The sequence below is a fragment of the Tinamus guttatus genome, unplaced genomic scaffold (genome assembly GCF_059628265.1).
Source record: "Tinamus guttatus ecotype Peru unplaced genomic scaffold, ASM5962826v1 Tinamus_guttatus_pri_ptg000383l, whole genome shotgun sequence".
Lineage (NCBI taxonomy): Eukaryota > Metazoa > Chordata > Aves > Tinamiformes > Tinamidae > Tinamus > Tinamus guttatus.
This window is the reverse complement of record NW_028288917.1, coordinates 2847419-2919507: the sequence shown is the minus strand read 5'-3', so window position 1 is coordinate 2919507 and position 72089 is coordinate 2847419. Positions and strand designations below refer to the sequence as shown.

Here is a 72089-nt window from a genome sequence, read left to right as displayed (position 1 = left end):
GGCAGCCTGTTCCAGTGCTCTGTCACCCTCACTGTTAAGAAATTTTTCCTTAAATTCCTGTGGAACTTTTGATGCTTTAGTTTCTGGCTGTTTCCTCTAGTCCTATCAGTGGTCATATTTCTAAATTCTGATAGCTATCCTCATAAAAACTAGCACTAATACAATGGATGTGTTAGCTTGCTTTCTGTATTTGATGAACAGAAGCTGGGGATTTAAACCTATGCTTCAGGCTGATGCTGATTACATAAAGTGGAATTACCAAGGAATCTAAATATATGAATTATTCTTAATATACTCACATGCGTTTGTTGCCTCGGCCCAAAAGCTGTTAGTCCACATGGCCCTTTTAGCTTTCATACATGTGATTAGGATATCTAACAAGAAGATGAATGCAGTTAAAGAGCTGAAATGTAAAATAACACTAACAATTTCATATAAATTCAATAAAGATAAATGTCCTGAGCACTTCATAAATAGGAAGACCAGTAGATTTCCTAGTGTAAAATTGTTAAGCCAGGAGATACCTTTGACTATCCAGTCAACATAAGGATCTTGAATTCTGCAGGTTTTTCTTTCATTTGTTTTATTAACATAGACCATGTAATTTGAAACTGATTTCCATAATATGTTAGACGCTGTAAGCATATAACTGTTCACAGTCTGCATGATTCTAAGAATGCAAATTTGATTTGAGTATGAGAGCTCTAGAAATGAGAAAAGCATGGTCTTTAAATGCAGCTGAAAAAAAAAAAAAAAAAAAAAAAAAACCCAAACCTATGTTTTTGCCTGATTGTGAAAACAGACCTCAAAATCATAATTTCCTAGATTATCTCTGCATGGAAACTAATTGAGCTAATCTGTTTTAATGTTTTGTAATGATGCTAAGAAAAGATTGCTAATTATTTTCAACACATTTGAACACACCTTTTTTATATCTAATTAGAATAAATCTCATAGCGGGCTTGAAAGTAAATTAACTACTGAAACTCAACAAAGCTCTGAAGGCTCTGCTATAGCAAATTAGGTATGATTAGTTATACCCATAGTGAAGTTAGCACTCCACTAATTCTTCTAAACCTAATCTGAGAGACATTTCTTCATCTGTTAGGTCATTCTTATGGCCCACACAACACTGAAAGACAATTAGATAGAGTGTTCCATAGCTTATTAAGAATGATAAAGTTTTATATATTTGCAAATTGTCTGCGTACTTTGGAAAAAATGAAGCTAATGCTTCTATGTAATTTTTAGATAATGGTTACTGCATATGTGATTCACAGTGTGGCTTAGCTATGCTCTGAATAATCTCAGCATTTCTTTTTTTTTTCTATTTCTTCTCTTTCACAGGATTCCTTACTCTCATTCCTGATTAATTATTTGCAACAGATATACAGCATAAAGATAAGGCATTTAATGTAGGATATAATATATAACCTAAATGTAAATAAAAGGAAAGAGGAAAAATGTTAATTAAAATGCAATAATTGACATCACAAACTGAAAGCTGCCTAAAGAAACTGTATGAAAGACCTTGATATTTGGAAATGTTGTTGATCATGTTCTTTTTGCTGTTGATGGTTATGACCATACGCCCTGATTCAGTTTCTTTTCTTTAGAGTTATACTCAGGACTGACTTTTACCATGGTGTTTCATCTGGAGTGTGAACGAACGCTCAGCATGATTTAGAGCTGCATTAAGCTGTTTAAGCATCCACAGGATCAGTTATGGGTCACATTTACTCTCTTAACCCCTGACATGTTCTGTGTCATTCTTTGAGCCATTTTGCCAATCTGCACTTCCAAACAAGCAGATTAAAAGCACTGATTTGTATATAAATGCCTGTCATGCTAATAAACATGTGTAGCTACTGAAAAGAGCTTTTTGGGTTCATAAGCAATTACCACAGAGTTTCAAATAACCAGCAATGCAGGAACACCCTCTTTCGCCCCAAGATGTTCACCTGAAAAGGATGGAGAGAGACAAAGAAAGAAAGAACTGCCATTGGATGCACAGGCCCAGGCATCTGCTTTTAGCCTGTTATTTCAAGTGTAGCGGTTCTGATAACATAAGGGATGGGTAGTTTGTAAAGAGGACTTGAGAAACATTAAAAAAACATAAGAAAGAACATTTAAGAAAGGATATATATTGAAAATTTGCCATTATTATATTCCCAAATATGAGATTTAGAAGAGATCTGCAATATAGACTCTGTGTGAACTGCCAGATTTCCAGTGAATATAGGATCTTAAAATCTGTCAAATCAGCATCTATCGCAGCTTATGAAATACTCATGGGATATTTTGGTTCTTCTTTAATAAAAGAAAAAGAAAGAAAGAAAAAAGAGAGTAGCCATGATGCGACATGCTTCAATGTTTTCAGAAAAGCTGAGTGGTCAAAGAGTTTTTAAAGAATTTTAAGAGAATCACATACACTTAGGTGAAGTCTTGCCAGGCTAAATTAACTATGCCGGATAATTCTGATTTGCAAAAATGTGGAATATAGATTGCTAGATTAATGAATTAAAAGAACAGAACTTGCTGTCTGTCTTGTGCTATTTTCTTGCCTCTTCGGAAGAAAAAAAAAATATTCCATTTACTCAGTGGAATAATTAAAATTCTGAGGAGCAAGCAAGTACAGTACAGTGTAGTTACCCATCAGCTGGATATTTTGCTGAACATGAACTTATTGGAAAGCTAGTGTCAATCTCTGCACCTCATAAAGTGGAAGAAATAAATGCTACACTCAGCCCCCCTTTTCTGTTACCTTTTCCTGTGATTTAAAAAGATGAACCAAAATGAGATTTTGCAATGACTTTTTTATATATTTATTTTTTACATTTCTTGCATCATGAGAGGCATGATTCACTGATTTGGGGTACTGAATGAGTTTCACAGCCATCAACGAATATTTAGAATTTTACTTTCAGAGTTTGTGGGAAGAAAACGTCTCATAATAAATAAAATCCCGAAGCCTATGAGAACCTTTCTCATGGTTTCTGTGGGCACATGGCCAGTGGATAGAATGGCCATTCCTCGTTTCAGGTAAGAAGTATACTCTGAGGCAAAATAATGGTGGCAACTATCAAGTCTGCTAAAAGCAGTGCACGCTAAGGTATATGTCATTGTATGAGAAAGAAGCAGGAGAAACAGCAAAGAAAAGAGAAAAAAAACAATAAAAATGCGTAAGTTGTATGAATCTAAGAAAGAGAGACTAGGAGATTGCTGATGGGCATAAAAGGGGCTTGGTGTCCAGGAGAAAACAACTCAATTGTGCTGTTTGATTCCATATACAGGGCTCCAAGCAGAGGTAATCTTGATGGGGAAGAGAAGTTGCTCCTCTCCAGTCGTAGGGAGGACACGTTTTGCTGGATGGCACTACTGGAAAGAGGGCTGTACTTCTGCTAGTCTTACTACTAAACGAGTGTTGTGAGGGGGACACGAATGCTCACACTTTTGTTGTTCTTGCTGTGAACAAATGGGATCACACACAGGAGATATCTGACTTCATCATTTCTCTCTCCAAAAGGAACTATGTACAGGACTCTAGCTTCTGACTGACAGGTCAAGATGCGCTACAATCGCTATATATATAGGTTGAATATGTATGTATATACAAATGTTTCTTCTGCAAGATGGTCCCTCTGTAAAACTCCTATTTCTGTCAGCCTAGATTAGCTCTCTGAACTTTCTAGCCACCAGCTAACAAGCTTAACAACATAGCCTTGTAAATCATCTGTCTCAAAAAGGCACTTATGTAGAAGAGCTGAACATCTCTGAAAATCAGGCCATTTCATTTTACTGCCTATGTATGGACACAGCATCTTAAATTAGGCATACAGAAATGTTAGCAGTGGGATTTTCTGAAGATTGATTGCTGCCTGATTATCAGAGCATGCTTAAAAGGTTTGTTTAGTGCCAGAAAGAAACCATGGCAATGCTTCACTAGCCAAATGGACAGAATGACCTTTCTGAAACAGTCAGGAACAGGATGGGGCTGACGTAGTAATATCAGTACATGCAGGTGGATATGCAGAAACTCGAGGGGTCAGCCAATGCAGTGAGTGATTTTCAGCTAATGAAAGGGAGTCTTGATTTTGTAAGCTCAAGTTGCAAACCCACAACCTTTAAGGACAAGTGTAAGGAGTTGGCTTGGACTTGCAAATAGTGATAAGCCAGTTGCTGACAAGCTTTAAATGGTGCAGCAAGCAGTAGTTTTCCAGTTCAGAGAATATTGGGCTCAAGGGAGCTGGATTCTTCTGCCATTCATAACTAGTCATCTCCAGATACCTCTTGCAAAGCTTTCAGCTCTTTGACAGCTCTGCTGTGTGGCAAGCAAAATTGTCTCTGTCCTCTGCACTGGATTGTTGGCTCTGCCATGAGGCCAGTTGTCCCAGGATGGAGCATTTAGGCTCTGCGCCTTAAACAAGCATGACTGCTGTGCACACACTGGGTCTTGGGCACAGACTAGGCCTTGGGTCAAGCCCAAGGTGAGATGGGCTGCAGGATTTCACAGGTACTAGGTAAGCTTCCTGCAGAACCCTGAAGATCTCTGATTCATCCTCCTTCTCCGTGAGTGAGGCGAAACTACATGGGGACAGATCACATACCAGCAATACGGCTGGCGCATGCTAGGATCTGTGGCTGTGTCTGCAGCCAGCACACAGCCCATGCAGGGGCTCCCGTAGGGACGCAGGACCTCCCCGAGCTGCAGTGCGGAGCGCAGGGGAGTCTCTTGTGCAGCCTTCGCCGTGCGTGTGTGAAGAACTTGGTGCGGCTGATGGGAGCTGTGGGCTGGTGGAGCTGTGCTTCATCCTGCTCTGCGAACTGCACACACTGGTAACTGGTGTGAACTCCCCTGAGCGGAGGAGGGAACGACACGGGTCGTTTTGCAGTTCAGAACTCATTCCTGGGACATGCTGCCAGGGGGAGAGAAGTGTGATCCCCTCATTTAAGTAACTGCAGTCTGAAATAATTAAATCTTGATTAGTCAACTGTTCTGACTTGCTCCAGCTCAAGGTTTGGGGTGCTTAAAATTGCCAGCCATTACATGTTTTTATGTGGATAATAAAGGGATTGCTATTTTACCACAGAGTATTAAGTTATTAATATTTACATTAATTGCTGAGGGCTTGTGCCTTTATTTAGGTGTGGGATTCTGCTTTCAGTGAAATCAGTGAAAGGTGGGGTGTTTTTTTCCCTCTGTAGGATTTTTAAAAGGCACAGTTCAGTGGTAAGAGAATAGTTACCTTGTGCTAACATTATCCTTGCAGCTATAAACACCAGATAGTCCTGCTGTATTGACCTCTTAATTGTCACTAGTCTACCTATGTGGGTGGAGAAAATAAGTGTCTGAAGGGGAAGGTACTCTGACATTAACTCCATAAACTCATGGTTTCCTCTGTTTGAAGAGCAGACCTGGATCGAGGTGACTTAGCTCCCCTCCTTGGTGTCTGTGCTACAGCTGAGGCCTCAGAGGCCTCCTCCTGCTCTTGCAGACTGTGGCTCCTCCTCCCTGGCACTGACATAGGATCCGGTTGTGGTTTAATTTAGTCGCAGGACTGGCATCGTGCTCTGTGGTCCCTGTCTTCCCTCTGCCCAAGGATTCATTCCCATTAGAGGAGGATGAAGAGCATCCACAGTTATTGTGAGAGAGGCTGTGCTGAGCTGACAGGGAGAAATAGAGGCTAAGATTATGTTAGTAAATAAAACGGTGCCAGGGCACAGTTTCCCATGCTAGCACATAGCTGTTCAAGCTGACTGTCTGGCATAAGCCCTGGTAGGGTTTTGCACTACCTCTCCCCTGATGAATGCCCATGCACAATCTGGATGGCAGCATTTGCCAGGGACTGCTCCTGAGGGCAGTATGAACAAGGCAGGAAGAGCGTTAAGCCATATGGAGGCAAGGGGGGCTCTGCCAGGAGCCTCAGGGCCCTGTTTCTCCCTCTCCTAGATCAAGTTGGAGATGCCAGATGTGGTCTCTCTTTCTCATGTGGACTGAAGGGCATCAGAAGGATGACTTAGCCTTGATATACCATCATAGCTGACCATGAGCTTTAGTGGCCTGAGACTTCCAAGTTTTCTTTTGTAATAAATGCTTAGGCCATATACAGTTTCATGCTGGAGGTGGGATGATTCCTTCTCTTCCAGACGCACTGTAGAAAGTCTGCACTCTTTGCAAAGGCCCTGACATCATGTTTTGTGTACTGCAGGCACAGTATATCCTAAATAAAAAAATAGCACCTGGAAAATGCTTACACCTTGTGAGAGCAATCGCTTGCAATCGAAGTTGGTTTGTAGCTTTGCCATAAATTACACAGCAACAAAAGCTGTAAGGCATTGTTTTATTCTCTGACAGCAAAAATGCCTCTGAGGTTGCCTGGATTATCTTTAACGCCTTTGAAATTTAGCAGAACAATTTTCTTTGTGCTGTGGGAATTCACAGTGAGGGAAGAGCACAGCTAATGAACTGCTTTCAAGGAGCCTAAGCTTAGCTAAAGCGTGTTCATGAATCCCTTCAACAGTCAAGAACAGCAGGGGTAAAACAAGGTCAAAAAGACAAAAGCCTATGGCTTGGCTTTAGACTACGTACAAATTAGGAAACTTACCCTTATGTTTGATTTTCTAAGCAGAAGGGTGAAGTATGGATAAAATTACACTTTCCTTTGATTTCATTGCTTCTTCTGTGTACTGAAAGATTTGAATGATACTGATTTGTGATGCCACTGCTCTATAAGTAAGCCTGGCTGGACTTTGGCTACATTTATAGATGTTCTATTTTATGTTGTCGTTGCTGTCTTGCCTTTGAACTGAAATGTTTGCAATTTGGCCCCATGAGATTTCTCTCCTTGACTGTGAATGTACAACTCAGCAGATTACTCTTTGGTTACTGGATAGTAAGATCCATTTTTGCTTTTCATACCAAAACAAGAATCTGGATTCGTTTTCTGATAATGAGAGCTCTTAACCACACTTATCCATGAACCCCATTCTGATCTCCCTGAAATCAGTGGATGGACAGCACTTCACAAAGCTGAGACTTACATGCTGATAATACCTTACTGGGCAATGAACTAAAGAATATCAAAAGGCTCGGCTTGATGGAGAAGCAAAATTCCTAAGCAGACTGTCTTTTATGTGTGTCTTCTTTATAGAAAGAGTTAGAACTGCTTTACTGCTTTGTGTTTGATACCTTATCTTTTTTTTTTTCTTTCCTTCTCTTTTTTTTTAGGGATCTCTGCTTTGCTAGTGTACTAATTAAATCTGGCCATTTGTTAAGCAATCTAAATTGTCTTCATTTCCAGCTGCTGCACAATGGAACTGAAATAGTTTTTTTACATGGATGGCTTGATTTTCATGGCTTCAAGTAGGTTATAAGGTAATGAATTGTCTGTTAGAGAAATCTAACAATAAATGCAACAATATAAACACAGATTAAAGTAATGAAATTTGTGATCATTATAGCACTGTTTTTCTATTTTATGATATAGTCAATCTGTCCTCCTCTGAAAGATAAAAAGCCAGGTTTGGTGACTACTAAACCAAAGAACAGATGTTCCCCGCTCGAAGTTTAATGTACAGAATATAAAGCTGTTTCATATGACCTCATAAGAGTCCTCTGTAAAGGAGGAATATATAAAATAATCTAGCTTTGGAAAAGAAAAAGATAATTATAAGACTGATAAATATTTTGTGTCTCTTCTCAGCAGTTAAGATCATTCCAATATTTGACTGTATATTTTCTGATTATCTCTCTGAAATTTTCACTAGCTGCTTTTGACAGAAGGGCTCTTTGAGCAAGAGTATGATAGTTGCATTATAACGACTGCAAACCCAGATATGGTGCAGATGAGCAATTTGCTGAAGGCTTGTCCCAGAAATAGTTTTCACAGAAAGATCATGGAATCACAGAATGGTGGTATTACAGCAGAAAAAAAAAATATGGACATCAACACCGAGAATCACATCAAAAAGAACCATCTGGGCAAAAATAAGGAAGCCTTCCTATGGTATTGTAACACTTTTTCAGTAAATGTATCGGGCATTAGAGAAACGATATCATCGAAGTATTCTCATTAGCTGACCCTGGTCAGTCACAGAGCTCTGATGTGAAGCGTAGAGGACTCGCATGAAAATTATACTGCTGTGTCAATTATACTACTTTTTTATGATTACGTAGAGACTAACTGAAAAGAAATGTATGTTCTTTACTGAGGTAACCTTAGAAGATAAATCCTTTTCAGTAGTCTGTTACTCCAGGCTCACTGTCAGCATACCCCAGTTCCACATTCATATTTCAGGAAAGTGAACTACTTGTAAATAGTATGCTTTGACGCAGAATTTTTAAGCTTTGGATCAGGATACATTTTTGGCTTGTGACTTTGTGTGCTGGACATCAGCACAGTTTTCTCTTGGCTTAGCATTTCGAACAACATCTCCTCCCTGAAACTGGTAAGCAAAGATATTAAAACATAAGCACACACAGAAGCAATATGAGAGGCACATTTATTTCTTAAAGAAAGAAGACAAACAAATTTTATTTGTGATTTCTTAAAAAATGTTTTATCTGCTTCTACAACTTATATACCATGGAAACAGATTAAGAAACAAAGCAAACTCATAAAGATTCCCATAAAAGCTGTGTGACTTGTATTTATTACTCAGCATGAACAATTTTGTCTTCTGTATCAGGAAGACAACTCTTGAGAAGGGATAATAATAAATTCTGGGCCCGTATAGTTTTGGAGGTATGTAGTAGCATTTGGACATTTGTTCATGATTTTTTTGGATCTGTTATGGTTTCTTTTGAAGGCATAGCTTTTTAAAGAATAATCTTAATTTCTGTCTAACACAGTGTCAGCAACACAGTAACACAGCTATAAAAGGTCACTTATTTTCATACTGTGCACCAGATTCATAGTCAGAGGTGTTTACAGCTGACATGTCCATGCCCTTGCTGACGAATGGGCCTAGTTCCAGTGTCAGCTGCTGTGGAGTTGCCATGTATGTCTCTGCACCTGATCTCCAAGATCTCCACAAGTATCTGTAGGCAGAGCATATTAGCTGCACACATTGCAAAGCTCACATCTATAACTACAAAGATTGCTAGTTGGATTTAGAGTTGGGAAGTTTGGAAGCTTGCTAGATGGAATTAGAGTTTGCAAGAGATGTCAGAGGCAACAGGAAGGGCTTCTATAAATATATCAGCAGCAAGAGGAAGATTAGGGAATCCACTATGTTAATATGTTAATCCACTGCTGAATGGGGAGGGTGCCTTGGTGACAAGAAGGCAGAGTTACTAGATGCCTTCTTTGCTTCTGTCTTTACAGCTAAGGCCAGTCTCCATGGACTACAGAGCCCAGAGACAAGAGAGAGAACCAGGAGAGAGGAGGACTTTCTGCTGGTCGAGGAAGATTGGCTGAACACCCATAAATCTATGGGCGTGGATGGGATGCACCCAAGAATGCTGAGGGAACTGGCAGGGTTTATTGCTCAGTTGCTCTCCATCATCTTCCAGAGGTCATGGAGGGTGGGGAAGTGCCTGAGAACTGGAAGAAACCAACATCACTCCAGTTTTCAAAAAGGGCAAGAGGGAGTAGCCGGGTAACTACAGGCCAGTCAGCCTGATCTCCGTCATTGGAAAGGTGATGGAGCAGCTTATCCTAGAGACCATCTCCAGGTATGTCAAGGAAAAGAAGGTAATCAGGAGTAGTCAGCATAGATTCATCAAGGCAAAGTCGTATTTGACAAACCTGATAGCCTTCTACCATGAGGTGACTGGCTAGATGGACAATGGGAGAGCTGTGGATGTTGTCTACCTTGACTTCAGCAAGGCTTTCGACAGTCTCCCATAGTATCCTCATAGAGAAGCTCACGAAGTGTGGACTGGATGAGTGGACAGTGAGGTGGATTGAGGACTGGCTGAATGGCAGAGCCCAGAGGGTGGTGATAAATGGGGCCGAGTCTGGTTGGAGGCCCGTGGCCAGTAGGGTCGTGCAGGGGTCAGTACTGGGCCCAGTGCTCTTCAACTTGTTCATCAATGACTTGGACGAGGGCACAGAGGGCACCCTCAGCAAGTTTGCAGATGATACAAAACTGGACAGAGTAGCCTACACTCCTGAGAGCTGCGCTGCCATTCAGAGGGACCTAGACAGGATGGAGAGTTGGGTAGAGAGGAACCTCCTGAGGTTCAACAAGGACAAGTGCAGGGTCCTGCACCTGGGGAGGAATAACCCCAGGCACCAGTACAGGTTAGGGGTTGACCTGCTGAAAAGCAACTCCATGGAGAGGGATTTGAGAGTCGTGGTTGACAACAAGTTAGCCATGAGTCAGCAATGTGCCCTCGTGGCCAAGAAGGCCAAAGGGATCCTGGCCTGCATCAGGAGGAGTGTTGCCAGCAGGTCAAGGGAGGTGATCCTGCCCCTCTACTCAGCCCTGGTGAGGCCGCACCTGGAGTATTGGATGCAGTTCTGGGCTCCCCAGTACAAGAAGGACATGGAGCTTCTAGAGAGGGTCCAGTGGAGAGACATGCAGATGATTAACAGACTGGAGTATCTATCGTATGAGGAAGACTAAGCGAGCTGGGGCTGTGTAGTCTGGAGAAGAGAAGGCTGAGAGGAGATTTGATCAACATATTCAAGTACCTGAGGGGTGATTGTAGGGAGGATGGGGCCAGGCTCTTCTCCACGGTGGCCGGTGGCAGGCAAGGGGTAATGAGTGTAAGTTGAAACACAGGAAGTTTAATCTCTATATGAGGAAGAACTTCTTTCCTGTGAGGGTGACAGAGCCCTGGAACAGGCTGCCCAGAGAGGTTGTGGAGTCTCCTTCTCTGGAGATCTTCCAAACCCGGCTGGATGCCGCCCTGTGCCACGTGCTCTGTGTGTCCCTGCTTGTGCAGGGGGGTTGGACTAGATGATCTCTAGAGGTCCCTTCTAACGTCAACCATTCTATGATTCTGTGATTCTGTGATTTGGCTGCCCCAGAAGGCAAACACTCCCATCCAGACTTGGCTATGCAGAAGATGGCACTGTCCTGCCAAGCTGGATGCAGCACTTTATACAAGTAGAAATGTAACTTAAGGCCACACCAAAAATTAACCTAGTCCTTGTAGGCTAAGCAGTGTTTTGGAGCACTGCATTTTGGTTTTAAATGTCTGGTTTTGTTAGGGTTACTTTGAAGGTAGTTTTGTAGATCTGGACTGTAATTTTTTACATGTTTATGTCAGTCATACTGCTTGAGGTGAAAGAAAGAATTAGCTACAAGTATAGACTAGGAGCTGCTGGGACAAGCTACTATTCATTTTAGATTGAAATCTAAATTTTAGCCCGGTTCTATCTAAAGAAACACAAGCGAATCATCTGTCATTTACTTTGAGGAGGAGCTACCTTTAGAAGACAGCAAGTTGTCATTGTAAAACAAAAATCATGAGATATCCTAACTAGGTTTTAACAGAGCAGGAAGGAAAATCTTATGGTCTTGTGCGATGAGTGAAAGAGAGAACACAAGGAAGATACTTATGTTTCCAAACTCAGAAAAGCTTAAAGTACTGATCTCTTAGAAATTTGAGGTGATCCGCTTGCCTAGTTGTTTATATAGAACATGAGATGCACTCTGTTTCCTTAAGTGCTCCCTTGGTTCAATGAAGAGCTGAAATAAGTAACAATATAAATTACAAATAAGTAATTCACTGTAAGATTTGCTGAGTGTCCAAAATTGTTTCAGGCTTACCATCTTAGCCAAACATTTGAGAATGGGGATTTTTACTTGAGACCGTGCTTAGGACCATCAGTGGTGTTTATTGGTGCTGAACATTCCAAAATATTAGTACCTGGATTGAATGTCTAAAAATTGTGCATGTAACTGTGGCATGATATAGGCACAAATTATTTCTCTAGCTAATAAGCACCAAATTTTTGAAATCTTGACCATCTATGGCAAATTTCCTACTGATTTTTGAAGAAAAAAAAGTCATCATAGACAAAGAATAGACAGATACTTACCTATCTGTAATAGTATGCTAAATCAGCAATGATTTCAGCACATGCCTTTAATTTCATATGGTTAGTAAATAGCGAAATGAAGGTCATGGTCTAGATTAAAAATAATCATAATCGTCTTGATATCTGCAGTTATGTTCTATTATTTGTTAAGAGAATTATTTGACAACAGATACTTGGGGTGGGATTTATCCTACCTAACTTCAATCACCTAAAAGTTAGTAATCTCAGTAGAGTTAATCCCTTAGACTTCCATTATAGTCAGTGGAAGAAGACACACTGAAGATGACTCATTCCACTTATATTCATCTATTTTAGGCAACTAAGATGAGGGCAACTTCTCTCTCTAGAGCCACTAGTTTCTCTTCGATGACTGTGCAAGAAACCTCCACCAACAATCTAAACTAGACAGTTAACTTTTGGAGTGATAGAGAGAGATGACTCCTTCCCTCCATAGTTCAAAACTTCAGAAACAAACCAAAATATTAGCCTTCCCAGGATTTATTTCTGAATTTTGTGGAAACAAAGAGTCTCTGAATGTTATAGCATTTGGAGTAATTGAGATTGAAAGGGACCTCTCAAGGCCATCTGAAGCAAGTTCCCACCAAAAACAGGGCCAATTTATATCAGACTGTTCAGGGCCTAGTCCCTTTGAGTTTTCAGTAACACGTAGGATAAGGCTTCATGATCTCTGTGCACATCCTGGTCTAGTGTTTGATCAGTGTCATGATGAATTCTTTTTCTTCTACTGTCCCTTTGTTCCAGCAGAGACTAGATACTAGGAATTTGCCTTTTGCAATTTGTCTCATGGCTCATCTTGTCACTCCTAGTCTCCTAAAAAGCCTAGACCCATATTCTCTCTAATCTGCCACTACAGATGTAGACAACAACAATACCCCCTTTTTCCTTCTTTCCTCAAGGCTGCACAACCCAGCTCCTCCCAGGGCAAGTGCTGCAGCCCCAAAATGTCCCACTGACCTCTGATTAACTTGCTACAGTTTAATAGCATTTTTTTTGAATTGGGAAAGGGGGGCTTCAAATTTGATACAGCACTCCAAAAGCTGTCTCACAAGAGATAAACAGAGGAGAATAATCTGTTTAGGTGCATTATGCCTAACTATGGTATATTATGTGTAATAGGAATGTTGAAAGTAACAGCTAGATTAAATGTGGCAGGACATTTCTGCTGTTTATATTTAAGTGACAAAATGTTAATGTGAAACCCTGGGGTAAGATTTGTCCCTTAAATACTGAGATGCATAAATTACTCACTGGAAGCCTGGATTTGTTTTCACTATATCAAAGACAGGAAATTCTTCAAGCCTCCGAAGAATTAAAGTGTTAAGTCAGCCAAGTCCCTCAAATACACAGCCTATCTATACATAGGTTTAAAATTCCGCTCTTAATAACATGGGCATGAAAGCAAAACTGTTCCACTGAAGTCTGTGGAATTACTCTCAGTAATGTCCATGGAAGTGAAAGCACAATCTAACTCAGTGTCTGTGAAAGGAATAATTGCTATATCTGAGACATAGAGAATGTTTCATTATGTTGTCTGAGTAATAATTTGACACTACATTGTTATTTGAAAACTGTTCCAAAACTTGCTGTTTCTTGAGTCTACCATAGCACCTGCAGGGCTGACATATGTGCAGTAAATGGGAGATCTTGCCTGGAACAAAGCTGTCTTTTAGCACAGAATAAATGTCACTTGTTCTTCAAAGACAAACAACAGATTAGGGATGAAAGCCAGGTAAATTTTTCATAGTATCAAAAGCGATTATAATAATAAGATCCTACAGGCCATTTCAGTTAACTGGCTCTCCAGAGTCCAGGGCATTTGTCTGTTTTTATTTATTTTTTTTATTTATTTTTTATTTTTATTTTTATTTTTTTATTCCTACAGCGACCTCATTGTGATTAACCAGCTCTGTTTTAGTGGCTGAAAATGACATTACATCCCATCTCATGGAGGTATGCAGCATAATATCTAAATAGTGTTCTTTCTTTGCCCAGCTACCCACCATTTGATAAAAGAGAGTGGGAGAACACAAAGTGGTTTCTAAAGGGCCCTTGCTCACCTCCCACCTGCATGGGGTGGCCTGTTAGTGTTGCAATGTGTTGAGTGGTACCGATGGTGCCTTGCATTCAGTTTCTGAGATTTAGTAAGACTGTTGAGAGCCTGAGGAATAAAAATAGACAAACGTGATATTTCAGTCCTTGGCTCCATTTATGAGGGCATGGTATGCATAAATTAGGCTGTGGCAAAATCTCTATTCAATCCTGAGCCTGCCAGATGTTTCCATGCCCCTTAAAATGTGTAAAAGTGAAGGTCCTTGACAATGTAAAAATTGAAATTGGCCTAGTAGTTGAAACATTTTTGGATACTTTGTAGGTTAGAAGGGGTTGGAATGAATATGGTTACTGACACAGTGAATCATGTCATTTCTGATAATACAGTAAAGAAATATTTCTTTATATCCCAGAGGGCTTTTATTGAAAAAGAAAAAAGAAAATACTTTCTATCTGGCTCGACAGCAGATTGCCATATAGTACAGCATAGTTGTGCAATGGGGAGCACTGAAGAAGGAGGAAGATAGCTAAGGAAGAGACCACACTCCAAGAGTTTCTTGCTGAAAATATTATGTGGAAGCAGACAAATAACCATGGGGAGAAGAAGGGTGTTGATTCATTTGGGACTGGATTGGAGTTCTGTCCTGGGTCTGGGCTTCTGGCTCCATACAGCATCTTTGAAAGTTGCTGAAATTTTAATTTTTCTTCAGCTTCTTGGGGAAGGTTGTCTCAGGGCATGCTGTGATACATGGATTTTCTCGAATGAAATATCTGTGCAGGCCCAGCATGTACCCGCTTCTGGGCACTGATTCTTCCTAGTAAGTTAGGCATCCTGAGCATAAACATAAAGCAGAAACAAAGATCCGTGAAGTCTAAGCACTAAAATCAGCATCTGCCCTCCAAGAAGAGTCAAACTTCTGAATTCATGCTGAAGAACAACTTACTCTGGGAATATTCCTGTGGTTTTTTTGATGCCGAGCAAGCCAGAAAGCATAGACAAAAGCACAGGTGACATTTTTAATCTGGAAAAGTGGGCAAGTTGAGAAAAAAAAAAAAAGAAGAAGAAGAAACTCTTGCAAATATTCATATGGAGGAACATCGGGAAATGGAACCAAAGGAATGTCGTGAAAGGCTGCCTGGAATTCTGGCAGGAAATAAATTATGTGAAAGAGGCCTTTTTTTTTTTTTTTACCTTTTTATTTCAAGATGATTCTCTTTATCACTTGGGCAGAATTTCCTGAAGGCAATTTGCTTTTTACAGGGGGAAAAAAATCCAGGGAAGTCCCCTTTTTTAAATTTTCTTTCAAAGAGCTCTGTATATTGGCCTGCCACAGAGAGCATATATGCCACTGAGCAAGAAATCACAGGTTTTCTGCTAGGATTTACACCAAGCCACAACAAATTTATTGTAGACTTATTTGTAGATATACTATGATTCATTATTAAAACTGATTTCTCAGTTAAATTTTCCAAGTACTTTTTACAGGATTGCCACTGACCTCATCTAACTTTGTAAAAACACTAAAGGCAAGCATAGCCTACCTAGAAGTGGTATCTTTATGTAAGGAAACAGGAGTGGAGAGAACAGGAATTCCTTACAATGGAGCGTAAGCACTGCTGGTGTGACATTCTGTCTCAACAGGTCAAAATTATTTGCGATGAAATTTTCAGGATTTCAGGAGTCTGAGAGGTCCTCCTCTCCATATGTCATTTATCATTAGTCTTATTTTGAGCCTTGTGATATGGCTTTCACTCCATTATGTTTTGTTGTAGCCCACTGTTGGAGCTGTGATGCCCCCCGTGGTTATAAGAAAACAAAACTGCTAGGTGTGATACACATACAGAATGAATTTAATAATTGCATTTACGTTCAGGGTTCTACAAATAGCTAGCTTGTAAAGCAGTTCAGGGGTGCATTTCCCTCCAGGTTACAGTTATGGAACACACAGAAGGTATCAATACCTATTACATTACTAACTAAAGGATATCCACCTTCTTCCTTATGTGTTCCAGGCACCAGCAAATGAGAGCTCCTAGGGCTAAGAGGGAGTCAGAGAGGCCAGTCTGGCCATAGTAAATTAAGACTTCATAATGGGTCTGTTGAACTGTGGTGACAGTCACTGCTGAGAGACATTAAAATGAGGGAAAAGTGCTCTGTTGGACAGCCGGAAGAAAGAAGGAAAAACATGTCAAAATTTGCATAGTCAGGTTAGGGGAGGACATCACAAACGGAAAAGGTAGTGAAGAATTACCAAAAGATTTTTTTTTTGTCAAAAAATTATGGTAAAAGGCAGATCATACCTGTGGTTGTACTTCTGTACGGGGGGAAAAGATTTGAATCTTAAGCTTTGGCCGAATCTCTTAGACTAGGTTCGTTTACCTGGTTAGTTCACCCAGTTTAGCTTAGACAAGGTAAACTAACAAAATTGAATTTTAGGGGACTGTGTAGGATAAAATAAAAAGGATATTGGCAGAGGTTAAAATGATATTTTTTTTCTTTCAGAACAAAATTTAAATAAATCCAGACATTAAATCGTTTTTTGAAGTTTAACAATGAAAAAGAAAATAAATCATTTGTTGTACCAAAGTGCAGCAGTTCACCACTTTGTAAAAAGTAGCAAAAACAATGTAAGAAAACATGTGAAAATCTTTCTGCTTTGCCATTCAAGGAAAACTTTTTTTTTTAGGCCTAGGCAGCAATGCAGTTCAATAAGTTTCATTAAAAATGAAAAAAAAATACAAATAAAAATAGGATGCACATTTTTATTATGGAAATTTTAGTTTGAAGTTTCATAATAAAAAAAAAAAAAAAGGAACTAGCAGAGTCCAGCCAGAATTACTTCTGTTTATTTCGTGGCTTGTGAGCTTTTGGTAGCCTTCCTCCACAACAGTAAGGACTGATAAACCTCATATTTATTACTTTAATGAGCTGAGATTTCCACATAATCACTTAACTCAAGGATCAGGGTTTTAAGCACAGCATTAAATATTGCAGCACAGCTCATGTTATCTGATATGGCTCTTTCCTCCACTGAACAAGACTTTTCCTTTACTGATCTTACCGGAGTGCTATTGCACACCCCAGCAAGTGCGGTGGAGTGACTTGGCATGGGAGGGTCTTAACTGGCAAAGACAAACATTAAAAAAAAAAAAAAAAAAAAAAAAAAGAGAAGATCTGCAAAGCAGCTGTGTGTTTCCCATGGTGCCAGAGTAGAAACATATTGATATCTCAGCAGGAAAGACAAACCCACTGACTAGATGGTCTTATCTCATTTAGAAAACAGCCCTGTGACTGAGGTTAAGGTAACTGCTTTTCCAAGCAAGAAAATTACCAATGTAATTGGCCTGCTTGCTTGGCTTGAGCAAATACTCGTCCCCTCTTAGGCTGGTGCAGCCATTAAGTGAGTTAGATGATAAATTGCTATTTGTTGACTTCCTATCAGTCCCTCACTGCTATGAGAGAGAAAAGAAACAAACTCCAGTCTGGGAATGCGTAAAGAGCCGGGGATTCCTGTCATGAGGAGTCTGGCACAGCAGCTAATGTCTGCCAGACCCTGATGGCTGCTTGATGAGTTTTACATTTACTTATAAAAGGATTAATTGAGTTGACACAAGAATATTCCATTTACAGTTCAAGCAAACAAGTAAAATAGATTAGTTAGCCATTTGCAGCAGAGTCAGATTAAAACTCTATCCTAGCAAGATGTAGATGTGTCCCTTCTGACCTGTGCAACAGACAGGCAACCTAACAGAGTGCCCTTTCCTATGCTCAGTAACAAAAAACCATCTCATTCCACAGCAAAGTTGTATCAGAGATACGAGGAGAATTATTTTAACCTTGTGCTCCACTAGTGCCAGCACCTAGCTTGTTCCTTATCCAAGGTCCTTTCCTCTGAGCTACTGCAGATACCTTAGTCAAATTGTTCTCACAGCAAAGCTTTAAAATTGTGGACCCTTAAAATTAGGAAAGCAGAAGTCTTTAATAAACCTTTAGTTTTAAGACAATGATCAAAGAGATATTGTAATCAGTAATATGCCCCAAAGAATTTAAGCTAGTTTCCTCTGCTTTCGCATGTTCTAATGGGCTATTCATGGACATTGATAATCGTTGGTTAGATGAGGAAAACTGAAACCATCTCACCTCAATTAACTATACAAATTTAGTTCTGCACAATTTTACTAATTTATAAATTAGTATACAACTTTACAAATTTAACTCTGTAGTTCAATGCTGAGGTATTTTGCCAATGCACTTGCCAGTAAATCTCATCAGACTCCCAGCACCTCTGGCACCCTGCTAATTTACAGATACGGATTTACAGAAAGAGGGCCGAGGAGCCGATCTTACGTTGCGTGTCCCACCAACACCATCCAGAAGGGCATTTTCCCTCATCACACGATTCCGTGTTTGCCACAGGGCTATTCCTGCCCCGTGGCAGATAAACCCAAACAAGCAGCCTGTCAGCGAGTGCCCAGAGAAGCTGGGTCACACTGGGCTTGCACAGAGACAGACGCAGGGCTCCAGACGCAGCGTGCAGAAGTGAGCAGACCCCCATATCTTTGCCCGGCTGCACTTGTCTGTGTAACTCTGCCTGTATTTTTCTCTGCGCCTATCGAGTCTGTTTCATTTGTTGCTCTGTGGGTGATTTGTTCCCGTAAGCAGTTTGGCAGGTATATCCCTCTGCACCGGCCTGGCTCCTGTTTTCAAGGTCATTTTACCTGTGGAAGGTGATATTACTGTTGTTCTTCCCAAGGGACTTCTACCCAGAAAGCGTCATTACGCTACAGTCAGGACACTGCCAAGATTTACAATCATGGAAGCTTGTTTTGACACTGTCATTTCTGAGCAAGCCTATGTTATCAATCTGTAAAGGGGAAGGCAGAGCTCACAAACCTACCTTGCTGTCAGGTCACTACTTCACATATCAGTGTTGTGACTGCATTTCAGTTTGTATTTGTGAAACCCTGGCAAAATTTTTAACACCTAGAAGTGCTGAAGATTAATATGATTTTGCCCTACTGAGCACACTGCTGTTTCGATTGGGCAGGCAGTCCAAACTGTTCTTGACAGTTCCTGATAAGCAAATAAATAAAATCAAGCAGGCCCTCATTGGATTCATTTCTGCAAGCAAAGCACTGAGTGCTATCTGGCAGAAGGGCATCCTTCCTCCTGTGTGTGTTTGCTCTAAAACAGTTTCGTTCATGATATAACTTGCAAGAAAAAGGCTTAAGGAGCTCTCTTTATTCGCACTGCTTCGCAGCCCTGATGCCTCGTTGCCTTTAGAAGGTGCAAAAATATTACTATTTGTGATTTCTTTTCACCTTGGTCTAGCTGCTGCTGGAATGGGGAAGTTGAGGCACCAGCAAATGCTGGTAGGGCAACAGCCAGCTACAGTAAGGGTCTAGATCACAGGGCTGAAGGGATATGCTTTGTATTCCTCTCTGTGTTTCCTTCATCTCTAGACTTGTTAGAGTCTGATTTGAGAAGTCAGAGCCCTCAGAGATGAATATCAGATCAGGGATAGCTCTTCCTGCCTGCTGGAAAGCCTGGTGCAAGTGCACTGCAATCAGCATTTAAAGAAATGCCTTGCTTTGGTTATGCAGGAGTCACAGACATGCTCACGTCTGGAATATCCCACTTCACCTCGCTGTTAAAACGGGATTGTGCACTTCCTAAACTGCATCTCTCCAGGCAAGCCACAGGCACTTAGTCTGATTAGTGGTCTTTGAAATACAGTATAATGAGTAATGCAAGCAGAAAGGAAGAAACCAATTTGGAAAATAACAGAGAGAAGGAGACCGGTACTTTTAAACACCATACTGTTGTGTTTGCTTCTGCTTGGTAATATGAAAAAGGTTAAAGTCATAGACAGAAACAACCATAATTTTCCAAACAGCTTCAGAATAAATCATGATAAATGGAGGATTTTTGTTTGTTTGCTTGCTTGCTTGAAAAAAAAATCACAAAAAGAACTTACCGCATCCTTACATGCACAGTCTTTATTCTCATTCACTGCAAGAAATTCCTAGGAGGTGCAATTTCTCATGGTTTCTCAGGGATTTGCTCAGACTGCCAGGCCCCAGCTCCATCAGGCAAGTCATTATGGTATCCACAATAATGTCGGATGCATTTGTTCTAGCTTAAGCATCCAAGATCCGGTGTAAGGATTTCTCAAAGCTATAGTATATACATTGCTAAGCTATGGCTGATTTGCCTCGTCATCAGTCTTATTTCCCACTTTGCCTGAGCCACTTCTGAGTCACAGTGTGAGTATGTCTTTGAGAGGGATAGTTTAAATTTCCCCTACCAGCTTGACATTTTTAATTGCACAGCATGCTACAGAATTACTAGACTGAGTATAATAAGCTAAGTAAATAAGCCATGTATTACATATTTAACCTGGGGCTTCAAAAATACATATATTTTTTGTAGGTGTGTATTCTGTATGTACTTTGAAGCCTAGGACACCTATAGCTTAAGGGGACTGTATAACCTTCTTAATTTTATACAAGCAGCCTTGTGAATTAATGGAACTTGCAGCTTCAATTCACACCTACAACAATTTTCTTGTGATTTGGGAAATGTTCCTCTTTTTCAAGCACAAGTGCACATTAAATATCTCAGAGAAACAGAAATAAAAACCTCCATTTTATGTCTTGACTCCAAATGGGAGACTTCTGATAACAGTGATTTTTCCCTGCATTTACACCTGCAGAAGTGGCACCAACATCTACTGTTTACGTTTTAAGAATTACTGACAATTTAGTGTACTAAGTGAACATGAAACCATGTGAAGGTATTCTCCACCTGAGAAAATGAATGGTCTGTGTTTTATTCCCTGACTATCAAATCAAACAAACGTCAGTTTTACAGGGACATTTTCAGTTTTGCACCTAACACCCTCCTCCTTTGTGAGGTGGATTAGGAACTGGCTGGATGGCAGGGCCCAGAGAGTGGTGATCAGTGGGGCCAAGTCTACTTGGAGGCCTGTGGCTAGTGGGGTCCCCCAGGGGTCAGTCCTTGGTCCAGTCCTGTTCAATTTATTCATCAATGACCTGGATGAAGGCACAGAGTGCTCCCTCAGCAAGTTTGCTGATGATACCAAACTGGGAGGAGTAGCCGATACCCCAGAGGGCTGAGCTGCCATCCAGAGGGACCTGGACAGACTGGACAACTGGGCAGCGAAAAACCTCATGAAATTCAACAAGGCCAAGTGCAAGGTCCTGCACCTGGGGAGGAGTAACCCCAGACACCAGTACAGGCTGGGGACCAACCTTCTGGAGGGCAGCTCTGCGGAGAAAGACCTGGGTGTCATGGTGGACGACAAGTTGACCATGAGGCAGCAGTGTGCTCTTGTGGCCAAGAAGGCCAATGGGATCCTGGGATGCATTAAGAAGAGCGTCTCCAGCAGGTCGAGGGAGCTGATCCTGCCCCTCTACTCAGCCCTAGTGAGGCCTGGGGCCTCACTGGAGTATTGTGTCCAGTTCTGGGCTCCACAGAGCCCAGAAGCTCTGGAGCTTCTGGAGAGAGTCCAGCGCAGGGCCACAAGGATGATCAGGGGCCTGGAACATCTGCCCTATGAGGAGAGGCTGAGGGAGCTGGGCCTGTTCAGCCTGGAGAAGAGAAGGCTGAGAGGGGATCTAATCAGTGTCTATAAGTACCTGAAGGGAGGGAGTGCAGAGGACGGTGCTGGTCTCTTTTCAGTGGTGGCCACTGATAGGACTAGAGGAAATGGCCAGAAACTGAAACACCAGAAATTCCATAGGAACTTAAGGAAAAATTTCTTAACAGTGCGGGTGACAGAGCACTGGAACAGGCTACCCAGAGAGGTTGTGGAGTCTCCTTCTCTGGACATCTTCCAAACCCACTTGGATGCAGTCCTGTGCCACGTGCTCTAGGTGACCCTGCGTATGCAGAGGGGTTGGACTAGATGATCTCTAGAGGTCCCTTCCAACCCTAAGTATTCTATGATTCTATGATTCTATGATTCCTCCCTGGGGGCTCATCCTCCTCTGGGCCAGATGCTCGGGACAGGAGAGACTCGTTTCCAGTGTCACTGCAGGCCGCACACCGAGATAGAATCACAGAACCACAGAATGGTTGAGGTTGGAAGGGGCCCCTAGAGATACCTAGTCCAACCCCCCTGCTCAAGTAGGGACACCCAGAGCACATGGCACAGGGTGGCATCCATGTGGGTTCTGAAGATCTCCAGAGAAGGAGACTCCACAACCTCTCTGGGCAGCCTGTTCCAGGGCTCTGTCACTCTCACAGTAAAGTTGTTCTTCCTCATATGGAGATGGAACTTCCTGTGTTTCAACTTTTATCCATTACCCCTTGTCTTGGTTACCACCGAGAAGAGTTTGGCCCCAAAAGAGTTACCATCCTCCTAAACCTGTGTGCACCTGGGTGCAGACTCCACAGCCTCCTTCAGTTAAAGTGAGCTGAACTGTTTAGGCTAACCTGGCTCCCTTCTGGCGAGACAGGCAAAAGGGAGCTGTCATGAGCAAGACGTGAGGCACCACCAGCCTCCAGAGCCAGCACAGGTAACCCTAGGTTATGCATCATCCTCTTTAATGAAGTTCACAGAATCACAGAAAGGTTGAGATTGGAAGGGACCTCTGGAGATCATCTAGTCCATCCCCCTGCTCAAGCACACTTCCAAGGCTTGTGTCCAGATGGCTTTTGAGGATCTCCAAGGAAGGATACTCCACAACCTCTCTGAGTAGTGTTGCATATGGATGTATACGCATGAGGTCTCAGAGTTTATGCAGAGATCAGTAGACAGACTTGGTCTGGGAAGAGGATATGATGCATAATTTGCAAAGCACTTGGGAGGATTAGCAAATAAAGGTGTCTGGGAGATCTCAGTCTAGCAAAGCATTCAAGTACCTGTTCATTTTCAATCAGATCAATAGCTTGAAGACTTCAATGGGGCTAATTATGTGACTGAACTTAAGAATGTGTTGAGGTGCTTTTCTGGATTCAGACTTGAAATATTAATTGCTAGCCAAGTTTTATATATTCTAAAGCAGGCAAGTGTGAAGAAAACTAAAGGTGATACCACCCATAACATGAATGCAACTAAACTTGTTTTGGGAGAAGCAGGTAATTGTTGTTCAAGATGGAAAACTAACCATCTGTTTTGAGTAAAAACAGAAAACAGGTTTTATGGTTTCTCTCTTTGCTCACTTTAGCCATTCCTTTTTTTTTTTTTTTTTTTTTTTTTGTCTTGCCCACCTCCAGGTCTCTCTCATTTGTTTTTCTTCCTTGTTTCACTGTTCTGGGAATTGGAGTTAAAAGGAAAAGCAGAGTCTCTTTGAATTTGCACACTGAATTAACTGGAACAAACAGCCCTCCCTCCCCCTCTCCTGCCCTGCTGTTTGTGAGCTAAGTGATAACATCAACAGAGCTCTTGTTCCTTGCCCTGTCCCATGTGTTCTCTCTTCTTTTTTTTTTTTCTGCCTGTCACTGGCTTTAATTCCACATGCACCAGTGAACAGCAGCCACTGATGCCTGATCTAACCACTGTACAAAAAAAGGCTTTTATACAGGCTGCAACCTGAGCTCCTGCAAACACATTTCTAACTTCCAGCTGGTCAAGGTGCACCTCTGCTCACATTTCCTTTTACCAGAGAGCTGCAAGGGACTGTACTAAGCAGACTATTTACTCTCATCTGTATGCAGCCATGCTGGCCTGTGTTATCGGGGCAAATTTTTATATTGGAGGTTGCCACCCAGTGACTAAATATGATAAGTATTCTTAAGAAAAACATACTTTTATTTGCAGAATATTACAGGATCATACATTCTGTTTGCTTACCCAAACAAGCAGGATCCAAGTAGTAGAAGATTGTCAGCATGGATACTGGAGTCCCTCAATTCATGCTTTTTTTTTTCCTGGTTGGCAGCAGAGCTGGGGATCCAACATGGGCAAAAATGATTAGTGTGTGAGGTTCTAGTTCCCCAGAACACACAGCACAGAGTATAGTAGCAAGGTATAACTATGAGCCCTGATGCTACTTGATTACTGCCTGGTGTTCTTAAAAAGGACTTTGAAGAGCAGCCTGATCCTTAGCAGAAGCTGACACTGAACATTGCTTTTCTATTTAGAGAAGGGAGTTCCCTCTCATCCCTTCCTTGTTCTTCATGGAAGAACAAACACCATGAAAAGGCCAAAAGGAGGAAAACCACACATAAATATGCAGGAGGAGCATTAAAAGGCAATTTGAGGTGTTTCTTTTAAGGCTTTAAGGTTTCTGCCTGTCATTGGCTGGCAATGAGAAGGCACTTTTGGAACAGAGTGGCTGAAACTTAGGCTATGTCTCACTAACAGCCTGGGCTCCTTCTTCCCCAGTCATGGCAGAGGAAAGCACCAAAGATCTATCTTAGCCTCTTTAGGGAGGCATGAATCCAAACCTCTTTGTTTGTTTGTTTGTTTGTTTTCTTTTTTCTTTTTTCTGGTTTTGTGTCTATAGCAAAGAAACAAAAGTGTTTTTGTAATGTGTGTACATGATAGAGACTTTCTTGCTCTATAGGATCTCCCAGAGAATTCTCATCTATTATGCATCCTTCTGCATTGCACCACTTCAGGGAAAATTGTAGAACTCCCTCTTTCATTGTAACCTTGTTATGTAAAGCTCTGAATGTGCTACCCTCTGAGAAGATATGCTGTCTCCAAGAACCACATTCAGATATTTCAGATGTGATAATGACCCATTTAAAGTACTAATTAAAACTGAATGAGGTTCATCTCTCCCCCAGCTGTAGAAAAGAAAAATCACAGGTCAAATGTAAATTTCATAAATGTCTGATAAAACTTCTGCAGGAAGGAATTTTGCAGAGGCACTGAGACCAGGCACTTCAGAGCAAATAAAAGAACCTAAAGCAAGAGTTTGAAGTCTGACTTTCAGAATGTATTACAATACCCTGGATGATAAAGGTAATAAATACTACAGATCGAGACAAAATGTATTCAGGTAAACAGTTTTAATGCTTTGGCATCCTTTCCAAATGCACTTCTTGCCAGAAGGATTCTGAAATTTATTTTCATAGCCTTTCAGTGATGTTTTTTCTCAAAATACTCCATTTTTTTTAACAAGCAAAGCAGCACATCCTCAATTATTTTATAGCTGATTCCACTCCAGTGGTGTCATTTCCATTATAGCAGTGGAAAAGCCTGAGGCAATAGCGGTTAGTGATAGCCATCAATTTGCTGAAGGCCAAGCATGACCTCCTGAACTTTACGTTAAACCAATGAATAAAATAGTTGACTAGACATAAGCTGGAATCCTGATCCTAGATAGACTAAGAAGTATGCTTTTTTTCTTCAATTGTCTTCTCATAATCACAGAACAGATGAAATTGGAAAGGTCCTCAGGGGGTCTGACCACCTACTTCTCTACACCCTCCCATCAGGTCTTGATACACATCAATAAGATCCTCCAGAGCCTTCTCTTCTCCAGGCTAAACAATCCCAACTTTCTCAATGTCTCTGCATATGAGAGATTCTCCCATCCCTTCATCATCTCTATGGCCCTTTGCTGAACTTGCTGTAGCATGTCTATGTATGTCTCTCAGACTGTGGAACCCAGACGTGGATGCAACACCCCAAAAGTGTCATCACCAGGGATGAGTAGAATAAGAGAAGAGAAAGAATCACTTCCCTTGATGTGTTGGTGAAACTCTTCCTAATGGTGCCCAAGACGCTGTTGGTCTTTTCTGCAATACCTCATTGCTGGCCCACATTCAACTTGTTGTCCACCGGGACCTGCAGCTCCTGCTCTGCAAAGATGGTTCCCCCCAGCCTGGTCAATGGAGTTACTTCTTCTCTGTTCAGGACTCTGCTCTTCCCTTTATTGAACTTCACAAGATTCTTCTCTACGCATTTCTCCAGTCCATTGAGGTTCCTCTGAATAGCAGCATAGCCATTTGGTGTCCCAGCCGCTCCTGCTAGTTTTGTATCAGCTGCAGACTTGGTTAAGTGTGCACTCTATCCAAACATACAGGTAATTCATGAAAAGGGTAAGCAGTACTGGACCCAGGATGAGCCCCTGAGGTACTCCACTAGTGAGTAGCCTCTAGTTGGACTCTGCATCACTGATCACAACACTTTGAGCACAGCAATTCAGCCAGTTCTCAGTCCATCACACTGTCTCTCTATCGAGCCCCTACATCATCAAGTTTGTCTATGAGGATGTTACAGGAGAAAGCACTGAAAGTCTGAAGTCAAAGTGCTGAAAGCCTAAAGTCAAGACAAATAACATCCACTGCTCTCCTATCAACCACTGAGACAGTTATCTCATTGCAGAACGCTAGCAGGTTTGGCTTATGCATGATTTACCCTTTCAAATACATGCTGACTACTTCCCATCTTGTGCTTCATGTGTTTGAAAATTGTTCCCAAGATTTGCTCCATCTCCTTTGCATCACCTTCATCCTCAAGGGAAGGCATATGGTTCCCTGGATCCTTCTTGCCCTTCTTGAAGGTAGAGCTTATATTTGCTTTTTTCGGGTCTTTAGGAACCTTCGCTGGTCTCTGATCAGTGAGAGGTCTTCACTGATCTTTCAAAGATAATTGAGAGTGGCCTCGCAGTGACATCAGCCAACTCATGGGTGCATCCCAATAGGTCCCGTGACTTTATGTATGTCCAATTTAAATGTTTCCTAACCTGATCCTCCTACACTGAGGGCAAGTCTTCATCATGATATCCCTGAGCAGATCTTCTGCTTTTGAAAGCACTAACAGCTTTCACTAACACTAGCACTAACAAGCAGAGTGTCTCTCCTCATGGGTTCATGTTTCTCAAATGCATATTTTTCAGTGGATGGGGGCAGCTAGGTCTCTGCTAGGATATCCCAGGAATGAGGCATATCTTATGTACCCTGGCTACTGAAAGAGAGGCATGGCAAGGAGGATTCTTTCATATTTCTTACTTGGGCTACTAGTTCAAGCATCCAGCACAATTGTGCTAAATAATAACTGGCATCATTTGTGCTGCATAGCAAGAAATCTTTCCTAAAGTCACCTTCAGTAAAACATTGCATAGAATCACAGAATCAGAGAATGGCTGAGGTTGGAAGGGACCTCTAGCGATGGTCTAGTCCAACCCCCCTGCTCAAGCAGGGATACTTAGAGCACATGGCACAGGGTCATATCTAGGTGGGTTTTGAAGATCTTCCGAGAAGGAGACTCCACAACCTCTCTGGGCAGCCTGTTCCTTTTCTGGCAGTGGCCCAATGCCCCAGGTACTTTCTTCATAATCTTTCCTATATAATGGGGAAGTTGCAATGCTGGGGAAGGATTAGACAGGCATAGATGGCTAGAGGTAAGAGAACAGGCAAATCTGATACCTCAGGAACTTTACAGGGCTTATTTTAGGACGCAATAAGAACCCATTTGAAATTCTGGAGGCTTTCACCTGTGAGTTCAATTCAGTCATTTCATGCAGATCTGGGTACATTATGAGCACCTACTGGTAGAAAAATAGTGGTCCAACTTACACAAATAAACCCATGCTGAATGCTGGGAGGTACTTAAGGAGTGGATGCACACTTGTTTCTGCCCTATCCAGTGTGTGAATCATGCTCTGGAAGATGGCTAAACCAGATTCCTACATATCTATGACATAGTGGTCCAAGGTCAGATGGTCTGTTGTGGCTGTGATCACTTTGGAGCAGTGGAGTGGAGCAGGACATACTTTACATGCTCTGCCTAATATCACTTCTCATCAAAAAAACCTTCATATATAAAAATAAATTTCTGACTGTATGTAGTCTGCCTAACCTACACTCCTGAACTGTACCTGGGTGACAGAAGCTTTGTAAAACAACCCCTCTGCGGGGACTAGAGCCACTAGTTCTCACTAGTTTTTTACCTTTTCCCTACAGGAATTAGGACATGGACCTGTATGCCCTACTTAGTCATTTACCCTCTGAGAGATGTCCTCTATGCCCTGCCTATAGTTATATTTGACTCCCTCTATGCGCCAGCACAAGATGTGTCACTTAAAGGGTAGTGTAAGACGGCAGATTTTCAAATTCCCAAGCTTTGACTTATGTGGAGGAAAAAACGATCTGGGAGCAAAACTAACAGGTCAAAGTAATCATTCAGAGAATCACAGAAATGTTGAGGCCAGAAGAGACCTCTGCAGATCTGCTCAGTCCCCCCTGCTCAGAAAGGGACACGTAGGGCACATTGCCCAGAACCATATTGAGACAGCTTCTGAATATTTCCAAGGATGGAGGATCAACAAACTCTCTTGGCAATCTGTTCCAGTGCTCAGTTACTCCCCTTTTGACAACATCTATCCATTTTTGTCTAAGATATGACAGATGGTTAACAGGGTAGTTTATGAGGAGTTTTGCACTACATGTGTTGTTCAAGGCTCTCAGTCCTTGCTCCCAGGCTTTGCAATATTCCCAGGAAATTCACTGATCTCCTTTAAACGTCCTGCCAGTTGTATTTTATTGCTTAATTATTTTACATGCCTCCTATTAATTAGCCATGCCTAGTTGGTACAAGTTTGTGCACTGCACTGACTGCACTAGAACATGCACATGCCTGAGTATTATGCAGCATGATTAATGGTGGGTTCTTCTTAAACGACAGCTCTGCTGGTAGAGAGATTGAGTGCAGTTATCTGGGTGACCTAAATTGCTACATGAGCTGCAGCTGCTAAGAGATAGTGAATAAATGATGGCATTATGAAACCGTGTTTTCTCTTGTGTAGCTAAAAATGGCTCCAGCCAAATAATACAGCCTCTAAACTTGTTTTAGGGTGTGGTGAATCTGTCTAGTTACCGTTTCTCACAGAAACATAATAAAGAATCCCTTTTCTGAAGGGCTGATCAGCTGAATTATGTAAGGATTGGGCAAGAGCACCACCATCTTGCAGATGGAAGCATTTGCTTGCTGAGTTTGCCAATGCACGTTTTCTCAGCTGTTGGATACTAAAGGCTTTACGATATCGGTGCTGATGTGCTCCAGGGACGCGCAGCCAGCGCACACCTGCTTTGCCATCCGCGATACCTGGCCGTTTGCCCGGCCTGCAGCACGGTGCCACTGCAGGGCAGCAGCAGCACAGCTGCAGCGGGAGACCAGCTCTGAAAGGGATGTGAAAAGCAGTGGCTATTCTGTTAAGATGGAATATGCCATCTCTCAGAAAACAAAGAAAACTGCGACTGGTTCTAATACAGTAAGCAATCATGGTCTGGCGTTGCACTCAGGTTTTGTACAGTCCTCGCTTTTCTTATTTACAGTGAGTGACAAAGTCCCTAACCGGTTAAGCAAGGTATCAATGAGTTAAGGGAATTACTGGGGAGAGGATTTTTAAATGTCACAGAAATAATCAAACTTAAATCCTCAAAGACAATTAGATAATACTCCCTATTGTGCCAACGGAATAATTATTCTTTACTGGGCTAACGGCACATCAGATCCTGTATCTGTACAGAAGAGCAAGAAAAAAAATGAACATAGATCACAACATAGGTCATTGCCATAGGGCAGCTATCATTTGAGTAATTATTAAATTTAAAAACTGTGTTCACACTTTCCACTATGGACTGCATAAGCTCTTTACGCTAGGAATCATGGAAGGACAAAATAAAGGGGTGAATTTATTAGTAAGTATATAAAAAAAATTGAGCCAGTGTCCATTCCTGTTTGTGTGTTCTTAGTGTCATAGTATCTCAGCAATAGCAAAAAGAGCTGTCCTCAGAAGAGCACAGTAAGGTAGATCTCTACTTAATATGAATCTCGGCAATAGTTTTCATAACTGTGACCAGCTATTGACCATGATTACATTTGCGGTGTCAAAACCAACGAGTGTGCAAAATGCATTTTGACTCATGGGACCCTGAGGGGATCCCTGCAATACCAAACTCAACATTCTGCCATCTAGTCCTAGCTACTTGTTATTATGCCCTACAGAGTACAATTTTTATGTTTGTTATATTTTCATTTTTCAAAGACCTTGGCCTAATTCTCCTTTCCTGAAGAGACAGAGTCAGATTAGAGGTTTAAGTGACTATAGATTATGCTGTTAATTCTGTTATGCTGTTAATTGGAAACTTCTCCAATTTGTCAACTTAACCCTTTCAAAATCATTGAAACTATTTCAGTGTTTCCAACATTTTTGTCTTATACAGATGTAAATTAAAAAACATTCACATTCAGGATGTACTGAAATTCCATGGTGAAAATTTTAATTTTCTAGAAAGAAAATGTTCTTTTACAATTGTTCTTACATGAAAGTTTTGACATTCTTACCAACATGATACATTTCATACCAATACTTAGTAAACTTGTGATTATTTAAGATTTAAGAAGGCTATAAATGCCTTGAAGAGTTTATTTGCCCTTTCTGTTTGGCTTGTTACCTCATCAGGAACATGCCTCTAAACATCTTCCACATCACCAGGCTTTGCCACTGCTATTATGTAAACACATGTGGAAGTGACCATATCTCTAACAATCATTATACAATATAATGATAATTAAATCATTAATGTCTGTGAACTCCCGAACTGCTGTGCTTGCATTATTCATTTTAATTGCTATCTAGATGGTGTTAATTAGGGAAACTACGATAATATAATTAGTTAGATAGAATACTATAGTATTCTATCAATGTGGTGAAATTCTCTTAGGAAAGGTATTGAGGAATTCTGAAGAGAAATTGTTCCTAAATGTGCAAAGGCAACAACAGAATGGCAAGGAATGCAATAAAGTTATCATAAAATCATCAATTAATGATTTAGAATATTAGCCGTACTTTAAAATCATCATCTATTTGCCTATCTATCTGTCTATACTATCATGGTTTCATATGACCCAAGAAATCACAAGTATTTCTGACTTTCCAGAAGGCAGAGAGCCTGCATGTGGCTGAGGTTTCTGTTTTTCCCCTAAAGAGAAAAGATCCCTTACGTCTGAAGAGCTAAGGAAAAGAGTCGAAAAACTATTAGCAAGCCACTAGTTATTTTTTATTAGACAATAATAAAAGTTATTAGAGTAATTTTTAACAAGCTATTGTTATTATAAACCTCTATTCTAACAATAAAACAGACCATTATTCCCCCCCACCAAACCTCATATGACATAAGTCAAAGAATTTTTTTCATGCCTTTGATCAATGATTCCCTTTTTGAACTGTCTGCTCTCAGCTGCTTTGATCACTTTTGACAGACTGCTACACTATGGAAGACCAGTCTATTTAGAAGAGCAGGGAAAATAAATATAAGGATACAGAAAATATTTATATTAAAGGCATATAAAGCCATACACTTAGGCATGCCTCCAAAACAGAAAGTCAAAATAAAATATATATTGCTAGTGCAAGAAAATGGCAGAAGCAAGCAAAACTGGGCACTGTCTTTGTGATGCTGCAATTCATACTTTGCCTTGGGGTTTCAGCAAACAGCATCTGCATGAACCTTGATGGCTAGGAATCAATAATATAGATTCCATCTGCAAACAGATGCAATCTCTGCCCCTTCATGGGAGGAGCAGCTAACACCTCAGGCAAATACAGCATATGACCTTCAGGTACACCTAGTATGGTTCACGGAGAGTGTTGCGTAATGTGCAAACAGCTTTATTTTCATAATAATCTCAACGAAACATCAAAGGGTGACATATGAGGGGAAAAGACTTGGGGAAGAACAAATCCTGAGCAAAGTATAAAATAGTAACAAATTAAGTTAGACTTATAAATTGTTCATGAAACTCATGTAAATGGACTTTAAGAAATGCTAGCATATCATTTATCAGGGAGGATTATTGGGATGTATGAAACCCCTTAAGCTACCAAACCTAGCAGTAGGGAGTAAGCTTTATTTTAAAGCATTTTAAGAATTTTACTGCCCAGCCACTTCTATTTCAAATGAATGTTGTCTGTGATTCCTTTCTTTGTTTTTTAATCTGTTTTCTTTTTTTCTCCCCTGTTTTTCCTTTTGTTTTTCCTTCAGAGATAACATTTTTTCAGCTTGTGATCAATGTCCCAATTTTGATGGGAATATCTTTTATTTTGCTTCAGTTTGACACCTATTAAATAAAGATAGAATTGCTTAATTAATACTCTGGAGGGGGTGTTAACAAGAGTTTCCTGAGAGTTTTATAAAAGTGGGAATAAAGCATTTTCAGAGAACCATCATGTGCTAAAAAGAAATATAGCTAAAAGTGGCATGGTCTTTAGCTCCCTGACTGCTGCAAATTGTTTTTGACATGTTTTATCACTGTACAAGAACATCATAAGACCTGCCTTCATATTTTTCTCATTTCAGCTACAGCACAACTGTGAAAGCAGCAAACAAACTGCACAGCATATTCCAAAGTGTCTTTCCTTTAGTTACACATTAACTGCTGCAGTAGTTGTACATTCACATATTAGATATCATCCAAATTTTAAGTTAGTATGAAATCTTCCTTTTAAATGTATTACCACTGAAATGACTTGAAATATTCACACACACACACACATATATATATTTTCTGCAGAAAAATCAGGATCTCCTTATATAGCAATAGAGTGACATCTGATTGCTTATAAGGTATTTGCTTGTCTGGAACGCTAACAAATATTAAACTTTAATTCTAACAGACTACAGAAAATATATGCTTGCATAGTGGTTTTAAGATTAAGGGGGTTGGGTAGAGCATTTATCGTCAGTAGTGCTAGTTCAGAATGTTTTGCAAGATTAATGTGACCTGTCTAAAAACTTTTTCACAGATGTTCTGGTCCTTACCTATAGCAGAAATATAGCTATACTTCGGGTGCACTTCAAACTATTTTCTTCCTACTTCCAGTTCAATTGAACAAATAATAGTTAATTTGGTTGAAAATATCCTTGGGGATTTTTTTTTTCAGACAATGAAAATGATCCTATTTCAATGACATTTTCACTTAAAATCAAAGAACTACAGGTCCTGTACTTGATTTTCCATTTTTCCTTGTGGGCCACATTCTCTGAGCATACTACTTCTTTGGTTATGTACTGTGATGTTTTGTGTTGACCTGTGGTAGTTCTTTACGGCAAAAACATATTAATCTTCATGGATTTGCATTTTTGGTGCAAATTACAAAATATGCTTGTTGGAAAAATTCTGACTCATCTTACCATTCAGAAATCTAGATTTATTTACAAGAATGACTCACATATCGTACCCCCACTGCAAAGTTTGCTTCCACACCTTTACTACTGTTTTCACAATCTCTTCTTTCCTCTTTCATGCTGAAAAACACAAAGGCAGTTGTAATCAGTCCTTGCCTTGGTTTTCCTTTCCTATCCCACAATTGCTTCATTTTTTTTGGCTTAAGACCCATTTTTTTGCAGAGACAGAAAACACACGACTTGATTTTCCAGATACGTCTTCTGCTTTGTGCCCTATCAAAGAGCTATACCAAATGTCACCACAGCTCAGTTAGCACCACTTTGAACTGAGGGTTCAGAGTTTAAAACAACCTTAAGAAGGGAGACTGAAAACAATAGACAACAAAGGACTTGTTACAGACAGCTGCACTCTCCGGAAGTTCGTTGATATTCCAAGGGTATGTTTAACTTGTCTATTCTTAAAGAATAAAGTACACATTTTACATTTTTCCATACATGCTAATGCACCACTGCCATGACAAACTTCCTAAGCCCTGCCTAGCCTAGAGGTGTCTGAGCTCCTCCTTCATGTCCAGGGTTGGTATTGTGGCATTTCTTTCTGGAAATTTTAGATTTGCCAAAATTAAAAAAAAAGAAAGAAAAAAAGTGAAGTGTTTTCTCATCTATATCTAGACAGGAATTTGCAGAAATAGCAGCCCTTCTGACTGAGATGCTTTATCTCAATACACCATAAACAAAATAATTACAACCTGTCCCTAAAAATTCCAGCAGGCTTTAGGGCTTGAGACACACCATGAATTTAGTTTCTTCATAAGTTATGAGCATCAAGTTGATGGTGGGATTGCTCCTGTCTAATTTTAGCCAGCAAAGGTTAGCAGTTTAGTTTAAGCTAGTTCACCTCTGTAATCAGCTGTGAAACACAGGAAACTCCAGAAGTGAATCATTCCTCCTGCCCAAATCCATCTGCAGAGGGATCACGCACGGATAGTGGCAGGAGCTGGGACTGGAGCTGGGGCTAGAAGGTTAAAGCGAGGCGAGATGTTTGTGTTGACCTGCCCAGCAACAGATCACGGTACCTGCCTGCGGGAAGGCCCTGTGAGAAGGGAGCAGGGAGCAGGCCGCGCGCAGGCACTGGGGCAGGGAGCAGGCCACGCACACGCACTGGGGCAGACGCGGCTCGCCCAGCAAGCGCGGGCAGGTTGAACGGCCGCGGCCGAGTCATGTGGCTGAGCTCTCAGCACCCCAACACGTTTCTAAAGCTCCCTCTGAGGCTCTTGTCGTAGTTATGGCTCTGGAAAGGCTGTGGGTGCTTTGCAAATGTTGCACCATTTCAAACAGCTCAATCTATTACTAAGTATATAACTAAACCCCTCCTCTTGACTGCAGAATCAAGGGGCTCTTTTTATCTGAAGGTACTACCAAAATATAACAGATTCCATGTTTAGTGAATTACACCGGGAATCTTTGATCTTGAAAAGCATAACATCATATAAAAGCAATATCTAGTCCCTATGACTTAATTAAAATAATTTTTCCTATCAGCTGTTTTACAGTAGAAGACCATCAGGCATAGTGAATCTATCCTGATTATTTTTAATAAAATCCAAATAGTCCAGGTGATCATTTTCTTTATTTCCAATTATTTTTTCTTGCATGTTCCACAAAATTAAAAACCCCATCCTTGCAACTATACATTGATTCTTCCCACAGTCCAAGAATTTTCTGGTTCAACTTGTTTCTTGTGTTTTTAATTCTGGATAATCCTTCTTTACTGCTTTCATTTTCACTTCCCGTTTCAGCTATACTGGCTTTGCTTTTACTTCTGCTTGTTTTGTTGCTATGTGACACGCTCTTGCTATGAAATACACCCATTTATGTTTGCATATTTTGGGTTTCCAGCCTCTTTCTTGCCATTGCACTGTCCCATTTGGTTTCACTCAGGATGGCTTGTGTTTACTTCCCTCACTGATGCAATTTTTGATCAGTTTATGTTTCATTCTTGATCATAGTGGCAGAGTTGTAATCTGGACTGTTTAGATATCATCACTTTGTCTACAGCTATGCCTTTGAGGTTAGTCACAACAAGCAGAAGCACAGTTGAATGATCCGATGGTTGTAGGAAATGTACATTATTTTCTTCTACTGCATAAAGCTTTGGTTTTGCAATCATGCCCAAGACCTTATCATGCTACATGCTATATGTATACAAGGAAAGATAGTGCCCAGCCATGCCCAGGCACACCAAAACACAAACGCCTATGCACCCCCTCCTGCCTTCTCCAATGAACCACAAACTCCGATGGAAACCGGAATAATAGAAAAAAATATTTTTGAGAACTAGTGTCCTTCTCATTTTTGCACAGATTCTTGATCTGAACAGTCCTGAATGCTTGCATGCTTTTGATAGCCCAGGTTTATTTAAAATCAAACAATCCTTATCATTGGAAAAGACCTTCCAGATCATCGAGCCTATCTGTAAGCCCTTCAACACCAAAAAAAGGAAACATATTTGAAATTCATTGCTTGAAATAGCAGAACATTCACCTAGATGAAAGGAAACCTTGTCCTCTAGCTTACAGATGTGTGTTTTATTTATGCAGTAGGCATGTGATCGGAAGGTCACACAGCTGCTCCTGAGTGGATGAGCTCTAGCAAGTGGTTTTAGAGCCAGGTCAACCACCTTCTCTTCCAGGAAGAGCCTCCTTTCACAGCAGTCTCTAAGCCTTATTCATCTCTTGCCACATAGACAGCAATCCAAGCAGATGCCCAGAAAAGCTCCGGCTAAAGCAGGACGGGAAGCGGTCAGGGTGTTTTCCATTGCCCTTTGGTGTATTTCAGAGCCTGGATCTGGCTGGTTACTTTAATACAGCCGACAGATGGCAACTGGATAAATTGCAGAGCCGTTGCCTTGAGAGCAGGTTTACATCCCTTAGCCTACATAAATCATGTCAGCTAAAATGCTTCAAAACTTTGTGTGGCCACTCTTAATTCAGTTTGTTTTTGTTTGTTTGATTGATTTTTTTTTTGTTTAGCTGAAACCTGTAGCAAATGGATTTGAACTCCAGAGAGAGAGGGTTGCTGAATTTCAGTTGCACAGGAGCCTTGCAGAATTTGCAGAGTAACAGACTTGTTTTGAATCTTGAATTTTAAATTTGTTTGAGTATACTTGGATTCACACCCGTATTAAAATTATGGAGTATCCTATGCTTCCACATTGCAGACAGAATGTGCGTTACACTCTGCAGGGAATCATCCTGTTTGCAATTTACTATCTATCTCAGGCTTTGCCAACTCTGCTAAACCTTTCGATATGCTGTAAATGCATTTCTAAGAGTACTTTGAAGAAAATGAGCTGGTAATTTTGGAAGCCCTTATCCATTTTCGGGTTAATTACATCTATGAATAAGTATTCAGAGTGTAGGATTTATCTATTATGCACGTGATGAAAAAAACAGAGAAAATAAATTATATAACTTTGGGAATTAAACACTCCCCAGAATTCCTGTTGCTTATACTTCCCAGAATTCCATAGGAGGACACAATTTTCTGTTTCACTGCATTAATGTTTACAATGAAGAGATCTCCCTATTTTCCTATGCCTTTTTTCCATCGTGCTAGATTTTGGCATACACTACCATGGTTGGAGTATTTTGCATGTGAGGGTCATGGCTAATAACTGGCCTTTATCCACAGGTAAGATGAGATGCGCTTATAATACAAAGCACATGATTTACTTTGTAAATTTGAACACTAGGAAAATTTATTTGTGATGGTTTGAGAACAGCACAATTTATATATTTTAAATAACTGAAAATAGGAGAAAATTGGAGACTCCAAACTATTACTCTCTTTTTTGGAAGGTTACAATGAAGTTCTTCTGGGTGTCCTGCTGCCAAACCCGGCCAGGGAGAGGACTTCATCCTCTGCTGTATCCACAGCAGCATCTGTCCCTAGGGCCGAGTTTTAGATGAAATCCTCAAGGTCTGCCCTTGAAGAGTGTGCAGTTGTCAGACTCTGTGTAGGGATCGCCAGTTGGGCACTAAATTCTCTTTTTTTTTAATAATGAGGAGAAAGACAGACATCTATTATTACTATGCAGATAGCAGCAGGAGGCAGCTCTGAAGGAAATGGAAAGGCATTAGGGTAAAACACTTTTCTATTCTGTTCACAGATGAGCTAAATTATGCTTCAAAATGTGAAAGCAGAAAAAAAAATATTTCTAACAAGCTAACAGACAAAATGAGGAAAGATGAGTAAGTAAGGTAGACATAGCTCCCTGTTAGCCTAGCGTCTAATTTTCCTCACACCCAGCAGCTGCCCAGAGAGTTACCCCAGCTGCTGTTTGCAGCTCAGCCCAGTAGGCTAACTTGCTATTTCATATTTGTTGACTGTGGGTGTGATAAACTGCTTGCTTCTTAAATTTACTTTACTGCAGAAATTAAATGTTGAGTGAGGGCTGGTCCCCAAGAAATGATGGGCACCTTTCTTAGAAGTTCAAGAGCTTCCTTGCTATGTTGGGTCCTGTGCATGAGTGCTGCAGGTCAGTTTCTTTCTTTCTTTTTTTTTTTTTTTTCAGTTCTGTTTCTGAAAAGCCCATACAATTTGCTTTGACTGGCTTGATGCACTAGATGCACTATTTATTTGGATGCACTAGACTTCCTGGAAGGTTTAGACTATATTTCACCTTGAAAAGATTTTGTTATTTGGCATTTGTTTTTGCAGTAGCTGCAGTCAGAGCTCTTCACAGACAAAACAAAAACGTGTCAGATCACAGCTCTGAGAAACTTATCATCCAAATGAGCTAAAAGTGAGCCAAGGATGATGTTACCAGCAGGTATCAAAGAGTAAAAAAGAGAAAATAATAAAAAATCATGCTCTAAGTTATGCAGAAAGAACTACGTGCATGAAAAAAAAAGGACTGGAGAATTGTTCTCAAATATAGTAAGCAAATCCTCTGCTTAGCTGCAGCTTGTTTGTTACTTCTTGCATATTTAGTTTTTAGTTTGCTCAGAATAGGGACAGATAAAGGTTGAGCAGAAAGATTTAAATCTCCACTGGAAGCGTTATTCAGAAAGAAAGAAAGACTGTGTAGGAAGTAGCAGGCAGTGCTTTGTGTAACATAATCACGCCGTGAGTGACGTCATTGGGAATGTAAACACGGAAGGGGACTGTTGGAGAGGGCATGAGATGAGCAATTCAACCCCCTGACTAACCGTGGAAGTGCTCAAGACTTCCTGCTCACCAGTGACAAAAACAGTGGTGTTGTAAGAGGATGAGTGCAGAGGAAGGAGTGACCCCACCAGTCTCCTCGGCCAGCTCACCTGGGCCCGTACATTTATACGTGAGACAAAGCCTTGTTTTGGTGAGCACTGTTTTACGTTGATCGTCACCTGATGAATAATCATGTGTTTTCTATTAATGATTGCCACCTCTGGTTCTCATTCCAGGCAATGAAAAAAAAAAAAACATAAAATGAGTGCTCCCGTGGGGTGGTTGGTTGTTGAAGGAAACAGAAATCAAAGCAGTCAAAGCTGTTAGGTCTTTTTACTCATATTATCTGCTGAAACAACCCAACTTCCCCACAGGGGAGCAAACTTATTTTTATTTGTTCTTGCAAGAGCAAAATTGATTTCTGAGATGGATATTGTGAGTCATTTTGAGCTGGGGCTTGTTTTGCATCTGACATTCTTTGTCTATTATATAACTCAATTTTATTGTCAAGGGTAAATGCTCAAAATCCACACACCTTCCGTTACAGAGACCGACCTGGACTAAACTACCTGTTACATCATTGCTCACAAATGACCTTAAAGGAGCTTTTTAAGTCCATTTCCCAGTGTTCTACTAGAGTCAATTGATTGACCATTTAGTCCAGCAGAGAATTTGGCCCATGACAACCTAGCTATTTAATATTCAAAGCAAAATGCAAAAAAAAAAAAAAAAAAAAAAAAAAACCACAAGGCACAATCAGCCACCCAAAAGCAGAGCTACCCAGAGCACAGCATTGTAGCACTTAACAAAACATGTCAAGATAAATATGGCTCAGTCACTAATGCCTCCCAATATTGCTTCTTTGTCTGCCATTGATATAAAAAATATTTTGTCAAAAGCCCTTGAAAAAAGCAAGTATTTTTACAATTCAGTGTTCACAAGGCACCAAAATCTACAAAACACCTGAAAAGATCTTTTTCCAGTCACTAAGTCTTTGCAGTGTTTCTTTCCAAAACCCATTTACTACTCAGAGATGAACCAAAAGAGGAGGAGTGAATCAGTAAGCTGGGCAGTTTAAAAGGTTGCTTATAGCACACAGGCTAAGAACAGGAGCTTGCAAATCTGGGAGAAATTCACTGCACTTCTTAAAATGTAGAGTGAAGATCCTATGTGAAAAAGGACTGCAGGAATGGTCCTGATGCAGTGTTTCGACATGCTCAGCTGGGCTGCAATCTGAGGATGTTCAGTGGAGTTGCTTCACCAGCAACGGCTTGTTGTGAGAGGAAAGGTGAGGACTGGAGTCTCCCCACACTTGTGTTGTACCCTGCGCAGGCACAGGTCAGCCAGGCTTTGCATGGGAAAGCTGCACCTCAGTGATGATAGAGCTGCCTGTTCTGTTTTGTTTTGTTTTGTTTTGCAGAAGAGCTCGATCCGCACAGCGAGCATCAGTCAGCTCTACCTCCAGTGGCCTTCAAATGTTTGTCAATGAAACGCTTCTGTCTGAGAAGATTAGACTGTCCCACAATGATAACTATGCAGCTGGAGTGTGTTGGGCTCTTAAAAATCTCTGCTGTATGCAATCATGATTTCTGCTGCTCTCTTCACAAAATATATGAACAGTGAATAATCCCTATCATATATTAAATTCTTCCTATGGAACCTAGTAAAAAAAAAAAAAAAAATTTATTTTTTTTGTTAAAAATTGTTAAAGCTTGTTAATAAGATTCCTGAAACACATATTTTTCCAAATAGAACTTCAAACAGTGGCCTTGGACACTAGCTGTGTTTGCTAGTGATGAATGTAGTATCGCCTGAAGCATGACGTAGTTTCTGCAAGCGAGTAAAACCTAATATAATACTATATACTAGCCCTTATAAATAGACAATGTACCTTTTCGGTTGCATTCAGAAACGAAAATACTCAAAAACTGTAAAACGACCCTAACATCACCTTATTTCAAATTTATTGATATCAAAAGTTACCTTCAGTGCTATCTCCCTAAGAGATTTTCTGCTCTGCTTCTGATCCAGAGGCCTTGGTATGGTCCAGGGAAGAATCCACACTTGGAAGCGTTCTCATCCTAATAGCAGCTGCATTTTCAGAGAAACTAATTTGATAATGAGAGCCTGGCTTTAGAGCAATAGTACCCTAATGCAAAATAGCACCCTAAACAGCAAAAAAAAGTACACATTTTCAAGAAAAAGCTAATAGTTTCCAGTGTTGCATTTTTATTTATATGTGTTCAATAATATAAAGGTTCTTTGCATGAATATAAACAGAGGAACTTAGAAACTTCCATACCAGATCTGATAAGTACTTGACTTCACAGCGCTCAAAAGAAGATGCAAAGAAACCCCCCACAGTAGGCGACGGTAGGATGACCTGCTCCCAGGAGAAAGTTTCTGCTTGATTCCCATCAGTATGTTGTTCAATCGATTTCACAAAGCATGAGAACTTATATGCCTTAAAGCACTAATGCACATTTTATAAAAGAATCTGTACTTATTATTTGGAGAGTCCTAAATATATAAATATTTACAATATATTTACAAGTATTACAGTCTCTATCCAGTGCCTTTACTGCAGATAGTAGCTTCTAGGCCATAAAAAAACAGGCTCTGTATGTTTCATGTGTTGTGCTATAGCCATGGACCTTGTCCCCGTCACAGTAACAGTGCACTTTGAAACACTGGGGTATAAATAGCAGGAAGCACTGCACACTTGCACTCCATTTGACTAAGTTTACACAGTTCTGGTTAATCAAAAACATTCAGTCTTCACCCTCAGCGCTGAGTTTAGGTCTCCAAGAAGACTGAACCAGCAAAACTTCTGTTCAGTCCACAACAGCCCACTTCAGCTTATCACAAAAGCTGAGAAAATCCCTTTCCAGATCACAAGTCTTTTTATAATGAAATAGAAAAAAAAAAAAAAAGATAGATAAAGGGTAAGATTAACCTTTTTTCCCCTCATTTTGAGGGACATGACTGAAACATCCATAAACAGGAAATAAAAAAAAATACATGTAACAGTAACAGGATCTCAGGGAAGCACAGTGCTCCCACTGCTTGGAGAAAGCATGGAAGATAACAATTGCCAAGATTTATGGAGAAGAAAGGATTGATAGCTACTGTCTTCCTGGCATACTGGGAAATGTAGGCTATTAGCTTATCCAGAGGTTTTTTAAATAAAGGGAATGTATAGCTTATCAGGGAAAGATCTCAGAGAAGTCTGTATCTTCTCTGAAGTGAATTAATGCCTTGGGAAGTTTGGAGACAAAGACAGGTAAATGTTGCCAACTACCAGTGTGCAAAGCCACAACAGGACCACTAAACAGTTCATAAAGTTAGATTTATGAAAGTGGGATTAAAGTGGGATTAAAAAAATCAGAACAACGCAAATTTTGATTTTGCTAACCTCTATCAAAAAAAAAAAAATCCCTGATTTTGATGACCTGATGATGCATATTTTCAGACAAATCAAATACCTTCCTTCCTAACATTTAATACCCACTACCAATACATCTTCCCTTTTCTTCCTAGCACTATCATCTTAACTTTCTAGAACTTCCGACAGAAAAAAAAAAAAGAAGAAGAAGAAACAAATGGTAATTTGAAATCAAAATTAAAACTCTTTTCTGGAAACAAAGCAAAACAATCCTCTTCTGTTGTGCTGGGGCACTGATTTGTAAGGCAAAAGACTTTTCCTGATGTGTAAGCTGTCTACAGTCATTCATATGTAATTTCAAGGAAGGGAAGTTGTTAGCTTCTGACAAAAGCGTATAAATAATTATATGGTACAGTATCTTGCAAAACGAGCATGAAAAGAGCAGATACAGCAGGCTATGTTCCTGACTAATAAATCTAGACTGTTACTTAAAAACTGCACCTTCAGTGCACAACTCTTATCCTATTAGCAGCATTTTGAGACATAGTTTTCTAAGAACCATTTTTTAATAATAATGTAACAAATACACACAGAAATTTAATTTAATAAAAATATCATGTGCTAGCTTCCCTCTAAGTTTACAGAAGCTCAATAATGCAAACTATTTAGTTTTCTGCTAGTGAAAAGCAGCCGCAACAATTATTTTATCTGGAAGTATTATCTGTCTATCTAGACAACTTCAGACATGTAGACTTTACATATAACACTAAAACAATAAAGACAAATGCCCTGCATTCTCAAACAGTTACTGTAATTGAGAACTAACTATCCAGCGACTAAAAAGCACTTTGAAGACTTATGTAAATTCAACCAGGAAACCTTGCTGTGAATTTAAGTGATGTTAACTAAAACATTAGAGAAGCACTTAAAGGGGAAGTCTGTCAGAGCACAAAGTTTGTAGAATTTAAAATAGAAAACAGTTCTTGCTATGATGAATGTTTTATTGAATTGTTATGGTTCACTTCTGCCCTTCTCACTTTCACAGGCTTATTTATCAAGAATAATGAACACTTAAAAATGCATCTCTAGTGCTTATTTTATCTCTGCTTCCACCCTGATGTGGCAGCTGCTTTGGGTCAGACCATGGCAAGCACTATTAGCTTAGTGCTGGCTGTGTAGAGCCCTAGTGGAATGTGGAGAATGAAATCTCATTTTTCTGGACTCGTTACAGTACAGGTCTGACAGCCAGGTAAAGTCCAGCACTGCAAACAGGACACTATATCCATGGTAACACAAAGTAAACTTTTCACCTCTGCAGCACTCTAAATTCTAGTTGTCATCACTCCGTTGACTTCAGGGCAGCTACCGCAGATTGACTTTCTAATCGATTTCTTCTTGTGGTTTGTAGTAATATTTGCAAATAAATACTTTGGTGTAAAGCAGTTTTTAGTAAGCAATGGCTGATGGGGTAAATATCTGAGGCATAGCCAGCAAATTCTGCAAGTAATTTGCAAAGGATCCATTCACTGCGCTGATGATCCAAAGCACTTTTAGGTTGTCCATTTCCAATGAAGTATTACTATTTTATTGATTATATTGAGCATGAGTAAGTTGCTGTCTATACTTGGGATCTTACCCCACCCAGACTTTTTTTTTTCCTGACACGGTTTTGCATGCCTTCTTGCTTGCAGTGCAGAGAGCACAGTGCTACTCCAAACCCATGCCAGGGAAGTGCAACCTTACATTGTCTGGGATGCAATTAACTAATAGATTCTGTAAACCCATTACTTGAGCTGCAAAAACTTAAATGTGTTAAATCACAGGCTTCCAAATGCTGAAATGAAACTCACTCTGGCACTCTGTCACAGAGACACGATGCAAACCAAGCCAAGGAGTCTGCATAAACGTAAATTCTACTATTCTGGAGCAATGTATTATCCATACAAAATCCTCTCTAATTTTGAACTAGGTGTTTATTGGAACTGTGTTTCTTTCCTGAACAAATTTTGGGCAGAGATTTTAATGCTGTGCCTTCCCACTGGCTGAGAGAGCTGTGTGACTGAGCAGACTAGATGGATCCAAGGTACTCTAATTCGGCTTGGGCACTTTTAGAGAAAAGAGGCTTGCAGGGATTTAGCTTACAGCATGTTTGCCAAGTATCCAGATAAAACTGCCACATTAGCCCTCACCAGCCAGGCAAATAGCATTTAATGATATCAGGCTGAGCAGTGTTTAAACAGCCCTGGAAAGACAGTGCCTTTGAACGGTGGAGCCTGTCTCCTGCAAGGGAACGCCTGGCCCAGGGGTCATTGCCACCTCATTCCCACTTTCTCCTCCCATCTCTGCTGACAAATGCATGGATGGAAGGAGACGTGCACACAACGCAAACCTGCTGCATCCCCACAGCACATCCAAAATCCTGGATGTGGTGATCTGCTGCTGAATGTCACTGTTGTTGCAGCCATGCTTTGCTTTTCCAGGAACTTTCTCTCATTTCCTGCTGTCGCACTGTGGCACAGTTCCCAACTTCTGCTTGTTATTGTGCTCTTGAGTACCCCTGTGCTTGTGGCAAGGAGTAATGCTGCCTGGGGACAGGGAAGAGGAAAGGAGGCAGTAAGAAAATGCTGAACTTGGACAAAGTAGTCATGAGCCAGAAGAGGGAAGGGTTTCTTCCTGTGTCTGGTCCTGTTCATCTTCCAAGTCAAGGAGTCTAAGGAAAGAAAGAAAAAGCATCATTTATTATTTATTACATCAGAGAGGCATACGGTGATATTCTTAAACTTTTATTCAGCTGCTTATGGTTATTGCCAACAGAATCAATTCCCTTCCCATGAGATTCCCACTTGAATAATGAACAATTGAATGGTTTTGAAACTCATGACTGAATAATCTTGATTCAAATAAGGAAAAAGGATGTACAGTGGCCTCTTAGAGCCAAACAGGATTAACAGGGAGAGGAGCCAATCAGCTTGAACTCCAGAGGTGAATTTAGGAAACATCATGCAGGGAAACAGTAATAGCCATCTCACTTAGGACTTTGTTTTTTGAAGCTCACAACCCACGCTTAGACTTTGCAGTAATTGCTCTGTTGAAACAAATGTGTTTGTTAGGGAACTTGATGCTTCAAGTAGCTGTTTTATTTACGTAGTGCCCCACCAGGCGCAGAAGAATTCATAAAAATTTAAGCTTAGAGCATAAAGTATTAATAGAACGATCACTGGCCCATAAAAACCCTCCAGTTTTGAAAAGGTGTTTTACACGTAATGAATGTTGGATTTTAAAAAACAGCTCTTTGCTTTTTTTAAAAACAAAAAAAGTGCAGGATTTTCCAAGTCTCTGTGCAAAATTAGGTGCCTTAAAGACTATGGCCCAAGAGCTTCAAAGACACTAAGTTGCCTCACATGCAGTAGATTTCCTCAAACTAGTCTCTTAGCATACATAAGCTCATTGCCAATTAGTAACAAGTTAGCAAACTAGATAAAGCCAAATATGTGAATATAATAAAATCATTTAGATATCAAACTTGGTTCAATTGTTAGAGAATATGCAACACCGAAAGCAGAAAATAGCACTTGGGTGTACAAGAAATGCAAATATCAGAACTGCACAACCCATATGGAGACTGTGGGGTGATTATCACTCTCAGCTTAAATTCTACACCGTAACAGTAATATTTAACTAATGGTAACACGTGATGACTCTTGCCCTACATTCTGGGGACTAGTATTTTTAGCTGAATTTTCTGCTTCTGTGGCCTAACAGGGATGTACTTTCTCAGTTTTCAGAAATTAAGCTGGAAATAATGATAGCTCTATTACTGAGATATATCTGCTGAAAGTCAGCCCTGGGATGTTTAAAATTAGGTATATAATATGAACTTTAAGGATTAGTGTTTCCTACACTGCCAAAAATAATGGTACCATAGAACATTGCTGCCAGTGTAAAGCACTGTCTCATGTTCTCATGTGACTATAATTTCAGTTTAAATGGTAGATTGAACTATTTCTAGAGTCATAGAATAGCTAAGGGAAAAGCAACTCTAAAATACGTATTTCTAGATGTTAAAATTAATGCAGGATGACTGTACCTGGCATTTGAATACAACTGATACTTACTTCATGGAAGTATTTTTACCACCCTGTTAGGCTATGTGCTTAACTGCCCTTTTGTCTTAAACTTTCACCTCCAAAATGACACTGACTGGCAGAAGAGAATTTTGATTGAGCCAGAATGTTGACTGTCCTAAAACAGCAGTGACAACCACAAACTCCTCCAGCTTGGTTGCAGCCCCATGGGGAGAGCAGTTTTCCTGCTTCCCCAATGGGCAACGAAAGACATATCCTTTTTTTTTTTTTAATGTACACAAAAGTAGGGCTGTTTTTGTCACCAGACCCCTGCTCGTGACAGAGGAAAGGCAGCTGCTGTCCACGCGCAGCGTTTTGTCGGGCAGACCGCTGCGGAAAGCTTCACAAACCACCACCTCCATCGTCTTGTTTGTGCATCTCCCTTTCCTTTTATCACAGAAGGATGAGCGGGAAGAAATGATCAGCTCAGGAGAGCCCTTTCTTCTCCCTAACTTAATTTGGGAAAGGCTTTGTCACATAACAGCACTTCTTTAAGCTGTCAGCCTGATACCTGACAATCGCTCTTATCTCCAAGGGCTTGAAATGTTTGTGTGAAAATGTGTCTGTCTCCCTTCCTCCCGCCTCTACTCCCAGGGAGAAAATTGCCTCTGGATAAATATCCTTATTTTTAGTGATACACGTTCTGTGTAGTTTAAAATTATTTCAAGTGAATGGATTTGACATTATATAGATTAAAGGAATCAGGAATGACAGCTCTACATCCATGTAAGAAAAAGACTCCACTCTTGTATTTCTACATGTTCATAAGGCTAGAATTCACTACCTGCAACTATAACTGCACCAAATGATGTTCTTTAATACATAGATTATGAAAATATAATTGCAAGCTTTCCTATCAAGATGCAACTTTTAAATATCGCATCATAATCATGGTATTTATCCAAAGAGATTTGTGTATTGGGAATACCAGAATACAGTTCTTTTTCAGTAGATCAGATGCAGAGAACAAACACCTTCTACTGAAACCAGCAAATCAGCTTTTTCCTGGGCTAAATTTGGCTTGTTTATTTATGTGGAGTAATTGATCTCCAAGATCTCCAAGCCTAGATGTAACACATTTATGTTACCTTCTGTTAAAGGCAGTAAAGCATCTGTAAAGCATCTCTCTATACAGGGCAAATCACACAACAGATGTCCAGCTACCAATGCCAAACCACACAGGGAAAGCCACAAACTTCTCCCACTTTGGAAGGGCAAGATCCACTAAAACCAAACAGGACAGAGAACTTGAAGCCTGTGCAATGCTAGGTGACTGGCTGCCACAAGCTCTCAGGGCCCTAAACAAAAGTTTGGGGGTAAATTTGTTGCTGGTGACACTGACTCTGCTTTCCTCAGTGTGCAGCTTGCTGTGCCTGAATATAAGCAAAGAGGGGAGTGACAGCAAGAGCAAGAAGAGAGAAGTTCTGACAGGGCAGCATAAATACAGTGCACTCCTAAATATTAAGAGTTTCAGTTCAGCTGTATTATCTAAGCTACCAAAATATAGGACTAAACAATTTTCTAAGGCTTTCCTCACACTGAGCATAGCAGGAACTGGGGAGAACAAGCTTTCAGAAAGCAGGGCTCTGCATGGGGCTGATATCCCTCTCCGACACCGGTTTCGTGCCACGGTCTGACCGAAAGCTGCCAAGCTGCACTCCTTTGCCTTGTCTGCATTTTGGCTCTTGCTATGCCCCAAATTTCTGCTTTGCAAAAGTGCCACAGTGCAATGAGCAGTGTCAAGAAGACGGCTTCCCGCTGTCCCTCCTACAAGGAATCCACCAAGAAAAGCCAGGTGCTCCCTAGGAGAACACAGACACGCATGGGGCAGCCGGCAGGTCTTTGCACACACCTGGGGTTCAGCAGCGCCGTCACGCCAGCTCCCGGAGCGCTGCGTTGGCCTCCTTGGCTTTCTTGCAGGTGTACAGCCACTTGATGATGCGGGCGTTGCGCTCGATGATGGAGGTGCTGCTGGGGACCTGCTCCGTGAGCTCATCCTCCAGCAGCCCCTCGTCCCCACTGTGCCGGGTGAAGTCGCTCTCGGACGTTGCCACGCTGATGCTGCGGACCTTGAAGGAGACGCCGTCGGAAGCCGCCGAGAAGTTCTCCCTGCCGAGGTCCTCAATGACCTCCGGGTCCAGGCCACAGTATGTGAAAAAGGGGTCAAACTCAGAGAAGGACTTGGAGTAGCGGGAGCTGATGTCCGACTGGGAGCGATGGAGGCCTCTCCGCGTCCCCTCCTCGGGAGTGGGGGGCAGCCGCGAGGGCCTCCGGCGTGCCGGTGGGCGCCCGCCCGGGGCACTGGCAGTGCTCGCGGGGACAGTTCGCTCCGTGGCAGGGCCACTGGGCTGGTGGTCATCGCAGCCCGCAGGGATGGGCGCCCGGCTCTCCTCGCTGCTGGCCACCTCCATGATCGCTCCAGGAGCCTCGTCGGAGGCGAACTGCTTCTCCTTAGGGGGCCCTTGGAAGAACCTCCGCACCAGGCTCCCTCGCGGGCTGTCCTGGCTCTGACCTCGCACAAACTCACATTTCTGGCGGTAGATCACCAGGGAGTCGGGACGCATCTGCCTCCTGGGGGTGCTGCGGCGGGCGATGGGGGGGCCGCGGGGCAGCGGGCCGCGGCAGGCGCGCGTCGTCCCGGCCGGCTCCGGCCCCGGGGGGCCCGTGCTCCGGCCGTGCTCCCGCGCGCCGCGGTCGCTCTCCGCGGAGCAGCTGTCGCCACTGCTGCCCGACACGGAGCTGAGGGCGATGACGGGCTCCTGCTTGGTGCCGATTACCTGCTGGCTTTTCACATACTTGGCCTTATCAGCTGCCAGCCGCTCCACGGCACTTTTCCTGCCCGGGGTGCCGGCCTCCAGCTGCCGCCGCAGGTACTCGGGCCCCTTGCGGAGCAGCCGCACAGGGAGCGCCGAGTGGAAGTCCGAGATGGCGTGCATTCCCACCGCCCGGCAGATTTCCGTGGGCATAGCACTTCCAGGTGCGCTGATCCCACTTGCAGCCCTGGGAGGAGGAGGAGGAGGAGGAGGGGAGAAGGAGAGGGGAAAAAAAAAGAAAAAGAAACGAACAGAAGCAGGAGCAGAAGCAGCTTAGTCTCTGGGGGTGTCAGCGTCCACCGAGTTTACTCCGTGCTGTGAGCGTGGCGCCGGCCCGTGCACGCCTCCGGGCAGCCGCGGCCTCGCGCGTCCACCTGGCCGCTGCCGCCCCGCGGGCCGTGCCAGCCAATCCCGCCCAGCACGGCGGCCCGGCACGGCCCGGCACAGCACAGCACAGCACGGCGCGCTGGCCCGGCTGGAGGAGTGGCCCAGGCCGCCTGCGCTCCCCTGCCTCCAGCAAGGATCAGCCCTGCTCAGAGCGTTGCCTTGACGTGCGCTTCCTCAGTCACCTGCCCCCGGGGAGCCGGGATGGATCACGATCTTGGAGGAGGGCGGAGGAGCTGGCGGGCGGCACGAGTGTGTGGGCTGTGCCGGGGTGAAACTCCACAGCTGCTTCCCGACTAAGCGCTGCGGGCAGAGCCAGTGCTGCCCCAGCAGGGATAGTCACAGCATTTCCTCTTCTTTCCCGCACCGGGTTTTAGGGATGGATCCTGCCGACCACAGAGCATCTTCCCCCCAGAAGCCGAGAGCTACCACCCCTGTGCTCTAGCAGGACCCCGTGCCCCGCACTGAGCTCACCGGGTGCCATGAGAAAAGCAATTTCTGCTGCTTTAATTCGTATAAAGCCAGTGACTCAGGCTTCAAAAGCACAGCGCCTGGCGGCCTGGGGCGTGCAGCGAGCCATGCACCGGCGCTGCCACCTCACCACTGCGGCCGCCCCAGCTGCGGGACCGCCACCGGGTCCCCACAGGCTCCCCGTGGCCTCCCGCCGGGCCCGGGGCACTAGCACTGCCAGCAGGATGCAGCGCGTTGGCACGTCCCTGGCCCGCAGCTGTACGTACCCGTGTGGGGATGCGCTTGTAAGATGTTGTGGAACTGCATGAATCTTAACTGCGTTTTATAAATCCGTGTGCTTCTGAAGCACGGGGCGGATTCCCAAAGAGGCCTAACTCCCTTCTAGGGCTGACAACTCTAATCAGGCAGGACAGAGGCATTTGCTGTAACTTAAACATCTAAAAACGAGTCATCTAAATTAGAGGGAATCAGCTGAGGCAGCTGGAGTATCCAACTTTTAGTTCTATAATGTCACATGAGAAGCACCTCCACTGTGGTCATAAAGAGTCTGCCACGTTTTTAGTCTCCTACCCTGATAATCCCAATAAAAATGGCTGAGAGCTTCACACTGTTAAAGTAGAAAGGTTAAAAGTAATTCCAAGGTAAGAGCCCAGACTAACCCTACTGTGAAGACCCCCCCAAATTAACCTCCTTCCAGTGTGGCTATACAGCTGTTTTCCCCTTTGATTTTACTTCTTTGTTCTTAAATGTATAGGTCCTAACTCAAGAGGCCCCTTAACATGTGTGTCTTCCTGTTCCCCTTGAGAGAATGCTTAAGCAGCTCACATACATGGCCATGCACTAGTGCATTTGGGGAGAGGATACTTGCTCGAATCAGGACAAAAAAATCCTCACAATGTACTTTGAGATCCTTTGGAGTGAACTTCTCAGGGATATGTGAAGTGCATGTTTTCTGAGAAATACTTTTTTTTTTTTTTTTCTTCTACAGATGCAAAAAGACCTGGCTTGCATAGCAGCATACTTAAAAATTGGTGTCCTCAAAAACTAACGTAATGAAAGTTTAAAGGTAGTTAATGACTAGGGAGCCCTTCACTTTAAAAACAGCTCGGGCACAGATGCATAACAGTCTAGTTAATATCATTACATATTCAAATGCTTCACGGGATGCTGGGCTTATAGAGAAGCCTAATTTCTTCTGACAATGAAGCTCAGCAATAATGTGATGCACTTACGACTACAATTAAGATTTCATTCTTGTTTATTGCAAAAGTTGTCTTAAATTTTTCCTTTGACAGTTTAGAGTTCTCTGACACTGTAAAATGTACCAATATATCTTCACAGTTCTGACATTTTAACATGTGTTTGTTCCCATGTCTTCTATTTTGTAGCTTTGAGCTTTAGGACCTTACAAAAAAAGAAATCTCAGATATCTGTGATTTGTTTTCAAAATAAAATTTCCTTCAAAAGACAAGAATGGATACACATAACTATTAGTAAGAGTAGTCTTATTAAGCAATTCCTATTCATATTTTTTATTAAAACTCAGGATGGTTATTCATTCCTTGCTATATGCAAAAGCCACCAGTAAGACTAGATATATTTTTGTCATTGAACAATAACTATATCTTTGGAGTGGATATACAAAATTAAATATATTTATGATTTTGGATAAAGTAAAGCCTTTAAACATTAGAAATGAGAAATTTGCATTTTGCTTCAAATTTCATAGTTTTTAGTACCTGCTGCAAGACAAATCTGGATTTTTTGATTAAACACTTTTCACTTTCTTTTATAATCAATTTCCTTCCCCCCTCACTGAAAAAAAAGCTGAGATTATCCACAAAGTGAATGTCACAAGAAATTTCTTGTAAGAAATAGCAACAGGCCTTTTTATCTGACTCTCCTGATGTGTGAGATCCCTCCACCTTTGCACTATGAATCCTGGGTGATGATAATAGCATTGCAAGCCATTGAAGAAGAATCTTCCCATGGACAGGAACTACTGTGAGCGGCAGAATTGTTCAAGTTTCTCTTCCCTTTGATAATGCACATTATCAAATGTGATCATAAATGCACACTGTCAAATTTGCTAGTATATATAATTATATTATATAAATACATTTATATCCGAATTAGGCCTATCTCAGAATTAGCCTGGTTCATGTAGTGACACACTCCTACAAAGAGCTAGGCCTTGTTTAAGGGAGGGAGAGCCAATCTATTACTTTCTTTCTGCAAAGGCTAGGTGAAATACAGCCTAAGAGCCAAAACCAGACAGTGTTTGTCCCTGGTCCAGCAGAGACGTACAGATGATAAAATGGAAGTAACAGTGGACGCTGCAACATCCATCCCTCAGCCTGTCAGCAGGTCTCTTGTCAGTGATGCATTAACCAGAGGTAAGAGGGAAAAGTCCTGCACACCCTAAGTCTCAGCTGACAGCATGAGTTTTTCCACTGAATGGAAGTTTTACAAAACACCTCTGAGTCAGCTGGCATTTGAAGTTATCGCCAAACACAAAGTGGTTGAATCTGTCTCTTATGTTGGGTAACATAAACCACTTTTCACTTTGTTTATACTAATAAAGAGATGTGTCCGGGGCACCTTTTCATCTGCTGGCAGCTGGAAAGCCAGAAAATCCGAGTTGCTGTAACATGACTTCAGGTAAGAAATATAATGTGTGCAATACTAGCTCATTACCGTCTATTGCTCCCACCCCATTCCCAGTGTCAGTGACACTCCTTTGATTTATAGTGGTCAAAGAGCAAAAATGAAGACGGTAGCACTAGAGTGCCTATAGGAGGTAAAAGGCAGGGAGCAGATGGGAAGAAGTGAAGCAGGAGCCCAAGCACTAGTGCAAATGGGAATTGTGCATCTCCTTCTGAAGTTGCAAAGACCCTTACAAAGCAACCAAGCTCATACACGGTCATTCACTCAACACAGGCACAAGCCAGAGCACTTTGTTAAGTAGTTTACACGTCTACTGGCAGTATACTTTGAGAATCTCTCATTCATAGGCTTGCTTACCCACACAGTTTTTGTAATAGGGAACTACTGTTAGCCTTGTCTTATAAATAGCTAGCTTCAGTCATGGCAAAGCATTTACACATAATCCAAGGGAAAACCCCAAAAAGTTTCAAAGCCACACAGCTCACTGGCATTTTAGAGCCCAGCATCTTAACTGCAGCATCCATATGCCACTGGGATCCTCAAAACCTGACCTGCTGATTCCTTGCCTAGTCAATGCCTAAAATTATCAGTGCAGATTTTTTGCTGTGAAAGACCACAGTTATCTCTGAAATAGCATTAGATGTGCTCTGCATTTTTAGTATCTATTAATCTCCAGCAACGACTTAAGCTGGCTGCAAAGAAGAAGAAAACACACACACACACAAATCACTGCTAATCACACAGCCCCTTTAAATGTAACTTGGAAGTTCTTCAGCTATTCAACCAAAAATCAGTGAGAATATTCACAAGGATGTTCAGAATGAGTCTGAAATTGAACCAAAATATATTTGACAGCTTTACATACAAATAATCAATGAACACAGGAAAAATTCCAGCTGGCATATGAGTAGTTATGAATTTCAGAAAGAAAATTAAAGTATGTTAAATAAATTTGTCCAACTCTATCCATCATGAAGGCAATTTCTAATGTTTAAACAAATACATATATCAAACACCAAAGCACTAAAGGTATCAACTGCAGAACACAATTACAGAAGCTGCAACACACGAAGATCTTATAACTAAGAGTTTCATCACTTTATAACCCTAATTTGAATGAAATCATGATTGTTGCCTCCCTAAGGTGTGTTGTTTCTACGAAATACTCAGAAACAGCTAGCAATCTCTCAATCTTCCTTAAAAGTGGTGTCTCCTTAGATATTCTTTACAAAATGACTGAAGTAAATGCACATTCTATATATTAATTTATCTTGGGAAGATATCTTGAATAGTCTCTCTAGCAGAGTTACTGACCATAAAATTATATATTTTCTTTCCACAGGAGGAATCAGTGCTACTCACTGCTAAGTGACCTGGTTATTTTCTGTTTTTAGCTTGTTTGTTTGCTTGCTTTGGGGGGTGGTGTGAGATGGGATGGCGGGGTTGGGGGGGGGAGTGTTTGTTTTTTCCCAAAGGCTTGAAGTCTTTCCTACACATCTTAACACATGATGCAGTTCACTTCTTGATGGGCACATTGCAAACGCATTGCTATTCACTTCTTGATGGACATGGATAATTTGTCCTATCACTTTCTATGCATTCTAACTATTTCTGTTCATAAAAAGCAAATATCTTCCAAGCCTAAAGAGGAGCTCGCAGTCTGCCTGCATATATTAAGATAAAGGATCTATAGGCTACCTGGCCTGTGCTTGATCTGGGAGTTGGCAAGTGCTAGTGAACATTTCTCCAATAGAAGCTAGAGTCCAACCTGTTTGGCTAATAACAGAACTGAATAGTTTTGATATGTTCCAGTCACTTCAGGTGAGACTCAGGGCCAGAGAATAAGGATGAGCACATGGACGTAAACAAGTCTCCAATAAAAATGTATTTAATTGGCTATTTGACCTTCTCAAGATACTCAAGATACTGTAACATGCAGTACTTTTATACATATACCTATTTTGAGTTTGATTTAACCTATTTGGCAACTTTCATCCTTGATTAAGGGAGATGAGTACATTCCTCTTACACTATGGAGGCTTTAAATAAGCTTGGGAACATTTTTGTTTTAATTGGATTCTGGGACATGGCTTTTTGCACTGTGAAAGCATGCCACATATAATAAAACTAATGAATGTCCTTCCCTTTGGATTTTAGAGTCCTTTAAAATACACCCCAACATCACCTGAGCTTGGCATAAACAGAATAACATTCCCTATAGTCTTGAGATGACCTGATTACATATTCTTTATAATACTTGATTTATAGCAATTTATCTTGCAAGAGAGAGAAAGGATTTCTTTTAATCTGATCGACTCTGAAGATTAAATAACATCTTGGATAACGAGAGTAAAATGGCTTAACTCTTCTGTATAATTATATCAATTCCAAAGCTATTCAAAACAAACAAACATAAGCCCCAGTATTCAAGCTTCGTTAGGTTTATGTTGCAACAGCTACATTAAACAAAACTACAGAAGCAGTCAGATCTTATCATGCTGTGTTGAAACAACAGCTCTAGACAGAATCACAGTTATTCATACTGTGGAGTTTTTCTGGGAATCAACAGATTTCTTCAGCAAATATGTGAGCAACTACCCCATAAACATTTACTCACGGGATAGCATGACATTTAGCCCTACTTCGAGGACTTCCACTTCAAATTTCTGATGGAAGCAATAGGGAAGCAGCTCTCTGGGAAAGGAAGACAAACATCTTGCTGATACCTCCTCCACTGACACTGGTGCTGCTTTGTGAGGAAGAATGACAAAGACCAAAGTTCACAGAAAGTGCAGCTCTGCCGCTGGGACCAGCTTCTGCAGGTCTTGGGGGATTGCTAGACTGTGAGGATTCACATGCAAATCCTATTTCCTGCACTGAGAAAGATGATTCAGTGAGCAGAAGAGAACTGGAAGCGTTAGAGATTTTAATAATTTATTCCATTTGACTGTTCAGTATCCAACCAGGAATTTAGCTGTCATCAAGTAGCCATTTGCTTATTTCTTACTCTTTTGAATCTTTGGTACCATAGCTGGCAAAGGTTAGTTATGATATCCTCTCTCTAAAGCAGCACATATTTTTAAGACTTCCTAAGGTACCTTTTATAGAGCAAAATAAAAAGAGGAAAACTACTTGATTTTCCAAAGTAGATATCCAGAGCTTTTGGGAGGATTATCAGAGCCCGAGCTGCCTGTTAGAGTGATGTAAAATGGTGTTCAGGAGTCCTGGGAAGAAGAACAAGGTGAAATGGCTATCACAGCTCTTGGCCTGCTCTAAAAATCAGTGAAAATAGCCCTGAAGGATTCTCTGTGACTTGGATCAGATATCCAGAGCTATTTCTGTGAAGGTTACTTTTGAGGGGGAAGGGCTGTGGAATTAGACAAGGTAACAGGCATGACAGTGCGATGAACTAGAAGAAGAGGCTAGAATTTGTGGCCAGGTAAAAAAAAACTAGGGATGTCTTGTGACCTGCCAGGTAGCAGAGGGCCGAGGAGGTAAGACGAACACTCATCTCCTGGCTGCCCATGCCAGCCCTGCGGCAGAAGGCTCCAGCTACCCCTCTCCATGGCAGATGTTTCTCCTGGGCACTGTTCAACCAGATTGCACGCCAGAAGCTGCTCCAGCAGGCTGTATGAACCCAGCTGTATCACATGTGGCTCTTGCCCTTAGCTGTACCCCAATCTATTTTGCATCCTGCGAGCTCTCAGAGCTCTCTCTACCCCTCTCTATCCCTGGGCAGGCAGCTCTCAGGCAAGTTCACCCTTGTACACTGCAGTATAAGACTCACACTGCAGATATTTTGGACTAAATCCATCTATCCCAGTGGTAATTATGTCTCAGGAAAAACAACACAGGAGTCCAGATCAGAGGGCCCTGGGTTGATGCAGATACTCAGAGCTGCAGGGTAGGAATGGGTGGTCTGCCTTCTCTTGGCATTTCACAACCTGGGGACCACGGTCACCTCCCGTAACGGATACATTCAGCATCACCTACAGGCAAACTTAGACTCAGAAAAGGGTGATAAGAATTTTCACACATTATAGGCCTATAGGAAAATCTAGGTTAGAAGGGACTTCGGGAGGTCTTTAGTTCAACCTTCTGATCACAGCAGGGTCAGCTGAAGTCAGACCAGGTTATACACTAGAAATAAAAATAGTATTGCAGGGAAGAATTATATAAAGACCATATAGATTTTGCAGAACAAGAAGACTAAGACAAAATTTTTAAGAGCTGATAGTTACATACTCCTTTACACTTAGTTCCATTTTTGTCAGAATCTATTTGTTTAATTTTCTCTGTAGGTTTTAGGCTTCTGGTTTGTATGTTTTATTGATTTTTAAAGTATTGTTAAAATATTTTTAAATACCTAAAATTATAACTAATATTAAAATCAACTAACTTACTTAAAAAGAAGTTTAATATACTATTTGTTTGCAGTAGAAAGTAAATATTTACGCCCCACTGAAACTTTGCCTTTCCTGGAGAGGAAAAAACACAACCTCTGTTTATTGTTCGCTGGCTCTGAATATAAAATCTCTATTACTTTAATAATGCCCAAATTTAAAGAGAGATCAGCAACATAGGCCTAACTGAATGCATTTCTCATTCTTAAAAGCTTAAGAATAACTTCAGATACTAATTACAAAATGCCTTTAAATTTCTTCTTCTTCTTAAAAAAACCTCCATTACTACATTTTCTAACCCCCCCAAACTGAAAACAAAACAAAACACAAAATAAAAACCACATAAAGCTTTTTAATGAGTCAACTATATATATACATATTTAATGTACTATGTTTTCATTGTATTTATTCCATTCACTTTTTAGGAGCATTGTGCTCAACTCCTTCCGAAAGTGAAGAAGATAAGAATCAAACAAACAGAAATAATGCACCACATTATAGAAAAATCTATTAGCTGAAATCCTTGGGTTTAAGACCGAGACTGAAAAAAAATACAGAATAAAAAGCATGAAATGGAAATAATGAACACTCTCAAGAAAAATACAAAGTTCCAAACAGCCATGAAACAAGTCTCTTCATAAGGGGCTTTGTGCACCGTTAGTGTGTGGTTCTCTCAAGGATCCCCAACCTACATCAGCACCAGTTTGATCCTTCTGATTTTCTAGTACTGAACATCATGTCCTGGCTGAACTGGAGCACTTTCTGGAGAGGGGCAGGCAGTATGCAAACAGGCATTAGCAGATGCTAGTTTTGAGCAACCTCTTGACTCTTCTGAAGCCTGTGTGGGTTATGGGCACTGCCACCCTGTACAGCCAGGCCTGGTATGTGCGTGGGGGTGGATGGGCGAAGCCTCCCAAGGCTGAAGGAGCTGGAGGATCCTGGCTCTCAGGGTGGGAATGCTTGGGAATGGCGCAATGGCACAGGCCAGCTGAAGCTTGGGAATGGGGACTGTGTTTGTTCCCATCTGGGGCCCCATGGATCCTGCGCTGCCCCTGGCTCTACACGCTGCTTTGCAGGATGTGGACCTGCCCTCTGATCTGATTTCAGCACAGCTGACGTTTGCTGAGCCTTAGTGACTCATTTGAAGCCTGCATAGACTTGTTGAGAGCACCACTCATCTCTAAGGCCAAAGCATGCCCAGGTTCTCTTTTCTCCTTCCCTCTTACGCCTGCTGCTTCAGCCGAGTAAGGTAATCTGAACTTGGTGGGGATGAGGAGAAAAACTAGAGATGGTGAAAAATTGCAGCAGGTTCTCCTCATATCCGGCAACGCTGTTAAAAACTGCTCGAGCCTCCACTGTCTTCAGTCAGAGACAAGGACACAGAGCACCACGCAGGTCTATTAGCTCAGACATATGATCGCTCAAGAAATAGAAATGATTTGCATCCTGTCAAGTTATCCAAAGACATTATTTCATTATAAAACAGTTTAAATAATTACTAAAGTATAATTTAACCATTATTTAACCTTTTTAGAATTTAAAAGCATTCTACATAAGATATGTGCACATTTGTTTACTGCTGGCTTATCTAAGAGATGCTCTTATTCTGAAAATGTTATCTAAGCATTTCTAACAGTGAATATATAAACAGATAAGACAAGTCAAATAAATAGCCAGGTTGCTTTGAATTTTAAGGTCAACAGTCTTCCTTTTATGCTTTTATATTGTTCCTTCAACAGGCTAAAATTATTCCTAGTTCACTAAGTTTCCTTAATGTATTTTAAAAGGATTTAAGGCTTGAAAAGGGGTGATTGGCAAGGATGTCATGGAAAAAAATGAGCTTTCATTTTCCACACTACACTACAGAGTAAAGGAAAAAAAAAGCAAAAAAAGAAAAGAAGAAAACCTTTTTTTTTCTGGTCATAGATGACAGATAGCAGACAATGTTTTTAATAAATGTTTAAATCATCTTACACATAATTTGATCATACTCTCAAATCGTTCTGCTATCAGAGTTATTATGTGGTTTGGGCCTTGTATTTTTACTTGAGATGAGGAAGTACAGTATTAACCTCTTGAGAAAGGGCAAAACATGAAGGCCGTGAACCACATAAATCTGACCTTACCTTCCATATAGGTCTTAAAGAACACCTAAATCAGTGCTGACCTCCACACTAAATGTGGTTTCTTCTACATGAATATGAATTTGCCTTCTCTTTCTTGTTAAACCAGGCTACTCCTTTACATGAAATATTTCTTTTCTGCTTCACTCTAATTGAAAGCAATGACATATGCTGTGCCTGTTTGAAACCTGGCCTATGACCACTACTTACATAGCACATAGGTCTGTGTAACACAACATCAGAAATCATGTCAAACCCAGTGGAAGCAGAGACCACATTCACTAGCACAACAACAAACTTCTGCTTTCTTAACTAGCAAGACATAGCTGTTCGTCCCTATTTTAGCCCTGTAGTGCTTGAGGCAGAGGTAAAGGGAATTAGATTATTGCCAAAGTCACCAGACAAGAGCTTCACGCTGGGGGAGGCTGAAATGCACTTACCAGCATATGTGGCATTACCTGGACCAGAGCCCGTACCCTCTGCTGTCGACCCTTCCCCTCCCTTTGCCCTCTCCTCTCACCCATTCTGTTACCGCTTTCCTGCTCTTCACACTCTGTGTGTCTCTACCGTGTTTTCCTGCCAAGCCTCTAACAGACCAAAGGAGAAACATCCTCCCCCATAATGCCTGTACTTAATTGGGGCCTGATGAGAGGCATTTGCTGGCCCCTCCGCGCTCTCCTGCAGCCCTTAGCCTCCCAGCTGGGCCCTTGGCGGGCGCCCAGCTCCCTGAGCCGCTCAGCCCTGCGCAGGAGTGGAGCAGATGCCGGGTCTGTTTGCCCACGGAGTGCAGCTCGCAGCGATGGCTGGCCTGGCACGGGGCGCTGCGGACTCAGTGCCACCCCCGGCCACGTCCAGTCCTGAACTCCACCCCTACCCACAGGGAGGGCCTCTGGCTGGGGCAGAGGTGACAGTTCTTCTCTCTTGGAACAAAAACAGTAAGTTTTGGCCTGGTCATATAATTTAACACAGGAACCCTCCAGTAGCCAAGATTGAAACAATGTACAGTGCAAAGATCTAAGGTTTCCCTGAAAATTACTTTTTTATTTGTAGACAACAGCATAGAATTTGAAAAACAGATGCGTATCTTATCACTGAAGGCAAGAAGGGTATACTACCCCTCACATACACACACAGGCCCCTTTCAGCAATAATCCACTGGTGTGCCTACATTAATTCCAGTTCAGGTGTGGGTTTCTGAGGCAAAGCTCCTGATCATCTCCTCTTACTGTGCTTTGATTTGCATTTGAGAGCGCTATGAGAGCTCCCGGGCTGGATTCTCTTCGATGAAGTTAACCAGGGCACTGTACATCCCAGCTGCTGATGGGCAGTCCAGCACAGAACTACTTTAAACATATGTATGATGTGGATGGCAGGCCTGCACATCTGCTCCTATTGCAGTGTATTGCTTGCTAACATAGACACAGCCCAGGTACTGCCCAGGGCAGCAGCCGGCCTGTGTGAACACACGTGTGTGTCCACAGGTGTGTGCGGCTGTGCCCTATGCTCGCGGGAGGGCATCTGCAGATTGGCCTCAGAGGCTGACCCAGCTCCCTTCCAGCGCGGTTCCTAGAGGCCTCTTTAGACTAGAAAGTCACCGTTTAGAGAACAGATTGTGACCATTTGTTCTGTGGTCAATGAGCATACACACAGCAGGGTCTGTGACAGCTCCTTATTAACTGAGGCCTGATCTCAGCTTCCCAGCAAACCAGCAAAAGCCCTGCTACCTCATGTACAGTGTGTTTTCCCAAGCATGTGTTTTGGAAGGGGATATGGGTAAAAGAGGGAAAGGCTTGCTGTCTCTTAGGTTTTTTTACCTTTAAATGTTTCAATTGACTTTAATCATTTTATCACTTAACTATATCAAAGTGGCTCAGTTTAGTGGAAGGAACTGAACACTCTTTCTGAACAATGCTTGCTTTTAGCTATCCGTGCAATACTCGGCCGGAATTCAACCAGCAGAAGTAATATCTGATGGAGTTGGGGGAAGCTTACTTAAAGCGTATTATGTTGTCAACCCAGATTTGTAAAATAGCTCTTTCCAAATGGGGGCTGTGTGTTTGATGTTAAATCTTCAAAACTTGGAATGTAAGCTGAGAGGAAAAAAAAGCATTACTTCGTTGTCGTCAACATCTCCATTGTGTTCTGATAAGCTTTCAGAACTGAAGAGTCTGAAATGCTGTGGTTAATTCATTTTAAATAATCAGTTATTTATCCATATGCAGTGACTCTATCACTGGATTCATCTCACCTAACTATAAGGGTCACCATGAAAAAAATCTGGCTACATGTTGGTGCCTTGGTGCCAGCTTGCCACTGACCACAACTCTTGCTGTGGTCAGTGGAGATCAAGTCAATACATTCAGTAGAGAATGGCATAGGTCCCACTAGAGCCCGTCTCAGTTGCTTAGATGTAGGCACCTTCCATGGTTTGAGATGCAGAGCTGATCCCTCCCACCAAGGGTTATCCTTCGTAGTCTCCAGCTGCTGTTCTCCCCATTGCTGCCTCATAGGATATGTGTCACATCTGCTGCCCCATGAGGCCACATCATACATCCTGCTGTGTCTCCGACAGAACGAGGTGCCTATGCTTAGGCAGCTGAGTCCCAGTATAACTGTAGACTTAAACATCTGAACTGGTTCTCCTCTGCCATTCCCCTGTGTTCCCCACTTGCCTGCTAGTAGTATCTATTTTATTATGAGACTAAATATGTCTTTGGTATCCCTCTTTTACTCCCTCAGGTCTGCCCAGGTGACTGGCTGGTATGCAAATGTCTGCAGCTTGTTCTGGGACCATGCCTGCTTTAGAAGCACACAGAAATGCCGGGAGGATAATACAGGGTGTTGCCCTGGAGTTATGCTAGGAAGTCTCTGAGTCACAGTCTGCTCCCCACACTAGCGTTCCTGTAATGTAAGTACACTGTGCCCTTTGGTCAGGGCTTTTGGCAATTTTGTAACATATGCCTGACTGATACTGCTGCCAGGTTCAGGAAGGGTGTGGTGCAAGCACAACTAGAGCTCTCCCAATACAAATTTCTAAAAAAATATCAGGCAACTGAACAAGATTCAGCAACTACCTGTAACAACCGAACTATGTTTATTGGTGTTGCTTTCTGCCCTGGATTATCCTGAGTTTAAAACAAAAGAACTGGCAAATCTTACACATTCTTGCAGCCCATAGACTGTATAAGCATTCCAATAATAATGTCTATCTGAGGACTTTTGAACCTGCTGCCTTCAGGCTTACCAGCTTGGAAGTGTCCTCCAGTTTTTCACTGCCTGTAAGGGTATGCTTGCAAGTAAAAGCTGTTGTGTGAAAAACTAAGGAGTTTAAAGTGTAAATAGCAGAATAAGTATCTCTGCAGTTGGACATTTTTTCCCCCTTCCTGGGCATATCTCCACTGATGGATATAATGAGCATTTTTTTCTCCTGCTCAGTGCTTGGTTTGGCCAGATATGGACTAGCTGTACTCTTGCAGTCATGTAACCACAGTATTGCAGTACTGTGTCCAAGGTGGGATGCCAGGCTGTGTAGATGTCCAACACCTATTAACTGCATGTGCAGATGTTCTGCACCTACTAACTTACTTCATGCTCAAAATGCATCGAACTAAATAGGACAGAACTTTTTAGACAGATTGTCCACCTGACACATCATGCATTTGTCAATCTGTACAACTCAATCTGTACAACCTCCCCATAAAGACAGACTCTAATCCAAGCTTTGTGCTTCTAGAAGATACTAAAAGGCATGATTTGAGTCAGTTCTTGTGTCTAAGGTGGATCATTACCTTATTCTCAGCCTGTCACTCTGCTGTGTTATCAATCCATGTGATTTAGAACTACTCAGATTAAAAACAGTGGGTGGGAATTTGTAAGCTTCACAATCCTTTCCTAAGAATACCAGGAAGCCGTGGTTCACTGGAAAGGAAAAATAAAGAAAGGCAAATGAGCACTGAAGCAAGATGTTTCAAGGCAAGTTTCTGTTTTATGCTCTTTGTAAAGTGGCTTTGTCAAAGAAGTGGTGGGAAGGCCGCTCCTGCATAGCCTTACTTAATTACAACTCATCCATAGTCAGTGGTAATATGGACATGAAAAAAGCTTGAGATATTTGTTTATTTCTGTAGTGAGGGTCTGATGGCAGCTATAATAGAGCACTCTGTGTTCATGCATCTTAGCTTGTGGCAAGCTTTGAGATATCACAATCTCAGTATTTATTCTAATTTATACATATTTTTAGATATGTTTCACTGACAGTGCGTATCTCTTTCTTCTGTCGGTTATGTCTTCACCATCAAGGCTTAATTACCGTTTCTTTATAATTGTTTGCTAAAAAGACATTTTTCCACCTGCTTATTCAGATACACCATGAAACAGGTTCCAGAAGAAAATCCTGGGATCCAGCCTGGCTGCATACTCTACCTCACACTCAGGAACTGGTGCTTCTAATGCTTTGGTGCCCCCTTTGTCACCTGTCTTGCAGCCACTGAATGAGAAGAAGTTTTTTCTGCATGTGTTTTTACCAGCTGGTGGTTATAGCAGTTCTCAGCCATACATTTTCACAATCAGATTATGCCAATGTAATTGTCTTTCTAGTAGCATAACTGTGTGAATGGCCAGGACTGTAGCGTTTTCATGTAATTGATTTCCAAGTCCATATACTTTAAATTAAAACAAACGAACAAACAAAAAGTAAAAAGAATGAGAGTCCAAAGGCTGTTGCTTTTATCTCCGTTACTTGTTTTATGCACATAAATGTATTACCTTTGGAGAACTGAGATGCCTTCACTGATTTCATACCCCACAAAAGGTTAATGTATACATGGGAAAGTTAGATTTTTAAGAGTCAGTTTCTTTACCTGTCAAATGCGGATGTTAGTTACCAATAATAGTTACCAATTGTAATAAAAAGGTTTTGAGATTTTAGTGTGCAGTATGGTTCAGGCCAAATTTCTCTAACATGTCTTATCAGAAACCCAGATGAGAGACTTGTTATATTTATAACATGAAATGCTAATAAAATTTCATAATAAGTGACTCAGAACAAAGGCAAAATGCTGCGGTTTTTATTAACTGAGCAGTAATTATTGAAACATACCAAATACCCTTGTTACATCAATGTTTTAGATATGCTCATATATTTAACAGGGTTCTGCTTTTTAATACAGGAGACATTATAGCCGCTTGCATTCACTAAGTGCTTGTGCAATCAATGATTATTTTACATTTTGCCTTAAGCTCAAGAATAGACTTTCCAGGCTGGTGCAATCTGGGCTTCCTTGTACAGCCCAAACTACTGCCGAAATCCACATCATACAGACTGCAATATGTGACATATTATGTAATATGTATTATAGCTTGCTGCTTTGAACCAATATTTAGGATATCATGTTCACTATGTCTCCCTCACTGTATTGTTATTCCTTATAGATTGTATTCTTAAACAAGACAGCTGATCCCTTAAGGCTGGCTATTTGTATAGCTGAGTTCCCAATGATGTGTTAATGGTCTTAAAGCACTGTCAGCATGGTGCTCTTTCCTTCACATACCATTCCATTTTCAGCTCTCCATAACTATGCGAATTTAGGTCTCATAGGTGAGAAAATCCTGTGACAAACAGAAGATCTTTAGGTGGTAAAAGGCATATATAATTAACATATTTAAAGACATTTTGAGTGAGTATATACTACAACAAAGCAAAGAAAAATGCTAGGAGCTGTCAGTTTGCTAATCATGGTTTATTTGGCCAAGGTTATTAGTGACATTCTTTCGATAGTTAATTCTTCACTTTTATTTAGCTGAAGTCTAACTAGAACTTATGGCCAGAAGAATCCAATAATTCTTTTTTCATACACAAAAGCAATATGCATTTTTAAATAGAGTGCAGGCACATGCAAATTGTATCATGGTGTCAGATATAAAATTGACAGTATACTAAAGCCCATAATTAAGATGAAAAACAGGCTCTTTTCTCAGCCAATTCATAATGACATTTATAATGGTGTAATGATGGTGTAAGTTACACACAAGTCGTAGGCTGTGTGAAAGTAGAAGGCTTATTTTAATGAACACGGAGGGATGGTTTGTAGGAAAAGAGGCAGCTGAAAATGAGTGTAATAAAAACACAGAAGAACAGTACTTGTTTAAACCAAAGATCCAAGTAGCCCAGTATCCTGCTGCTAGTAATAGATGATTAGGGAGCACATACAGGAACCTGACAGGTATGCTGTGATGTCTCCCTCTGGTATAAGCAAACTTGTTTTCATTAAGTTATAGATTCCCAGCACTGTTTTTCTCTTTAATTGGTGCATCCCTTGCTGACCATGCAGCTTTCTCTACACTACCTTAAGATATTTTTTTAATGCAACTTTCAAAAATTCTTTTGAGCAACTTTTTTTTTTTTAACAGGCGAGAAAAAAAAAGAAAAAAAAAAGGATGAAATTACACTGTAACTACAGATGAGGAACAGATGAAATAACTTAATGAAGCAAAAAATAATTAGTCTCAAAGAATGTGCATAAAGACTGGAGAAGCTGTTCACTCTCTGGAATATAAGATGGCAGGACTTTGATATGGAATACCATCATAATTTGGCACTTAAGGTGTGAGCTTGTAACCTTCAACTTTAGTGAAATAACTGTTAGTAGAGCATTAAATTCCTGCAGCAAAAACGATGGCACAGTAGTTCATCTCATTTTCAGTAGTAATTTGGTAGAGTTGTGTATATTACTAATAGTTATGAGTCTATAGCAATATCAAAGTAGCCCAACATTATTTCCTAGGATGGGACAAAGTACTGGGATTTTGCTCTGGAAATTCAAAAATCATTTATAGAAAAGGAGCAATACAGGAAAAGGCACTGGAAAAAAAAAGGCTGCCTAAATGCTGTTTATTTCATTTTGCTAGATATAATGCACAATAGAAAATATCAGCATGTCTCTTTTATAATGACAGCGGGACCATAAAACCTTAATGATTACATAAAATGGTAAATCATTTTGTAGATGGTAAATGAAGCAATAGCAGTATCTAGCAGAAATGCTGTCATTTTGCTTTGGCTGCATTAAAAGCTTTCTACAACATTTAGATGGAGAGCTAGAATGGATAACTCAAAATATGTATTTATATGACATATAGTGGATCTCCGCAGAGGCTGATGATAATAAAAGTACCCATCTGTAGCTTACTCTAGTATTTCTCTAGCCTTATACAGAGTACCAGATCGTATACAATGACTCAAGAGTGAGAAGCCAGTGTATTTATGGCATTGTATTGCGCTAGTCATCTGTGGCGTTTAAAAAAGGTGTTAAGTTATTCTCCATTTCTGAGTGTGATACTAACATACAGGGGAAAAAAACCCACTCTTTTAGGGCATTTGAAAGTGCTTGCACCTCAGGCATTCCATTATTAGCCTGCATGCACTGGATCAAATTTAAAGCTTACATAAACAATTATGATCTGTGCACTCATCTGAGTTCCCCAATTTCATCTCTCTGGGTGCTGGTCACTTCCAAAGAAGTCACGGTAGAAAGATCATGGTTGCCTTCTGGCTCTTTACCTATTTTGGCACCCATTTTGGGCCACCTATTTTGCTATGTTGCTAAGTCTAAAGATCAGCTAAAAATACTCAGTCCATGAAGTGTGTTTTTTTGTAACTGGGCACACTAGGTACCTTGCTATACTTATATTTTCCTCTCATCTAAATGACTGTCCACACTCCAGACTTAGTACCTATTGCTGAAGTGACAGATGCACCTAAATATACTCACAGTGGTAGTCTCATTGACTTCAGCAGGACAGTTCATGTAATTAAAATTAAACAAGTACAGGCACTTTTGCAGGTTCAGATCTTTTCCTTGCAGTCATCAGTATGTCATTACATGCCCCCAGGAACTCTTCAGCTCAATGAGATCAGCTTTCTTTTGGAAAAAAAAATCAGAATTAAAAGGTGTTTTTGAAGACCTAAAGCATTCATTACTGTAAAAGAAGAGTGACATGTCGGAAAACAGACTAACCTAATTTTGTCAAAAACATATCCCTGTCAATGCTGGAAAATGTACATGTGTTACAGCTAGCATAGGGAGGGTTATTTTGGCAGAACAATCTGGTTCTGCATGAGAGAGGTGCCATTGGTCTGCCTCTGCACTGCCGCTGTTGGTGTGTTCAGTGCTCAGCACTGTAAGGTAACCCACACAGCTGAAAAATGTTTGTCACCAAAGACAGGCTCCCTCTGCAGCTGCCTGGTGATGGCTGTTGCTTCATCTGTGTCTTTTCCCTTGATGAAAGGTTTTGAAAACCTGGGATTTAGTTCTCCCCTGACTTAAGACATGAAACATCCTTTCCTTTGATGACTTCTTGACTCTGGATTACGACTCTATTAGTGAACCAAATAGTGGGAAAGACTAAAAGAGAGTTGTCCTTCTCACTTACCTTTTATGAATCAGTAACAGATCTATTCAAGTTTAGGATCCAAAGCATGGGATTTGATACAGCACAGAGTGATGCTGTGAAGTTCTTTTTATACCCACTGATGCTGGGAGTAGGATGGAAAGACACAGAATATTTAGGTAGCTCAGGCCACCAAGTTTTCATCAGACAGCTTCCAGAGGATAGAGTCTAACATACTCTGAAGAGATACACTGGATTTGCTCTAGGAAGGCAGAAAACATCCCAGCTTTATTTATGTTATAATATCATCTTACTGTGGACTTATGCAGGCATGAGACCAATGAGCAGAGGTTTGCACCCCCAGGCTTCACCTGCTCCAGTAAACCAGATAAGCCCAGGTGCTGAGGCTGGCTGGCATGAGACAGACCATGCGCAAGCTGTTAAACTCTCCTACCCGCCAGGGCATAGTCACTATAGGAGGCTGCTCTTGGGAGGGCTACCTGCCAGACCATGCCCCAGCATGGTCCAGGAAAATGCCAGCTGACCTGGACTAGACTGCCAGGTTTGGATGGGACAGACAACTGAGTTATAACGCCTGGGACCGTTCAATTTGCCACTATAAATGTAACCACAGTGCATGTTTAGGAAAAGGCTCCAGTGGGGATAATCCTGATGTACTTTGATCTGTATATGACAAGAACTGATTACTTGAATTTGCATTTGAATTTCCTTTTTGGTTCTGTTTTCAGAGGTTTATCAAGCAAATACTAAATTCTCATTCTGTCTTGTAGGAAACTCATAAGTAGGCATAAATTCAGAGCAAAATGCAGCTACCCCACCTCACAAAAAATGTTATTAAGTGATCTGGGTCCATTTGTTTGACCATTTTGTCCAAATTATGATAGCACATAAAAGACAAACATAAAGCTTTGTGATGAAAACAAGGGAATGAAGCCAAATCCTTGCTGTTAAACAAGGGCCAAACAAATCCTTTTGATCTTTGAGATGCAAGACTTCAGTGGAAACTGCTTGATCTACCAAGGGTGATAAAGAATATCACATATGGCTTAAGCCTTTTATTCAAATTTACGGGAATATACCATACCGTATTCTGGTAGAAAAAAAAATCCTGAATTATTATTAGGTAATAGGTTAGAATAGATAAAATCTACTTTTTGCAAGAAAAACCCCCAAAACTCAGTACTGGTATTTGAGCAGTGTGTAGAAAAGATTCCTGCTGTGGTGTGAATGAGCATGAGGATTAGGGGATGTGCCACCTTCAATGCACTGTTTTGACAGCTTATCCCTTGGAGCCTGCATGAGCTGAGAGTCTCGGAGAGAGGCTGCTTTCTCAAATGCTGCCTAAAGGGAAAGGAGAATTAGTTTATAACATTGGACTGAGGGTCTAGAAGAAATTCTATTTACTAAAACATACTCCGGTGCTTAATCTGATCCTGTGTGAGCTTACACACAGAGCAGAGGTTAGAGAAGGGAAGAGGAAAATCCGTGGCAACAGTGATTGGCGATATTCCAAAAGAAGAAGATGTGTACAAGGAAAGGAGAGAAAAAGGACAAAGGAACATCCTACTGGCACAAGTGTAAACACTGTGGAATATGAATCTCACTCTCAAAATAACAACTGTGTCGTGATCAAGTATCCCCATAAATCTCTCCTATGGACTAAGATTTGAGAACTAAATCTTTTTTGTTCATGAAATAAATTTTAGAGACAATATTTTAAGAACTCTTTATGAATCTAACATGAATCTAAAAATGTAATTTGTATATAGAATTTTTCAGTTAACTAAAACTGTATTTTAAAGTTTCAAGTTATCACTGTTGTGATGTCCCAGTAACAGAGCAATATATCACCGTGGGGAAGTTTTTAAACAGCTTCTTGGTCAAATTGTAGACACAGACCCTGACATATTTAACACAAGGGGAAATGACTCCTAAGCTCCTCAAGACGCTGCTTTGCAATTGTCTTGCCACAGCATTGCTATTATCACTAATAAAAGGGTTGCAGTTAAGAAAACAGCACTCATGTTGAAGAACTACATGTGCAAGGGGGGAAATGGAGTACGCAAACAGATGTCAATGGCTGTTAACATACAAGCTCTCCAGTGGTGGCAATGCAGGAGGTGGGATGTTAATTTCTTCCCTGGAACAGCTCTCTAATATGGGAACTGCTTATGTGCTGCTGCTGTAGTCCTACAGGCTTCATTTGAAATTCAAAAACCTGTTTTCTCATCAGTGTGTACCAGTCAGAGTGACTTCCAATTTCATATTTCCCTGCAGTCTTTCCCTAGATATTAGAAAAAGATTCTGCACAGCAGAAGGCAGCCACCTCAGGAAAGAAGCTCTTTTTGCTAATATTACTATTGTTTGTATGAAGAGGGTGTTCAAGGTTCTGAAACAAGTTTGTGTTTGTACAGTTTGATTTTAGTGTGTTTTGTGTGTGTATGGTTTTCCACCTTTTAAATTTCTTTCATATATGAATCCTTTGCTGCCTCAGCAGGTCACAAATATATGCAGTCATTGGAGAAGCAATAAGGGCTATGGAGATATACAGCAGCTGCCTGACCAGCCTGGTTCTTACATGTCAGGGTGGTGATGGCTGAGCAGGACAGGAGCATATCCAGGGTGGCTGCATTAGGCTCTGTGCAGACACCTGATGACAGATAGTAACTGCAGGGAGGGATTTATAGCTTGAAAGATGAGGTAAATAAAAGGAGGAAGAAAGAAATCCCCTCAAAGTGACCCATGTAGAAGCTGTAGTTGATCTAGAGGGTTACCCCTGCCTGTGCCTCTTCTCTTTTCTGATGAGGGAATGAGTAGCAGAGCTCTGTGTCTGCTCTGCTGTGCAGAGCCTGCTATTCTCCTCTACACTGTCAAGGGTGATGGTTGAAATGAATACAGTGAATTACGAAAGAGTCTGAATAGAGCAAATGTATCTTGTCTTTTGCTTCCTCTGAGCCTGCGAGTCAGAGCTTTTCTCTAATTAATGCCCTAGCTCTGGAGGGAGCAGCTGCTCTATTCCTGCTGCAACAGCGCGACTCCAGCAAACGGCCGGCACTGCAGCAGCTTTCACGCTCACGTTCCTGTGATGGATTCAAACACAGTAATAAATTACTGACCTATAAAACTGAATATTTCATTCAGGAAATGAAGAAGACATTCACAGGCTTATGCACTCTCACTGTTTTATATCATCAGTCTTCTTGCCTTTGAATTTTTCAGGACAGGAACCATTTTGGGGTTGTGCAATGCTTAAACAGTGGGATTTTGAGTCTGAGTGAGGCTTCTGCAGGCTTCATTTGAAAATGTAACCCATACAGACATTACCATGCAATAATATATAATTCTGCCTGATTTTCACGTTCCATAATTTTAAAGAGGGTTGAAGATTCATATTTCATGTTCATATTTCACTTCAGATACTTCGAAAGAGTTACAATGACATTTGTGTAGTTTTTTTTTTAGTATGGGGACATTGCAAAGAGCTATTTTAATTTTAAAAAATTGGACTAGCTTTACTTTGCCTCACCCATATATTCTGATCTCTCCAGATTCCTGTGCAAGTTCACTTCCTGACTACCGGATGTTAAATTTGAAAGAGGGAGAGAAATCTCAAAATATTCTGTTGACACGTTCCTGAGCAGAGGGAAAGTGGGATGGGAAATACCCACGAAGGATGGGCATCGCTGTGGGGTCGGAGTTTGCCCTGCGGCCGCAGCACGTGCTGCCTTTTGCCAAACTCGTATGCTGGGAGCCAAGAGACTTTGTCAGAGTGGATGTCAGGCTGGACGATATTGGGAAATAGAAGTAAAGAAGCACTGGGACCGGGGTTATGATGGAGAGCAAAGGGAGATGCAAGACTCTGAGCTGGGCTGTAGGAAGCTTCTCTATAGGAGGTCCCAATGGCAAAAATATTGGTGTTGGTATATTTGAACCCTAGTCAAGCAACAAGACTTTAGAACTGGTCATAAGCAAGACACATGGCCAGCAGAGATTTCAGAGGGAAGCTGCGAGGGGAAGCCAGGGGAGGAGGCAGCAACAGCCTCTTCTTGTCTTTTGACAGCTGGCTACGTAGCCTCCGGATATGGTGAATCAAATGCTGGAAATAAATACAGAACTAGGGATTCTTCTAATCTCCAGTGTTTTAGTTCTACCTGTACCAGGACATTTAAAAAGACATCACAGCTTCTGGAAGAAGGTTATAGGGAGGTTTAAACGTGAACAATGAGTTATTTCTTTTCTGGCAGGAAAGAACCGCTTAATACCCTGTTCTCCTTTGTTTACAGTTCATAGAGTTCCTGCGAATGCAAAGTGCTGAGCAGAGAAGGATGTTTAATATAAGAACCATCACCGAACCAAGTCATTCTGCAGCATGACTGTTTCGGACTGTTTCGGAAAAAAATTGTTATTTCTTTGCCCATATCAATTTTGCCATAACACTTAAGATAGGAGTAAATCTTTCTTTTCTGCTTCTATCATCTGAAAGTTTTCCCTTCAAGTACACAGCTAATCGAAGATGTTTTAATTTGCAGGGTAACATTCCTGTGGCTCTACTGCTCCCTTGACTATGGCCACCCTGATACTCTGGAAAATGGAACTGGAAGTTTGTATATTTTGTAGACAAAAATTTGCTGACTATATTACTAAACTTTCACGTACCTGTCACCCTATTTTCTTCACTTGTGAGGAGACTGTAGCTCCATACAATGATTTTAAACATACAAAGTCTAAAAAATAATAATCATCTTCACATAGTTGGGTTTATAGCTGATTTCTAAGAATTAGCTTTTCTTAAGCCTTTTTTTGTGTTGTTCTGTTTTTACAATGATTAGGTAGAATGGTCTCTGGTCATCCACTCTTCCATTTTATGCAGGAAATGCAAGCCTGATTCTCATTCTTGCTGCATACCCAAAATAAAGTAGGTG

The 72089-nt window shown here is 41.3% G+C and overlaps 1 protein-coding gene across 1 annotated transcript; it reads right to left on the bottom strand.

Moving 5' to 3' along the window:
* Positions 1–44370: 44370 nt before the first annotated feature.
* FAM110C (family with sequence similarity 110 member C) lies at positions 44371–66687 on the bottom strand. Its single transcript, XM_088530597.1, has 3 exons — positions 66528–66687; positions 47753–48900; positions 44371–44486 (listed from the first exon to the last, which is right to left on the bottom strand). Exons 1-2 carry the CDS (start codon positions 66539–66541, stop codon positions 47772–47774), a joined length of 1143 nt encoding a protein of 380 aa, XP_088386723.1. The 5' UTR covers positions 66542–66687; the 3' UTR covers positions 44371–44486; positions 47753–47771.
* Between the last annotated feature and the right edge of the window lie 5402 nt (positions 66688–72089).